We start from the raw sequence: 72,089 nt of genomic DNA on the forward strand, positions 1-72,089 counted from the left end.
ATCTAATAATCTTCCCACCAAAAATACAAATCACATTAAATCCCCCGATATCCACTTAGCCATGATGCGACTAATGCACATGTTTTGTCTATGCAACAAGTCACGATTGTGTGATGAATAAAAAATAAAAATCCACATAAAATATAATAATTAGAGATGTTATTTAAATTAAAAAATCAATCATCGTAGCACTACCCTTAATGTAAAGCTACATTCAACCTTCAAAGATACACTAAGTTCATTAAACCTATGCCATTAATGATATCATTAGTACATGTATATGGTATTGCCATTGGTTATTGGTATGACATGAAATAAGATATTACACTATCACTATCCATACTTGAGCATGTTTTAGAATATCCACGATAAGAAATACCACATTACATTCAAAACATCTATACTTAGTGCACAAGCATTGTCCTCTACATGGTTCCCATAAACTTTCATTTGTATGAAATCTAAACTTTTGTAGGGTTTTGATTAATTAAATAATTGCCTAACTCAAATGTGTATGTGTGTGTGTGTGTTGAAACATTTTTTATTTTTTATTTCTTTATGTCTACTAGATAAGATTTCCAAGGGAGTCACAAGGGCAATGAAATAAGTCAATATTTAAGAGATATCAGATAGCTAATGACACCATATATTGTATCCTTATTCATCCCACTATTTCTTAGCTTAGTTCATCTTCCATATATGGCCTTTGTTTGTTCATAGAGCATTGAAATGGACTCAAGCCTAAGTAATCGATTGAGAAAACTCATGTGTATAGCACAATCTTTGGATTTGTTGCATTTCAATGGATTAAAGAACAAGGAAAGGGAACAATGAACTAATTTTAGGAGTTGATAATGCACAATCTTCTTTGTGTGGATGTTGCTAATATACAAGGTTGCCCACCTAGCCAAGCGTGTGCATGTGTCTACAATAGGGAGAGACAAATAGAGATAGAGGGAAGAGATATTCACCTCGATGTAAGCTTTGTTGTGTATGTCTATGTGAATGTGTATGACATAACAATAAATAGAGTATAGTGTTTCGCAATAAGTATTGTGCACGTAATGATATTTTTAAAGCATGTGTTGCAAATTTGTACCCACACACACACACACATAGAGTTCTGTTTTCATGTAAGGTGGATGTGTGACACATACATTATTATTGTGGACCTTGTGTGTGTGTGTGTGTGTGTGTGTGTGTGTGTGTGTGTGTGTGTGTGTGTGTGTGTGTGTGTGTGTGTGTGTGTGTGCGTGTGCGTGTGCGTGTGCGCGTGCATGTGCACGTGCGCGTGCGCCTGCGGGCGTGCGTGCGTGTACTCGCACGTACACGTGCGTGTGTGCGTGGGTGTGCATGCGTGAGAGAGAGAGAGAGAGAGAGAGAGAGAGAGAGAGAGAGAGAGAGAGAGAGAGAGAGAGAGAGAGAGAGAGAGAGAGAGAGAGAGAGAGAGAGAGAGAGAGAGAGAGAGAGAGAATGCAAGCGAGTGTGTGTTAAATCCTCTTACCATAGCATAACACTTCAATATTCATGTTAATAAAAATCACAAAACAAAAGCATAAAAGCAAGAGAGTATAAGACAAAAGAATGGTTATAAATATCTTCCCACACACTTGGAGGGCTCTCTCAATACAAGTATTTAGGTGATTCTATTAGTTTTGCCAAAAAATAGCCTTGTTAGAAAAGTAGAATAAGATTTTGCAATTTTTGCTTATTTAATTGAGTGAAGGTTTATGAACCTTCTTAAATCAAAGAAATAATTGAGTATAAGGTTGAATGACATAATAATCTAGTGCTAAGGTATCTCATAAATAAAATCAAAGACATTGTAAAAATAAATAAATCCATTCTCATGCCTCCAATAAATACTTTTGATGAAACCAATAAATAATGATAAATATGAGATAATACAAACTTGGTTGAATACGTAGTCTAGCATTGCAAATGTATCCATCACTTGTCTCTACACATCAACAAAGTTTATCAACAAATAAAATCGATGCAAGAATCAATATAAATAAATCATTTTTCACAAGACAAAATGTCTAAATTATTAAATAAATTTTATTACCCAAATAAATAGTCAACGCCTAACCACCCAACTATGAAAAAGAGCACTAATAAGAACTCTTTACATAAGTAAATTCTAATACTTATTCAATGTGTTTGATAGCTCTTCATTGAAAATTTCTCCAATTATTGAAAAAGTTATAATTTTGAGTGGTATGACTTGGCTTACTACATTGATAACAAATAATTGTAGAAGCTTTAGTAGAAGGATTAGGTGATGCTATTAGTATAGACTTTATATCAATAAGTTTGGATAATTTTACATTATCATTATCGTTGCCTTGCAAAGAATTTCCATTCTTTTTCCATGGCCTTTGTTTAGTTTTGCCTCCACGACTAAATCTTGAATTTGCAAAGCAATTGAAAGCATTGGTAGCACTAGAAAATCTTATAGAAAAGTTACCAAAAATTTGTTGAGTGGTTGCAACCTTTGCTCATTTGTATTCTTCCTTTTAGCATTGTGGGCTAAAGAGATAGCCTCATCCAAGGTAGTAGGCTTAAATATATTTCCCTTTGATCAGAGGATGGTATTAAGGCCAAACATAATGTTTTTCGTTGATATGCATCTTTGGGCACTTTTTCCATCGTATGTACTTAATATTGGCAATGGACACTTGGGTGGCCCCACAACTAGCACATGTAGTATTTATTTATCTTATATTAGAATTGGATCAAGTACATTGATATTGGTCCAATCTCCTTTGCTTTCCAATGCCTCTCGCTGTTAAAAATGGCTAGAAAGTCTTCAAACCAAATTGCCCCTTGGTTTGCTTGGGGATTAGCCCTTAATTTGCTCCTTAGAAAATACATTTTGCTGCAAACTTAATCTTGGCTAGCTAGCCTCCTGACATTCTATGAGATCCCCAAATTTCAATTGTGAAATTTCAAGAATTAAACTAGAGTACTCCAGAAATGTTTAGTATACTGAGAAACTATATTTGGCTCTTGCAAGCAAGAATGTCCCATTCTATTGAGCTAGTTGCTTAAATTGTGAAGGTAAAAAGCACTCAAGAATCTTCAATTGGAAAGTGTCCCAAGTAAGAGGCCAATTAGCATGACATTCTACCATAGAGATACTTCATCTACCAAGTGATGTGATGCATATTTGATGTTCTTTTGCTTTGAATAAATTTCATCATGAAAAATATCATTGAATTGACTAATCAAACACGAAACAAGATTACTAGCTTTTGACCATAAAAAATGTGAGCTTACTTAATTTGCCCCATTTCATTGAGCTTAAATGCCAAGGGTAGCAACTATGTGAGGAGCAATTTGATTAGAGTTATCTTCATGAAGTTGTTTGAGTGTTAAGAGTTGCTCTTAATGCCAAATATGCTCTTTGTGCTCTTCCTCTAGTCACATCACTAGAAGATTCAACGTTTGTTCCATGGTATAAGGTGATGGTGGTGAATTGAAGCCTTTGGGTATCATAAAAGATTATGTGGGATCTCCCATATTAACAATTGATTGTGGTGATTGTAGTTTGTATTAAAAGGACCTTGAAAATTTGAAATTTAATTGAGTGGCTATTAGGACTTTTTTGTAGTAAGAAATTTTGGCTTAGAGTTCAATGTGTAATGCCCAAAATTTAATTCAAGTGGTAAAATATAGCTCAATGTTGCTTCTATAGTGCCTACATAGGAACATGTGGTTAAGGGATTTAATAGTTTAGCTTGCAATATATTTTAAAACTATGGCCATTTATAACCATGATAACATTTGTCACCCATGGTAATGATTTGTCCCTCCCCTCCCCCGAGGCCTTTTTTATCTTCTTGTATTAGATGCCACTAATAGCACACAAGTAGTTAATTAGTAATATGCCCAACAACTTACATTAATGTGCTTTTTTGAAGTAAAAAATTATGAAGGTAGGTCTTGTCATTAAAAAAAGGGCATGTTAAGGCTTGAAATTTAAACTTTGGAGCTTTGAATTATCTCCCCTCCCGTGAGATGATGGAAGCTCCAAGTAATTAAGGCTTAAAATTTAAGTGTTGGAGCTTTAAATTATCTCCCCTCTTATGCGATGATGAAAGCTCCAAGCAATTTATGAAAATAGGTTTTTTTTGGGGCCTTGGGAAGGGGGTTCACATAGGGGAAAGAGAATCTCGATCCATGAACCACTATCCAATATTATTATCTAGCAAACAAAAGGATGATCCTTGATATTGGTGATGATGAAGCCTCTCATGCATGTGAGGAAGCTCTAGTTGACAATGAGGAGTGCTTTACCAAGCATACCAAAGCTGTGGTACTAATGTTAAATCCTCTCATCATAGCTTTAGTTTAAAACTAAGAAGAAATTGCCCATGTGCGCCACACCCCCCCCCCAACCCCCCCTCCAAAAGAAAGAAAGAAAGAAAGAAAGAAAGAAAGCATGAAAGTAAGATACTGGATAACACAAGATTGGGAACAATCTCTCTCAACGCATTGGGATGGCTCTCCTCAATGCACATATTTAGTTGGTTCCATTAGTTTTGTCCAAACATTATCCTTTTACAAATATAGAACACACTTTTGCTCATTTTCTTATTTAATTGAGCTAGGGTTTATGAACTTTCTTAAATCAAACAAATAATTGAGTTCCAAGGTTCAATAAAACAATGTTTCGGTACTAAGGTGCTTCATAAATAATAATTGACAATGTTGTAAAAATAAATGAATCCATTAGTGAACCTCTAGTAAATAATCTCAATGGCACCAATAATAAACATGGGATAAATTAAAAAATTGGTTGGATGCTTAGCCCAACACCACAAATCTATCCATTGTGTATCTCAACACACTAAACAAGTATAACAACATATAAAGTTAGTGTGATAATCAAAATAAATCATTTTTTACAAACTAAAATAGTCAAGGGATTCCCCAAGGGAGCTCAACTATGAAAAAAATAGTGCCAACAAGAACCATGCAAGAACTCTTTACACATGTAAATGAATATGTTGGTTGATTTGTATATCATGGAATTGCTCACTAGTGGGAATCACCCACATACATGAGAGTAAGTTTCACACTTGGAAAAGACAAACATCTTCCTCAACTTTTTGCTTGAGGGAGAACCATGTAAGACCATCACTCCCTTGAGAACGTGCCCCAATGCATAGAGGAGAACCATTTAAGGCCATCATCGCTTTAGCTAATGGAGTCTTGGAGAGAGAGAGAGAGAGAGAGAGAGAGAGAGAGAGAGAGAGAGAGAGAGAGAGAGAGAGAGAGAGAGAGAGAGAGAGAGAGAGAGAGAGAGAGAGAGAGAGAGAGAGAGAGAGAGAGAGAGAGATGCTTATTGAGGTCAAGAATGACATATTAGATAAAACATATACAATGAGTAATAGTCACACTAAATATAAAAGCATGTAGTGCTGGGAGTAAAGTGTGATGTGCTATACAATGCAATCTAATACAACATAAAGCATCACACATTATGCATGGCTAAATAGAGGGTGTGTGTGGATGGAATACTAAATGGCTAGTTACGTGTATGTATGCTATCAAAGATACGAATACAACCATGGGGGCTAGGTCTATCTAGCTCCATCTAGTCAAGATCAATAGTATAAAATATCATATAAGCTCCATATAAGCCTAATGAGATGGTACGTGGGAAACATTTGGTTTAGAATGCTTGCGCGTGGTGCGCCTTTCTTGGAAGACATCAGTTTTGGGTATCGACCTTAGCAAATTCCAATCTTCACCGATAATAAAGCATCAATCTCTGTCATTCAAGGATCAAAATTAAGCATTGAACTCTACCATATTGATATGAGATATCATTTTGTACGTGAATTAGTTGAAAGTTCCCATATCAGGAAGAAGTGCTGACCAATGACGGCATCAGCATCCAGGACATTCTTGATGCAATAGCCCATCTACAAGCAAAGCTCTTGCTCTACACATCAGCTGCCAAAAATTCAAAAAATCATGTTAGAATAATAACCAACTGAATAATTGTAGCTAGCCACATAAATCAATTAATTTGGAATTCCATATAATAATTATTTCACGAAGACGTTAATACTCGTGTGGATAAAATGGTACCACCCATGTTCACTCTTGCATTGACGCCCGGAAAGGATAGGCATCCCCATCGACCTTCCACCTAAGACAATTCTTAGGAATTTGCCCCGCATTGACGGAGAACTATTTAAGGCTCTCATCCCGCCAATGTACACACAAAGGAGAACCATTTGAGGCGCTCATTCCTTTGCGTAGGTGCCACCTGGCAACATTGAGTGGCCTTTGCCAAGTCCAGCTACTAGTGAGGGCTATAGATGTAAAATATTTTCAACCTAGTATCTCAAGTAGGCTAAGCAAAGTTACTTTGTTCGTGTCTATTAATATATTTGTTGACTTCTTTTCTAATGTTAAGATAAGAAAATCAAAGGCTATGCTTTCAGTGAAGAGACTAGCATATGATCATGTTATACAATTTGTTGATGAGGGATGGGACACTAGGACAGAAGGGAAAATTATATGTGAGATAGATCAAGACTCTGTAGCTTGTAAATATATTATTGCTACTCAAAATTTCATCCTTAGCTTTTATTATAGTAGATGGCATTATGTTGGCAGTGGTCGCTTTAGACCAAAATCTTGATAATTTTAGCAAATATCCTATAGTGGATCTTGATGTTTGGTACAATGAGGGCATTATTGCAATCCTAAAGGAGGTGTTGCTCGTGTCATTGGTAGTTTGCATAATCTCTCTTCAATCTTTTACCTCTACACCCACGATCAACATGTAGCTCTTATCTCCACTTTCTATAGTGTCATCCCTCTCTGCGTAGGGATCATGCATGTAATCATTGTTGGAAAGAAATCAATAAGTTGTGATTTCATCCCTCCATATGAGACCCTATTGAAGTAATGATGCATGAATCCTCTAAAATTAGGGAATTGGCCTAGTTGTCGACTCATCTAAGGACTCCACAACTAATTGGAGGAGGGCACAAGAGAGTGTAGATATTCTTGATTGGAATGGCACAAGCCATGCATCTCCATATATAATGCTCCTCACTCTCCACATCCTCCTATCATGGTTGACAACTCCTCTTAGCTCTAGGGATATGGGTGGCTCTCCTTTGTCCCTTTTGTAACATCACAAAAACATGAAGCAAGTAAGGTGTAGCCTCACAAGCTCGCATTGCACAATTGCCAGGTTTGATTGTGCCAATATAAGGTTACCAAAACTTTTCATGCTTCTAGACTATAACATATCAAATGACCATATCTTGATAGCTTGCATAAAAGTTATTTGTCTCTTTCAAGTGATTTTTAATTTGTAATCAACAACTACATATGTTCTTCACCACTGCCCTCTCCATTATGATAGAAGAAGGCCACAACTCAAGGGAGAAGAAGGTCGCAAAGTAGGCCAATCACAATGAAGTGAGCCTTGTTGCCATTGGTTTCCAAGTCAGAAAGGTAACATAAGACTACCGAAGAATCGAGCCTTGTTGCCATTGGTTTGCAAGTCAGAAAGGTAACATAAGACTACCGAAGAATCGAGCTTTGATTGGGGGTTGTGCGTGATGCGCTTCTAGGGGCCCAACCATCCTATTAGTGGATCCTCTACCCTATAAAACTCCCACAGGAAACCCCCTTTCTAATATCCAGGCCAAAAAAGGTTTGAAGAAAGTACGACATGGCTGGGATTTTGGTCAGTCGAGCAAAAATGGGCGCGACGCCTCCTCAGCAATACAAACTTTGATCTCCGCAGTACGAACAGAATGGCGAGAAGACTCGTGCAGGGCCTTCTGAGGCACGCGTGCCCCGCCTTCGCCTCAGCCGCCCGCAAATCTCCTGTCGGCCCTGTGGGAAACCTCCTCTTCTCAGGGGTCTGCGAGAGGCCCCCTGTTATTTTCCCCATGCAGCCGTGGATGCTCACCACTGTCCACCATTACAAATGCAAGCGCAAGCGCAAAAACCCTAAGGGTACGTCCACTATCCCACTTACATCGGATTTAAGAGCTTCTGGGTTTCTCAGATTGTTCCTTCGGATGCTAGACAAAAAGCTGAAAATAATTTTTAGGAAGAATATGAATGCAGATTAAAGGCGAGATTTAGGCCGCGAGATTGGTAGACTTTTAATATGGCATCACCGGGTGTTGATTTTGACCAAGATTGTCGATGCTTAGGATTTGGAGCTAGAAGCTCAGCTACCATGGACTAACTTCCTGATGGGTGTGCCTTGGAACCACCGGACTGCAATGGTTTAGAATCACAGCTACTAGATAGGGTGGACTTAGTTTGTAATCCACTTGGGGAGGTGTCAGTTGGACATGGGGTCGGTATGCATGAGCATGTGGTTAGTGTAGATCAGGGGATGTCTGAGTATGGGGCATTGCTGGCTGACAGTCGGGTAGCCAAATACACAGCCATACAGGGGAGTGGGAATCTTGGCATATGAATAGGGGCAACGTTGTGGTGACATAGGGACCATCAGCCTTAGTCATGTGGAACTCTGTTCCGTGGCTTAAGGAACCTGGGAACATGTGTCATAAGCATCACTAGTCCCATTCTTGTTCAACAAACATTGCATAGTGTGATGAAGCTATCTTAGGGTGTATATGGGTGAAATCAATCACTTCTTAATCATATGACTGTTGAGCAATGCCACATTGAAGTAGTTATATGTTTTGGGCTTTGCATCATCTTATGATGCAAAGCTTATCAATCTCTATAGTGATGTGGTGCTCCCAAATATTTTTGGTGTCCTTGTTCCCATTACGAAAAGGAGCATTGTTCCATCTATACCATCGTGTTTGATGTGACCATGCCATCAAGTCTAAACTGAAAGTGATGGGAAAGGACAAAATGTGGATTGGGATCAAAGTACAAACATAGGAAAACTGTGTGTAAACGTGTGTGAAAGGTCAGCCATGCATAAATAACACATCATATGGGCTAGTAGTTTGAAGGCACGGGTGATGATGTGATAGGGTATGCCAATGTGGAATGCTTGATGAGGCAAGGTCTAGTCAGCCAAGTTTAGCTCAACAGCTAGATAGCCCTCTTATATTGTAGAGTTTCAAGACATGGAGTTTTTAGTGTACACGGTCACTTCTTGCTTGTGAGCCCTACACAAAGTTTGTGAGGGATGTTAGGAGCTGTGTTTGGGTCCAGTGATTTTGGTTGCTTGTTGTCATTTTTTCCTTTGCCACTAGTTTTTGGGCCACATCCATTTTTTGGCCTGAGACGCTGATCACCATCCTAGAGGATTTTAGGTTAGTCTTACCCGTTTATAGGCTCATGTGTCAGTTGGCCTATACTTGCATAAGTTAAAGACCTTGTTTGTATCTCACTCCTAGCTCCCTCATTGCAGTTACACCCTGTAGCACATGCTGGGCCTGAGGCTTATATCAGCTTTTTCCATTATCAGGGGCTGAGCCTTGTATTGGCTTCTTCCATTATTTAGATGCATCTCTCTTTTTGTGTTCATTCATTTTTAGCTTGTTCGTGTAATCTTCTTCTATTGCCTATCATTGCCTAGCAATATTTGCAAGCTGGCTGTGTATCTTCATTGCTAGCCTTCTCCCTCTTTTGCTGTGTTTGCATTTTCATTTGCAGTGCTTCACCCTACTCTTCCAGTTCTGTCTCCCTGCTTCTCTATCCTTTTGCCCTGCTGTTCTAGTCATTTTTCACATATCGTCAGAATCGACGTCTTCCCAAACCCTGCATCTTACAATTTTTGACCGTTTGTGACTGCTGGACACCTCTGTTCAAGTTTTCTACTGCTGCTCAAGTGTGTTTTGCTACTTGACTGCTTGGTGGTCATTTCTTGGACGTTGGAAGGTGTTAGAGATTGTCATCCCCTGGACAGGCATTTTTCTCAGTTAGGCTGTGTACATATGCAGTTTTCCAGCCAGGCAGTCATTTGAGAGAGTTTGGCGTGCAGAGCAGGTTTGCCACGTTAGTAGTGCCATGTCAGCAGCAGCCATGCAGGATGCAGTCGGGGACTGCCACGTGGCAGTCCAGTTGGACTGTGCCGTCCAGTTGGCCAGATTTCAGCACAGTTGGCTGCATTTAATGCAGCTGACCTGACAGTTTTTTGCTTTTTCTTTAGGCTATAAATAGCATGCCATCAGCACTCTCTTATTCTTGCAGTTGCAGATTTCAGGGCAGAGATCAGGCAGATTGCAGCAAACTTTGAGGTGTCTAGCAGGGAGACATTGTTGAGGTTGAGATACACAGACATACGGATTGTGCCCATGTATGGCTGCACTTAATGTAGCCGACCTGACAGTTTTTTGCTTTTTCTTCAAGCTCTAAATAGCCTGCCATCAGCACTCTCTTATTCTTGCAGTTGCAGATTTCAGGGCAGAGATCGGGCAGATTGCAGCAAACTTTGAGGTGTCTAGCAGGGAGACATTGTCGAGGTCGAGATACACAGACATACGGATTGTGCTTGTGTACATATCTGCATTCCTTTGTATTCAGCATACTTTATACAGTAGATCTTCATGTTCTTCTGTCTCTTTCTCTCTCTCTCTCTTCTCTCCGTGTTCACCCTACTCAGTCTTGGTCCCACACTTCTGCACCGTTGCACTTTGACATGGTATCAGAGCAATGACGACAGACTGACTAAGTGAAGAACCCATTCGAAGAGGAGATTTCAGTGCGACACAAGGTTGCGTTTCTAGTGTTTGAGGGTGAGTTGTAGGACTGCGCATTGGAACAAGGCTGAAGCGACAGTGGGTGTGCATGAAAGGATCAAAGTTGGTGAAGTTACTGTTGTTCCAAGAGGAGGAAGGTTGAGTTTTTGGCCTTCAAGTGCAGATTTTACCTTTTCATTGCCTCCGGTGGGTGAAGAAGGAGCAGGACAAGCAAACCATAGTCCTAGAAGGTTGCATTTTCACAGTCAAAGGGGGATGTTTTTGTGTTTTATGCAGGCATTGTAGGTGAAGATATCTTCTAAGGCCAAGACAGAGTTTCAGGCAATCATGGACCGGAAGGTGCCTATCCTACCGGCTCTTCCATTAGATTAAAAGCTTGATGGCGAGAACTATTGCATTTGGCGGGTCATGATGCTTGCCATATTGGAGTTGTATGATTTGGTGGAGCTTGTTATGGAGGCTATCCATCACGGCATTGCCCTTCTTGGTGTGAGGAGTCTAGACTCTTTTCCAGTGAGAAGGTGGAGTTGGCAAAGGCTCAGGCACATTGGAATAAACCCAATGCTCGTATTCGCTCGTTTTTATTTCTCTCATGTACTACAACTGTTATCTCTCATATCGAGCATTTGACGGTGGCTTGGGAGATGGTTGGAGTTGGATCAGGTGCATAATCGGATGACCGTCATTAAGCCAGTCTCTTTGGAAGCGTAGATGCGGACCATGAGTGTCAACAAGTCATCATCCATGTGGGAGCATATCAACAAGCTAAGGCAGCTTCAGATATAGGTTCAAAATGTAGGGAAGGTGATCACTTCTGAAGACATGGCGATAATTCTCCTTTCACAGTTACTGCCTTGCTTCAATGGTTTTTATTCCGCCTTGATTGCTTCAGGTTGGTCTCAGACTCTTCGGTGGGAAGAGTTGGTTCCTATGGTCTTGGACCAAGAGGAGCAACTGAAAGGAACCAATGCTTTGAAGTTTGAGGCTTTGGTTGGTCAATCCTCTCAGAAGAAGGGGAAGGACCAAAAGGAGGTCAAATCTAAGAAGGACAAAGACAAGGAGTCTACTTGTCACATTTGTGGCGAAACAGGTCACTAGAAGAAGGATTGCCCCGACAAGAAGAAGAAGTAGAAGTAGAAGGAGAAATCTTCAAAGGATTCTGGAGGGGTGGTTGTCCCCTCATTAGTTGCTTTCCTTCATTTGGAGGTGGTTGAGGATTCGACCCTAACGGCTTGTGATGCTGCGTCGATGACCCTATACACTCGGGAGTGGATGGTTGACAGTGGTGCCTCTTGGCACATGACTCTTTCTTTAACAGGTGTTGCTCATCTGAGGCCTTTCCATAGTCAGATTCTCATTGGTGATAGTGCGTCTATTTCTATTCACGGACGGGGCAACATGCATCTTATTCCAGATGGACGTGGCGGTGCCCATGTATCAGAGGTACTTTATGTGTCGGCTTTGGGGTATTATCTTCTCTCGGTGTACAAGATTTGTGCCCTTGGCCTTTTGGTTGAATTTGATGTGGATTATTTTCGGATTCTTGATCAAGGATCAAGACATGTTTTTTTTTCAGGTTACGAGGAGAATGGAGTCTACAAGTTGTGGTCTTCTTCTACCTTGACTTCTCTTCTTCTTACCTCTCAAACTTAGTTCGAGCTTTGGCATGCTGGGTTTGGTCACCTCAATTCTGATTACCTTCGGAGGGTGTTTAAGGACCAATTTGTTCGAGGTTTGCCGGATATTGTGGTGAGCTAGCAACCTTGTGTATCCTGCATCCGTGGGAAGCAAACTCGTGATGTTATTCCCAGCAAGGCTTCGAGGTAATCTTCAACACCCTTGGAGCTTATTTCTACCGATCTTTTATGGACCGATGAGGGCGGAGCTTGTCATGAGGACGTGAAAATTTGATACTTTGCTTATGTTTAATTGACATTTGATTAAAGGATTAATCAAATGTGCAATTAAAAGATGCACATGTGTTGCACATGTGGGGTGCAAGCTACTTTTTTTTACAGTTGAAGGCCCAAGGACCCTGTGAAAAAGATGGGTGTCAAAGGCAAAAGTTGTAACAAGTTATACTTGTTAGGTTCTTAGGTGAACTATGGTATCAGTTTGCCCCTAGGACCATTAATTGGCCATTAAGTGTCAGTGGTGACACTAGGGACTATGCATTAATTAATGGATTAATACTTGTCCAAGGGTCAATTAATGCATGGGACCACTTTGGGTTGCAAATGGCCTAGCCAATTTTTTGGATGGGCAAGGTCAATTTTCTGGGCATAGATTAAGGGCTGAATTAAATGGTTGGAAATTGCTGAAAATGGATTAAGAAAGCTGCCACTTGGCAAAACTTTCCCATGCAAGTGGGGGAAAGGCTAAATAGGGCTGAAGGGAGAGGAAAATCTCGTTTTTTCATTTTGGACTGTTGGGAAGAGGCGTTGGACTGTTGCTGCCAGCTTTCGGGGCCTTTTTCCAGCCATTGAAGACCATTTTGGTGATGGAGATTGCATATTCTTGACCTTGGGAAGTTGGCACTTTCTCCTGAAGATCACAGTCTCTGATGCTCCTATTGTTGTTGGTGCATCCGTTCGGGGCTGGTACAATAGGGCAGCTGATTTTGATCAGTTCTTCGCGACAAATCTCAGAATTTTCTCTCTCTACAGCATTCTCTCATCTCCTTCAGCTCATGCTCAGCCATTCTTAGCCATTCGGAGGAGATCTCATCCATTTTTGGTGGGCTGATCTGCAATTTTTGCAGTAAACCCTAATTTACAGTAGAAATTAGGGTTTAGCAGCCACCTTGGGATCCGTGCGAGAGATTGAAGGCTCAAGGAACTGAAATCAGCAGCTGATAATTGAAGATTATGAAGGGATTTTAGGAGCCAGCCCATCCCGAATTGATTTGGGGCAGCATTTGGCTAGCCAAGGGTCAAATTGGAGAAGAAGTCCTGGGTGAATCAAGAGGCAAATGACCCAAAAGGCTTGCTGGTCATTTATGACAGCAAGAACAATTGGTTAGCAAGAGGAGATTGAAGAATCTCAAGTTGTACTCATTCCAATTGAATGAAGCTAAAGAAATATCGCAAGGGGCGCCAATTTTGGGGCCAACAGGGAGTCTACTGTCCAAGAATGTTATGGTAAAGTGTGTATTTCATTTTATGTGCATTTATTTATTGCTGTAATTAACTCTTAAATCAGGTTATCACCACCCATTCCAAGAAGGAAGGCTGGTTCAAGAGTCCCTTAGAGGAAGCTTGTATTTCATGCTAATTGTGGATGATTACATTAGGATGACATGGGCCTATTTCTTGAACCTGAAGTCGGAGGCTTTCTCCAACTATAAGGATTGGTTGCTCTTTGAGGAGAATTGATTGGGGCGGAAGTTGAAGACCTTACGATCGGACAAGGATGGAGAATTTGTTTCTAATGAGTTTGCTTGTTTTTGTGCAGATCGTGGTATTCAACAGGAGTTTGCCAATACAAACACCCCTCAGGAGAATGTCATCTTGGAGCAGAAGAATCGTAGTGTGATCGAGATGGCCTGTACCATGATGAAGCATCGTCAGACACCTTAGTGTCTATGGGCTAAGGTTGTGGCTACTGTAGTTCACATCCTTATTCGTTCCCCTACTTCTGTTGTTGTTGATATAACTTCTTATGAGGTGTACTTTGGGTCAAAGCAAGATGTTTCTTATTTTAGGGTCTTTGGGTGTGATGTGTATGTTCACAACCCAAAGACATAGCGTTACAAATTTGAAGTGGCTTCCAAAAGATAGGTGTTTTTGGACTATAGCTCGCAGTCTCAAGGCTACCGATTGTATGATCCTGTTAAACGGGATGTCTACACGAGCCGCGACGTTCGGTTTGTGGAGATTTCAGCCCATGAGGGGGGTGAGGACCACCCTGTTCTTGGAGATCTTGGTGATAGTTGGCCCCAACGATTGTTCCTTTCGAGCCCGTGTCTCTTGAGAACTCTTCTTCGGATGAGGAGCCTAGTTCCCAGCCACCGGATTCACCAATTTCTCCTCCGTTATCAGTGGATCTTCCAAAAACTTCAGTAGATGGAGAGCGTCGAGGCGAGATTTGGCCTCCTTCTCGTTGGGCCCATGACACGCTTCGAGATTTAGGGATCGAGGGGGTGCGTGAGGAGTGACAACTGCAGGATGGATCATAGAGGTTACGGAGGCACCAGGCATATCCTATGGAGCTTGTTTGCTCTAACTATTGTTTAATGTACCGTGTTATGCAGGATAGAGAGTCTACCTCCTTGAAGGAGGTTTTACAGTTCGATCATTGGCAGAAAGCGATTGAAGCTATCATGAAGACATGCATTTTTGAAACCTTACTTAATATGTGGATTAATTTTTAATCACATGGTTAAGTAAATGTTGCATATGTGAGCTTCAATTGGGGTTAGAGTAAATTTACGAGCATTGGACTCAAGGAAATCACGGGATGTCAAAGGCAAAAGTTGCTATAAGTTATGCTGCACAGGTACTTGGTGGTACTTGGTACCAATTGTTGGCCTAGGCCATTCATTTGGCCATAAATGTCAATTGGCGACACTAGAGAAGTGGCATCTAATAGTCAAAGATGGTGTACCGACACTCAGGAATGAAAGTTGCCTAGCCAATTTAATTATTGGCGAATCAAATTATTTTTCAGGGCATCGAAATAATTATTAGATTAATTTTCAGTATTTAAAGATTGAAAATTAATTTTTAATTATGGATAATGCTGGGAAAACCATTTGGGAAGGCTACCACTTGTCAAAAATGCCCATACAAGACTGAAAAACGTCTTTAGAGGTTGAAGAGAGGCATTTTTAGTGCATTCAGTTTGCAAGAGAGAGGGAGGAGAGGCTGCTGGTTTGATTTGCAGCCATTGGAGGACCTTCTAAGGTAGCCAACGGCATAAGAAGACCAATCAACAGCAGGTGACGACATCTACAAGCTGTTGAGACAGGGCAGCAACAATAAATGACTTATTTTCTTTAGTTCTTTGTATCTACAAGCTGTTGAGACAGGGCAACAGCAGTAAATGACTGATTTTCTTTAGTTCTTTGCATCTATAAGCTGTTGAGATAGGGCAGCAGCAGTAAATGACATTTTCTTCAATTCTTCGAGAAGAAAGTCTGAATTTTCTCTCTTATCAGTATTCTCTCTCATCTCCCAGCCATGTCATAGACTTGTCTGAAGATCTCAGCGTTTGGACCCTTCGAGGTTGGGAATAAAGGGCCATTGTGCCTTTTATATCTGCACAGGTGTGAACACATCCTTAGCATATTGTACTTTCATACATATATCTATCTAAAAACCTGAAGTGGTACACTTGTCATTGTATCGAAAAACGTGTTCACTCTTTACTCTGCTCACTCGCACTCTCTCTCTCTCTCTCACTGCGCGTAAGGTCTGTCTGTCTCGATCTCCGTGCCTAACCTTGCCCTACAAATTGGTATCAGAGCTGGCAAGAGGCAGCCGACAGGAGCAACGGGCAGGTTGCAGGCAGGCTCGTGTGTTGTAGGAGTCTGACGAGTAGCAGTTGAGAGGCAGTTGATAGGAGCAATAGGCAGTGACAGTCGACTGCAGCAGGTGACTAGATAGGTCAGTCGCATGACGGTCAGGTGACAGTTGCACGTGAGTGGGCGACTGCACGGCAGTCACAGTGACCAGTGCGAACGGCGAACAGGCGGCGTGACGGTCAGGCGACGCGACTGCAACAGGCGCTGATGAGCGCGACCAGCCGGCGGGTTTCCAGGCTCACGACGACGCCTGGCGGCTCAACGGACCCGTCCCCGTTAGAACTTTTTCAAAAAATTCTTTTTTTTTTGAAAATTGCTTATACACACTGACAGGGTTTCACGTGCGTAAGCACAAGATCTCAGATCTGTGCAAAATCGGCTCAAAAATTTGGGGCTTTTCTCGAATTTGGGGATCTCAACACAGAATTGGACAATCTGACTCAGAAATTGCAAAGTCGGTGCACATTTGCCTGGGAAATTTAGGGCTTTTCACATTTTAGTGAAATTCTTTCAATTTCACTGAAAACTTAATTACAGATTTGAAATCTGTACTTCTACGTGGTCATTTATTGCTGATTGGTACCTATTTGTACCTTGGTCACTTGGGTGACAGTTTGGGCCTGCATTTACTGGTTTTTTGGTCACATTTGGGCGGAAAACCATGGCTGGCAGCAATGACAGCAGTAATTTGATGCATTTAAAGAAGCTTGAAGGCGCACATAATTTTGCAGTGTGGCAAAAACAGTGCTACAATATCCTGTTACAAAAGAAGCAGGCAAAGCCGATTAAAACCAAAGGGGCAAAGCCCGCGGACATGGATTAGGATGATTGGGATGAGTTGAATGAGCTTGCACGCTCAACCATAGAGCTATCGATTTCTGATGCCTTGCTCTCCAACATTGAAGGTTTGGATTCTGCACATGTTATATGGACTAGACTGGAAGAACTGTATGCACAGAAGAGCGCTGCAAGTAAAGTGTATTGGCTGAAAAAGCTTATGGATTTGCGTATGAAAGAAGGTACATCAATGTCTACTCACTTGAGTGAGTTTAACTCCATTTTCAGCCAGGTAGTTGCCTTGAAGTTCATGATTGATGAGGAATTTAAGGCTACTTTTTTGCTTTGCACTCTACCAGAGAGTTGGGATACATTCAGGACTGCTATGAGCAATTCTAATGTGATCCTTTTGTATGCTGATGTAGAGAGTGCTCTACTTATGGAAGAGATGAATCGGCAGAACAATGCATTCAGTAAGTCTTCCAGTGCTTTGCATACTAGGGGCAGATCACAGTAAAAGGGCAAATATGATGGCAAGGGACGCAGTAAATCACGTGGCAAAGATGTTGAATGCCATCATTGTGGCAAGAAGGATCACTTTAAATGTGATTGCTACAAATGGAAGAAAGAGAAAGGAAAAGGCAAGAAGACAGATGATTGCAAGGAAGAGAAGAAGGACAGTCAGCCTAAGAAGAACAGTGTAAAGATTAAAGAGGTGAATGTAGTCACTCATGACAGTGACAGTGGGAGTGATGTACTCTTTGTCTCTTCACATTTTGGTGCACATGCTCTACTTGCAGATACAAATGATGACATGCATACTTGGATTCTTGATTCAGGTGCTTCCTTTCATGTCACCCCTCATCATGAGTGGTTTTCGCCTATACAGGGGGTGGATATGGTGTTGTTCATCTTGGGGACAACTATGCATGTGAGATTGCAAGTATTGATAGTGCGCAGTTACAGTTTCCGCATGGCTCTATCTTTACACTTCAGCATGTACGGCATGTACCTCAGCTCAAGAAAAGCTTGATTAGCACAGGGCAGCTAGATGATGATGGTTTTTATACCACCTTTGGTGATGGAAAATGGAAGATCTGTAAGGGATCTAGGATTATTGCCAGAGGTTGCAAGAGTGATACGTTGTATCCACTTCATGTATCTAGTGTGCGTGACCATGTTGTTGCCGTGACCGAGCAGCCAAGTGTTTCTTTGTGGCATGGCTGGTTGGGACACATGAGTCAAATAAGAATAAAAGTGCTTTCTTGTTTGGGATACTTGCCTTGTCTTCGTTATGCTGATTTTGAGCATTGTGATCATTGCATTTATGGCAAATATGCATAAACGTCTCACAAAAAGTCTCTTTCTTTGAAATCTTCTCCTCTAGAGTTAGTACATTCGGATGTATGTCAAATGCCAGGATTATCTTTATGGGGAAAGAAATATTTTGTTACCTTTGTCGATGATGCTACACGGAAAGTATGGGTTTACCCTATTCGTAGCAAGGATGAAGTGCTTGACAAGTTTACAAAATTCTTGGCATTGGCTGAAAATCAGGCAGATAAGACACTTAAGTATCTTCGCTCTGACAATGGTGGGGAATATGTGTCCAAAGCTTTTCAGGCATTTTGTGACAACAAAGGGATAAAGAGGGAGCTCACTGTCCCTCATAATCCACCCCAAAATGGAGTTGCCGAGCGTATGAATCGGACCATACAGGATAAGGTCCGTACGATGCTGTCTCATGTTGCATTAGCCCATGGTTTTTGGGCAGAGGTTGTTATGACAGCTGTTCACTTGATTAATCGGTCACCAAACAAGTCTTTGTGGGGGGGGGGGAGGGGAAGTTTCCCAAGAAGTGTAGTCGGGCAAGCCACCTTCATATGCTCATTTGAAAGTGTTTGGCTGCGAGGCTTTTATGCACATTCGTAAAGAAAAATGCAGCAAACTTGAGCCAAAGTCCTGTAAATGCATTAATTAATGTGGCTGAGTATGTCATGTTGACGGACCGTGGTGAACCGTCTTGCTTCAAGGAAGCAATGGACAGACAGGACATCAAGAAATGGTATAAAGGCATGCTGTCAGAGATTGAATCTCTTGAAAAAAATGGCACTTGGGACTTGGTGCAGTTGCCTAAAGGGCAGAAAACCCTTCGATGCAAATGGGTTTATAAAATGAAGGTCACTTTTGGTTCCTCACCCAAGTACAAAGTAAGATTGGTTGCAAAGGGGTATAAGCAGAGCATGGAATTGACTTTGATGAGATTTTCTCTCCTGTAGTCAAGATGACTACATTGAGAACCATTTTGGGCTTGGTTGCAGTTGAGGATATGGAGCTCATACAGATGGATGTAAAGACTGTGTTTTTACATGGTGATCTGCATGAAGACATCTATATGCAGCAGCCTGAAGGGTTTGTTGAACAAGGGAAAGAAAAAATGGTATGTAAATTCAAAAGGAGTTTGTATGGGCTGAAACAAGCATCAAGAGAATGGTATTATAAGTTTGATACATTCATGTAGTCCCAAGGCTTTCATAGAAGTCAAGTGGATCACTACTTGTACACGAAGAAGGCAGCAGATGGCAGCCTGATTATCTTGGTTTTGTATGTAGATGACATGCTGATTGTTGGCAGGGATACTCATGCCTTGGATTCACTGAAGGAAAGTCTTCATGGCAGCTTTGACATGAAGGATTTGGGTGATGCAAATCACATTCTTGGCATGCGAATACTCAGAGATAAATCTAAAGGCTTACTCTATCTATCTCAGCAGGAGTATATCTCCAAAGTTTTGCAGTGTTTCAATATGGAGGGGGGGGGAAACAATTGGGGTTCCATTGCCTCCATATGTGAAACTCAGTGCAGAGGACAGCCCTACATTTGATGATGAGAAGGCTGAAATAGCCAAGATACCATATGCTTCAGCTGTTGGCAGTTTGATGTATGCTATGGTTGCTACACGTCCTGACATTGCTTTTGCAGTGGGAGTGGTTAGCAGATATATGGCAATCCCTGACAAAAAGCATTGGGATGCAGTAAAAGGTATTATGAGATACCTCAAAGACACAAAGGAGTTGTGCATTTGCTTTGGAAAGCAGAAGGCATCTGTTGTTGGCTTTACGGATGCAGGCCATGCTGGTCATGTGGACTGCAGGAAGTCCACTTATGGGTATGTGTTTACTTTCACAGGAGGACAGTCTCTTGGATCTCCAGGCTACAAAAGTGTGTTGCATTGTCTACTACATAGGCAGAGTATGTAGTTGCCATTGAGGCATGCAAGGAGGCTTTATGGCTTTCACGTTTGGTGGGAGAGCTTGGCATCATGGAGTTACCTGTTCTCCATTGTGATAGTCAGAGTGCTATTATTCTAGCACGGAATCTTGTCTTTCATGCAAAGACAAAGCACATACAGGTGAAGTACCACTTCATTAGAGATGTACTTGACAGCAAGAGTATTGAGCTTGTCAAAGTGCATACAGATGATAATCCTGCAGACCTTCTGACGAAGGGTCTTCTAGCAGAGCAGTTTGCTCATTGTCGACAGATGATGGTAGTTGGATAGATATATTTATTTTAACTTTGTATATACCTAGACTTAGCTGATTCTTTTCTCCTCTCAAGGCACATTGCCTTTAGGTGGGAGGTTGTTGGGAATAAAGGGCCATTGTGCCTTTTATATATGTACGGGTGTGAACGCACCCTTAGCACATTGTACTTTCATACATATATCTATCTAAAAACCTAAAGTGGTACACTCATCATTGTACCGAAAAACGTGTTCACTCTCTACTCTGCTCACTGGCACTCTCTCTGTCTTTCTCACTGCGCGTAAGGTCTGTGTGCCTCGATCTCGGTGTCTAACCTTGTCCTACAGAAATTGTAGATATCTCTACTGTAAACCCTAATCTGCAGCAGAAATTAGGGTTTAGCATCAACCTCTGGAAGCGTGCCTAAAATTAGAAGCTCCAAGACTTGGATTTTTCAGGGTTGAAGGTGAATTTCAGCTAAATTCAGGTGGAGGACTAGCGAGCCATTGAATTTGGGGCATTTCCATTGTCTATAAAGTGGGTGAAGGCCAATTAAGTGCCCGAATTAAGGGGCAAATCAGATTGAAGACTTGCTGGTCACTTTGGACAGCAAGGGGAGTTTGGATTTGGAAGGGGATCAAGAGAATCCCATTGTAAATCAACTTTTTCTTCAATAAAGTTGAAGAAATACCAAAAGGGGCGCCAATTTTGGGGCCAATCGGGTGTGCATTGTCCAAGATCGATAGGTAAATTTGTATTTTCAGATTTGCATTTATTGTTTGCTGTTGTATTTAAGTTGTAATCAGGGATTTACCACCTTGTTCGAGGAGGAAGGCTGGTTATCGATTCTCCCGATCCCCTTCCCCTTCTCAATCCAAACTCCCCTTGCTGTCCAAAGTGACCAGCAAGTCTTCAATCTGATTTGCCCCTTAATTCGGGCACTTAATTGGCCTTCACCCAGTTCATAGACAATGGAAATGCCCCAAATTCAATGGCTGGCTAGTCCTCCACTTGAATTTAGCTGAAATTCACCTTCAACCCTGAAAAATCCAAGTCTTGGAGCTTCCAATTTTGGGCACGCTTCCCGAGGCTATTGCTAAACTCTAATTTTTGCATGTAGATCAGGGTTTACAGTAGAGAAATCTGCAATTTCTTAGTCTCCAAGGTCCAAATGTTGAGATCTTTAGAGTAAGTCTATGAAATGGTTGGGAGATGAGAGAGATTGCTGAGGAGAGAGAAAATTCAGACTTTCTTCGTGAAGAACTAAAGAAAATCTGTCATTTACTGTTGCTGCCCTGTCTCAACAGCTTGTAGATGCAAAGAACTGAAGAAAACTAGTCATTTATTGCTGTTGCCCTGTCTCAATAGCCTGTAGATGTTGTCACCTGCTGTTGATTGGTCTTCTCATGCCCTTGGCTGCCTTAGGAGGTCCTCCAATGGCTGCAAATCAGACCAGCAGTCTCTTCTTCCTCTCTTTTGCAGGCTGAATGCACTAAAAATGCCTCTCTCCAGCCTCTAAAGACGTTTTTCAGTCTTGTATGGGCATTTTTGACAAGTGGCAACATTTCGAAATGGTTTTTTTAGCATTATCCATAATTAAATATTACTTTTCAGTCTTTAAATACTGAAATTTAATCTAATAATTATTTCGGTGCCCAGAAAGATAATATGATTGGCCAATAATTAAATTAGCTAGGCAACTTTCATTCGCGAGTGTCTCTACATCATCTTTGACCATTGGATCGGCGTTAGGTACCATTAAATCCTACTTCTCTTGTGTCACCAATTGACATTTATGGCCAAATGAATAACCTAGGCCACCAATTGGCACCAGATACCAAATAGGACCTGTGCGGCATAACCTATAGCAACTTTTGCCTTTGACATCTCGTGATTTCATCGGGTCCCGAGCTTGTAAATTTACTCTAACCCCAGTTATAGCTCACATGTGCAACATTTACTTAACCATGTGATTAACAATTAATCCACATGTTAAGTGAGGTTTCAAAAATACATGTCCTCGTGACAGAAGCTGAGTTGAAGGCTATTGAGCGGAATGGCACTTGGTACCTTGTGCCTTGTTCCTCTCATAAAAAGGTGATTGGTGTCAAATGGGTCTTCAATACCAAGTACTATAGTAATGGCTCTTTGGACAAGCACAAGGCTTGCCTTGTTGTTAAAGGTTTTGCTCAGCGCCCAGGTATTGATTTCCATGATACTTTTGCCCCCACTGCTCGTATGGCAACGATCCGTGCTGTTCTTGCCTTGGCTGGTCATAGGAGATGACCCCGGTTTTTAGTTGGATGTGAAGTCGAGCTTGAACGGTGATTTGAAGGAGGAGATCTATGTAGAGGAGCCTCCTGGCTTTGGTTTCTCAGATGGGAAGGTTTATAGGTTGAAGGAGGCCTTGTATGGCTTAAAGCAGGCTCCGTGTGCTTGGAACAAGAAGATTGATTCGTTTCTCCAGGCAAAGTTGGGATATCGGCGCTCTAGGGTCGATCCGCAGCTTTATGTGCACACTTTTGCGGGTGGTCGTATGTTGTTTGTTTTGTATATTGATGACTTGATTGTTACAGGTGACCTTGCCCAGAAGGTCAAAGAGACGAAGGCAGCCTTACGTCAGAAGTTTGAGATGACGAATTTAGGACATCTCCATTTCTTATTGGAGCACGAGATTTATCACACTCAGAGGGGGATTTTCATCTCTTAGCAGAGATATGTTCAGGGGCTCTTGGTGACTTTGGAGATGGAGGATTGTTGGTCCATTTCTACTCCTCTGGATCTGCACTGGAAGGCCACTTCACACTCAGATTCTCCTTCGATGGATGCTACCTGCTATTTCAGCTGATTGGATCATTGATTTGGCTTCTCAACACACGGGTTGATCTATATTTTGTTGAAGGCCTCTTGGCTGGGTTCATGAGTGCACCTCGGTAGGTGCATTAGACAGGCTGTCCAGAGGATACTACAGTTTTTGAGAGGGACCTCCGACTTAGGGTGTCACGAGGACGTGAAAATTTGATGCTTTGCTTATGTTTAATTGACATTTGATTAAAGGATTAATCAAATGTGCAATTAAAAGATGCACATATGTTGCACATGTGAGGTGCAAGCTACTTTCTCACAGTTGAAGACCGAAGGACCCTGTGAAAAAGATGGGTGTCAAAGGCAAAAGTTGTAACAAGTTACACTTGTTAGATTCTAGGTGAATTTTGGTGTCAATTTGCCCCTAAGACCATTAATTGGCCATTAAGTGTCAGTGGTGACACTAGGGACTAGGCATTAATTAATGGATTAATGCTTGTCCAAGGGTCAAATAATGCATGGGACCACTTTGGGTTGCAAATGGCCTAGCCAATTAATTTTTGGATGGGCAAGGTCAATTTTTTGAGCATGGATTAAGGGCTGAATTAATTTTTAGAATTAATTAATTCTGAAAATTAATTAAGTAGCTGGAAATTGCTGAAAATAGATTAAGAAAGCTGCCACTTGGCAAAACTTTCCCATGCAAGTGGGGCAAAGGCTAAATAGGGCTGAAGGGAGAGGGAAATCTCGTTTTTTCATTTTGGAGCTGTTGGACTATTGTTGCCAGCTTTTGGGGCCAATTCTCAGCCATTGGAGACCATTTTGGTGATGGAGATTGCATATTCTTGACCTTGGGAAGCTGACAATTGCTGCTGATGCACTTTCTCTTGAAGATCACAGTCTCTGATGCTCCTATTGTTGTTGGTGCATCCGTTTGGGGCTGGTACAGCAGGGCAGCAGCTGATTTTGATCAGTTCTTTGCGACAAATCTCAAAATTTTCTCTCTCTACAGCATTCTCTCATCTCCTTCAGCATATGCTCAGCCATTCTCAGCAATTCTCAGCCATTTGGAGGAGATCTCAGCCATTTTTGGTGGGCTGATCTGTAATTTCTGCAGTAAACCCTAATTCATAGCAGAAATGAGGGTTTAGCAGGCCAGAGATTGAAGGATCAAGGGACTGAAATCAGCAGCTGGTAATTGAAGATTATCAAGGGATTTCAGGAGCCAGCCCATCCCGAATTGATTTTGGGGCAGCATTTGGCCAGCCAAGGGTCAAATTGGAGAAGAAGTCCTGGGTGAAACAAGGGGCAAATGACCTAAAAGGCTTGCTGGACATTTATGACAGCAAGAGCAATTGGTTAGCAGGAGGAGATTGAAGAATTTCAAAGTTGTACTCCTTCCAATTGAATGAAGCTAAAGAAATACCGCAAGGGGCGCCAATTTTGAGGCCAACAGGGTGTCTACTGTCCAAAAATGTTATGGTAAAGTGTGTATTTCATTTTATGTGCATTTATTTATTGCTGTAATTAACTCTTAAATCAAGTTATCACCACCCATTCCAAGAAGGAAGGCTGGTTCCATAGGGATCTACTATCCAGTAGGTATAGGTGCTTTCATCTTGTCCTTGCAGGTTGGAGTGATTCGGATTGGGTTGGCGATGTGGACGATAGGCAATCTACTACATGTTAATGTGAAATAATTGATTTGTACCTCATATGCAAGTCACATTTGAAGATTTGTTAACTTTTAATCAAATGCTTAGCAAAGCAATAAAATTTCACATTCTTATGATAGACCACCTCCTTGAAATCCTTGCAATTGTCCTCGATTGCATTGTAGTGTGCCAAAGCAAAACATACTGCACTAGAATTTCCCTAAAGGCATCATAGTAAAAACAACATTGGCCACTAGTGTTGAACCATGATAATGCCAAACACTTGCTGAAAATTTCCAGTTAGTATACATAAAATATAAGACTCATAAAGAATCCAATATTGCTGCAAGAAACCCATAGAATGCATTTCCCATTAGCATATCTCAATAGTTTCCACAAAACTAGTTGAATACTACTGAAAACTAATGATTATCCGTTGAAAACCAACATCCGATAATCAATCTTTGATGATCATAGATTGATGACCATACTTTAACGATCATACACTGATGCAAATGTACAGTTTCAAAGCTGTAGTGAAAACCATACCCATATGCATATCAATTGTAGTGACTAGTACATTGAATAGTGACCTCATGGTAGACATACTGTCAAGATAGTACCTTGGATACGTGCTGAATATATTTGAGATCCACTAGATATGAGAGGTGTCCACCACTAGAGGAGTGGAAGTGCTCTCTCTCCCTTGAGCATTAGGCAATGCTTTGGAACCTTGCTCTGTTGAATTTGACTGAGGTCGATCCAAAGTTGGCTCTATTTGATGAGCGCCCCATACTCGGAGATTTGGAAGATAGTTAGGTGCCTGTGATTGTACCTTTGGAGCTTGCACCTCATGGAGATACTTTCTCTTTCTCTTTGGATGATGATACTACTTCTCTGTCGGCTTCCCTGATTGAGCAACTGTTGGTGGATGTTTCAGAAACTTCAGTAGATGGTGCACGCCGCTAAGAGATCCGGCCTTTTCCTCATTGGACAAGAGACACTCTGTGATTCAAGGATTGAGGGAGTCCCTAAGGAGTGGCAACTGCAAGATGGTTCGTAGCGGTCTCGAAGAAACCAGACACATGCTATCGAGCTTGTTTGTACTAACTATTGTTTGATGACCCGTGCCATATAGGATAGGGAGCCCACCTCCGTAAAAGAGTCTTTGTAGTCAAAGCATCGGAAGAAGGCCATGGAGCAGGAGTTGCATGGTATTGAGTGGAATGGCACTTGGGATCTTGTGCCTCAGCTCGTTCATAGTAAGGTGATTGGTGTGAAATGGGTCTTCAAGACCAAATATCATAGTGATGGTACTCTGGATGAGCACAAGGTGCGGCTTGTTGCAAAGGGCTTCGCACAACAACCAAGGGTGGATTCCCATGACACCTTTGCACCTATAGCTTGGATGGCTATCATTAGAGCCATTCTTGCCTTAGCGAATCATAGGAGATGGCTGGTTTATCATCTTGATGTGAAGTCTGCCTTTCTAAATGGTGATTTGAAGGAGGATATCTATGTTGAGTAGCCTCTTGGCTTTTCTTGATTAGATGGTCAAGTGTACAAGTTGAAGGCGGCCCTTTACGGCCTCAAACAGGCTCCATGCTTGGAATGAGAAGATAGGCTCGTTCCTCCAAGGGAAGTTGGGGTTTTGTCATTCCTCTTCCAATCCCCAATTGTATGTCCACACCTCAACTGTTTTTTCTTTATGTGGACGATCTTATTTTGATAGGTAACCATGCCCAGAAGGTCAAGGAGACTAAGATAGTACTAGATGATGTGTTCGAGATGACGGATATGGGCCTTCTTAATTTCTTTTTAGGCCATGAGTTTACTAGATTCCACAAGGGATTTTCATCTCCCAGCAGTGGTATGTGTAGGAGCTTTTGGCTACATTTGAGATGGAGGGATATAAGGCCATTTCTACTCTTGTGGATCTGAATTGGAAGGCTATGGCCCATGCAGATTCTCCGGCGGCGGATGCTATCTGCTATAGGCAATTGATTGGGTCCTTGATTTGGCTTTTAAACGCTTGGGTTGATTTATGCTTTCCTGTGGGCCTGTTGGCCAGGTTCGTGAGTGAACCCAATATGGTACATTGGCAGGTTGCTATTCGGATTTTGCGGTTCTTTGAGGGGGACCCTTGATCTTGGTATTCATTATCCAGCATGTACTTGAGATTCACGGTTGGTTCTTACAGGTTGATGTTGACCATTGGAGGTCAATGACAAGACATTGTTTACTTTGGATGTAGGTGTGCTCTTGTGGAGTAGCAAGTAGCAGCACACTGTTCTCCTTTATTCCACAGAGGTGGAGTATTCAGCGGTATCTTCTACCATATGTGAGACAGTATGGCTTCGGAGGTTACTAGGAGAGCTTGGTTGTCCTCAGACAGGTCCTACGAGACTTCATTGCGACAATGAGAGTTGCATTGCTTTGGCACGGAACCCAATGTTTTTAGGTTAAAGCACATTGAGATTCAATACCATTTCATTCGGGATCAGATCTTGGATGAGGCCAATGACGTGGTTTACTGCAAGACGGAGGATAATCTCCCAGATTTGTTTACGAAAGTGCTTTCTCAGCTTCTTCTTCAACAACACTCCAAATCCTTGAGCCTTATGCTGCTTCTAGGATTTTAGAGAGGGTATTAGAGATTAGTCATCCCCTAGACTAGCATTTCTCAGGTTACCATTGGTGCAGTTAGTTTTCTTGGAGGTACTTTTGAAGGGCATTATTTATTATTCTTGTCAATTTGTGGTTATGTCCAGCAATTGTAGTGTACAGGTAGTTTATTAGGCATGCGATGATGCCACGTGGTAGTTGGAGGACTGATCGCTGATTATTTTATTTGTTTGCGCAGCAGTCGGTAGGTTTTTGATTAGGTTGGTCAGTTTTTGCTGGGCTGCATGCATTATTTTATTGCAATATTTCCTCCTATTTAGGCCCGGTCGGTAGCTTGCCCTCTACTCTTGCTTTTTAGGTGCTGGTGGGAGAGAGAGAGCTCTAGGAGATACGTCTACATTCCCCGCATATTTTCCCTTTTCATTTCAGCATTCATTAACTGCAGATTTCTGCATTCTTTGGTCTCTTCTCTCTCTTCCTTTCTCTCGTGTTCACTTTTCTTTTAGTCTTGTCCATACGCTTCTGCATTCATTGCACTTTGACATGGAGTTCGAGGAGTTGCCACTTAGGGGCTATGGCAGATTATTGTTGGAAACTAAAAATCTTCTAGCCCGAATCGGCATCAAAATTTTTTCATTAGTAGTAGTTTAACATTTTATATTAATGTTAGTATAACATTAAACCTTAGTGTTGTTTTAACATTTAATGTTTATGTTATTGCTACAATTGATTTTAATGTCAACTTTTTAGAATTAAAGTTAATCTTAATTTTATTGTCAATTTTACTCTTTGGGTGTCAAGGAGAGAGAGAGACACCAAAATATGATGATAGGGAGAGAGAAATTGCAAATGATGGGGAGAGATTGCAGATGGGAGAGAGAAAATGTAATTTCTCTTGCTTGTTTGAACTTGCCAAAGCACCAAGAAGTGGACTCGGCGAGAGAAATTGCAAGTGATGAGGGAGGGATGGTGTTGGATAAGCAGGGAGAAAGCCAGAGGAATAGATGCTGAAATGAGAGAAGAAGAGAGGTAGAGCTAGTATGGTGTGTCAAGAAATGACTAAGCAACCAGAGAGACAATAAGGTTTGTAGGGAGAAACACAGTGTGTATGGCAAACATAGAGAGGAGAAAGGAAGAGAAACTTAGATGAATGAATGAAATAATGAAGTGAATTTGAAACAAGGGTACCATAGCACAAAGGACGCCTTGGAGCAGGGAGATTGTCAAAGAAGCCACTGAGTCTGCAAATGCAGGGATGATGAGGTGTCATTTGGAGTAGGGAGATTGCTGAAGAAGCCTTTGAATTTGTAATCAAGGATGAAGACTGATGATGCATGGAGCAAGGAGACGGCCGTTGGAGGATAATGAGTCTTTGAGTCTATGAATGCAAGCTTGAAGATTGACGCTAGTTGCTGGAGAGTGACATTGTAGAAGATGAAAGAGCCAAAAACTGAAAACACAAATGTCAACAATCTCTGAAGATGATGACGCCAGCTAGGAAGTGTGACGTCTGATGAAGGGAGTAGCTAGGATGCAAAATGCAAGATCCGACTAACCTTGGTGATGACGCTTGCTAGTGGATGAAGATGCTTGATGGAGAAAAAAACCAGCCCAGATAGTCAAACGCAAGGTGGAAATGACGCTTGGAGGAGGAAGCTGTCACCAGTTGTAAGAAGCCAACACTAGGGGGAGAAGAGCTGTTGCCTACTATATAGGGATGTCGCTAGCTGAGGATGTGTTGTTGCTAGGATGGAGAAATTGACACCAAATGTAAACTTGATGCAGAGTAGACAGGGTGCATGAAGAAGATGGCGGAAGGAGAGACGAAAGTCTCAAAAGAAGTGAATGTGGTTAAGTGGGATGAAGAATGAATGGGAGGTGCCATATATATATATATGCACAAACAGTCTTGAGTCTTGCCCACAGAAGTCTCTCGTATGGCGCTTCGACTCTCTTGGAAGGCCCTAGAAGATTGGAAACTAAAACCAAAAATGGGAATGAAGAAGAGAAATTATATAGAATGATATGGTTTCTCAATACCCCCTCTCAAGCCCAAAAAGAAGCACAAAAGAGGAGTGAGGTGAAGAGAAGAAGATCCACCGTGTAATCCGAGAATGCCACCTTAAATGAGACGTGTGAAGATAGTTAGGAGACCACATAAGCAATAGAACTTGAAACACAACCTGGGGTGAGAAGCCACTAGCTCCGTTACACCATGCTAGAAGGAATATAAAGGCCTAGTCACAAAGTCGGGGTTGAAAATCCAAGGGCCCCGATCGAAGATAGATCCTTTAGAGATTGGGTAGAAGTAGAGGAAATGAGTGCTCGAAAGAAAGCCACTCCTCAGAAGTAAATGATGGTGGGTGAGGAACTTCGAGAGTAGTAGGGTCCTCTTTGAAATGAGAGGAGTAGGAATCCCCTCTAAAGCTAAAGAAAAAGGAGATGCCCCCTCTGAGGGCAAAGGAAAAAGATCCCCCTTTGTATCCCCCTCTAAGAGAGATAGAGATTCCAACTTATGGATCATGAACTCAGAGGCGTTTGACGACGAAGGAAGTATTGTTGTTTGTGCTGAAGAAGGTATGTGGGGCTTAGAAGGAGCAGAAATTGAAGAGCACCCAGATGTGTCTTCTCGAACCTAAGGAGAAGAGGGTGGGGTAGAGGAAGGCTTATTGTGAGCAAGGGCGGGGAATAGTCATGGGCTTTCAATGGAGTGAGCTATGGAGGAGATGCGGGCCGTGGTAACCACTGAACCCGAAAATGGGTGGGGGAAACCTTTGCGTAGTGGGGTGAGGACTTATCACCTTGAGAGATCTTAAAGTCTCCGTCTGCTCATGAGGACTTAGTGCGCGTCAAATACGACTTATTGCCTTGAGCATAATAAGTTGAGAGCCGATGCAAAACAATCTCAGTGGCCTAGAAAGGAGAGGTAGCACAAGGAGTGCTTGGGGGAAGACACATATATACCGGTGGGGTAGGGAGCAAAGGTCGATGTCGACGATCTATGGGGATGTGGAGTCGGACATCTTGGTTGTGATGGTGGTGACGGGTGGGGCGATTGACCACACATGGATGATGATGGTGTTGAATGGTAGGGGGCCAAATTTTTGCCACGTATGCTGGGGGAAGGGAGGAGTTGATTCCCTTTCTAGAGGGACAACGTGGAGGACAGCGTGTTTTTTTGATCCATGTGGTTAAAATTTCTTTCACTATGAAGAATCACTTCTTTTTTTGAAAGAAAGAAGGCGATTAAAGTTTGTGATCTTTCTTTAAAAAAAAGTCTAGATAATATAACTCCTTTCGTGCTTGACCAAGACCATCCCCTTTCTTATTTCAAATTAAAAAAAGCTTCAGTCTTGCACTAAATATAGAATGTTTCTACTTCTTCTGTTTCTCTCTCGCATTCTTTGAAGTTCCAAATCCACATTTCTCTCAATCTCTCTCGAAACCTTTCCCTTTGCTAATACCATGTCTTCTCATGGTGTATTTATGCTAGCAATAGCAATAGCAGTCTCGTGAATAAAACTATTTTTGGCCTGCATGATCTTTTAAAGGTCACAGGGTGCATAAATAGCCAAGATGTTACCGTTTTATTTGATAATGGTTCTCCTGATAATTTTATTTCTTCTCCTTGATGCAGAGATTGTGATTCCACATGGTACTTGCTAATTGAGTTTATCATCTCCGATATACAAAAGGCCCTATGGTGAATCGTTGGGATCGGATGGTGCTAGACTTGGATCTTTCGATATAAGAGTACCATTAGATCATGGATTTCCGACTTATAAGCCTTGACCATGTCAATGTCATTCTTGGCATGTCATGGTTTTTTGAAAAATATTCCTTCTTTTATGTTGATTATAAAAATCATGTATTTTCTTTTCAGTTTGATGGTCGTTTCCATGTGATCAAGGATTTTTTACCCTCTAGGATTATAGAAAATAATGTACATATGATTTTAACAATGGAGTTTACTCAATGTTTTTTTGATCCAATTGTTAGTATTTATATTTGTTTCGCTGAAAAAGTTCGATTGTTTGATGATCAATATAATTTGAATTCTTTTAATAATAATCTTAATATAAGTTCAAATATAAGTGAGTATTTTGATCCGATATTACATGAATATATTGATGTTTTTTCATTTGAGTTATGTGATGGACTTCTGCCATCTCATGAAACCTTAGACCATTGTATTGAAACTTTGCGAGGTAGCCATCCTATCTCTTGGCAACTTTATAGGTTTAGCCCAAAAGAGGAAGATGAGATAGCTAGGCAACTTTAGGACGACTTGGCTAAGGATTTTACGGGTTATATTGAGCCCAGTAAATCCCCATGGGGCATGTCAATGAGGATTTTACGGTTTCTTCTAGAGTAGCAAGAAGCAGTCCATTGTTGCCCTTTCTTCCAGAGAGGCGGAGTATGGAGCGGCATCTTCTACCACATGTGAGATGGTATCGCTTCGAAGGTTACCATGAGAGCTTGGCTGTCCTCAGATAGGTTCTACAACACTTCATGGTGACAATGAGAGTTGCATTGCTGTGGTACAGAACCCAATGTTTCATGCTAGGTCGAACAACATTGAGATTCAATACCATTTTATTCAGGAGGAGATCTTGGGTGAGACCATTGATGTGGTTTACTGTAAGATGGAGGATAATCTCGCAGATTTGTTTATGAAAGCACTTCATCAGCTTCCTCTTCAATAATAGTCTAGATCCTTGAGCCTTATGCCATTTCTAGGATTTTAGAGGGGGTGTTAGAGATTAGTCATCCCCTAGACTAGCATTTCTTAGGTTACCATTGGTGCAGTCAGTTCTGTCTTAGAGGTACTCTTGAGGGCATTATTCATTATCTTGTAAGTTTGTGGGCATTTCCAGTAGTTGCAGTGTGCGGGCATCTTTTTGGGTATGCGACTATGCCATGTGGCTGGCGGGCTGGTCAACACAGATTATTCTATGCATTTACGACAATGTTGGCTGGTTGCTGATCAGGTCGGCCAGTTTTTTGGCTGACTGCATTATTTTATGGCCTTTTATTTGGGCTATTTATGCCCCACTGGCAGCTTGCCCTACTCACTTGCTTTTCAGGTGCTGTTGGGAGAGATACGGTTGGAGGAGATACATCAACAACCCTTGTATATCTGCCCTCTTTATTTCAGCTTTCATTGATTGCAGATTTCTAGGTTCTTGTGTCTCTTTTCTCTCTCCCTTTCTCTCGTATTCATTGTCTTTTAGTCTTGTCCATATGCTTTCGCATTCATTGCACTTTGATAGAAAGATGGGGTACTTTCAGAACTGCAATTAGTAACTCTACCTATTGGTGGATTGACTAGTGCTAATGTTGAAAGCAACTTGCTTATGAAGAGATGAATAGGAAAAATAATACAAGTTCTAGAAACTCTAGTGCACTTACCGCTAGAGGGAGGTTGAATGAAATTATGCAAGGTGGAAATCTTGTGATAGGGGGAGCTCAAAGGAGCAAGTCTTGCACGAGGAAAGATGTGGAATGCTATGTTTACAATAAAAAAGATCATATCAAGAAGGTCTATTTCAAGTGGAAAAGCAAGGATAAAGGAAGCAAAAGAGAGATGATGATGGCAAGGAGGAGAAGAAATGGAAAGCAAAGATAGAGCGGGTTAATACCATAAGTAGTGATGATGGTGAGATGCTATATATCTCTATACCTAGGAATGTATTCTTGGTTACTATAGATGATAACATGTGTGGAAATTTGGATTCTTGATTCAAGTGTATCATTTCATGTTACTTCCCATAGGGAGTGGTTTGTTGTATATAATGTTGGAAGAAAAAGACGTGTCTGTCTAGGGAATAACTTTTCTTGTGGCATTGTTGGAGTGGGAGTTGTGCACTTATCACTCACTAATGGTTCCTCTTTTGTACTTAAAAATCGTCATTTACCAGACTTAAGAAAAGTTAAGTATTGGATAGCAAGATGATTGTGGTTATCGTGTGATCTTTGGTGATTATATTTGGAAAGATATTCAAAGGGAGGAAAGGTACTTGAGTGTTTGGAGTGTTGATATGTGTGTGTGTGTGTGTGTGTGTGTGTGTGTGTGTGTAGAGGACTATCAATGTTTCATTGCCTTCATATTTGAAACTTAGTCAAGAAGGTAGCCCTAAGTTAGATGAGTAGAAGGCTGAAATAGCCAAGGCATCTTATGTATTGGTTATTGGTAGCTTGATATATGCTATGGTTGTCAAACATTGCTTGTGCAATGGGAGTGGTAAAAATGTTTATGGCAAACCTTGGCATGGGAGGTGAATAGCATCATGAGATACTTGAATGGCACTAGAGCTATGTGCATATGCTTCAGAAGGAAGGATACACATATTCTTGGGTATGTAGATGTTGATTTTGTAGGGAAGGTTTTGGGCACCTTGGCAAGAAACATTGGGAAGTAGTGAAGAGTATCATGAGATAGTTGAATGGCACTAGATGTTGATTTTGTGAGAAATGTGGACTCTAGGAAGTCTATAGTAAGTCTTGTCCTCACATTCACAATAGATGTAGTATCATAGGTCTCTTGTTTGCACCTATGTACGGCCTTATCTACCATTGAGGTTGAATATGCTGTAGTCACTGAGGTATGCAAGGAAGATATGAGATACTTGAATGGCACTAGAGCTATGTGCATATGCTTCAGAAGGAAGGATACACATATTCTTGGGTATGTAGATGTTGATTTTGTAGGGAAGGTTTTGGGCATCTTGGCAAGAAACATTGGGAAGTAGGGAAGAGTATCATGAGATAGTTGAATGGCACTAGATGTTGATTTTGTGAGAAATGTGGACTCTAGGAAGTCTATAGTAAGTCTTGTCCTCACATTCACAATAGATGCAGTATCATAGGTCTCTTGTTTACACCTATGTACGGCCTTATCTACCATTGAGGTTGAATATGCTGTAGTCACTGAGGTATGCAAGGAAGCTATAGGGCTTACTTATCTAGTGGTAGATTTGGATATTGCAATGCCCATTTTGCATTGTTATTGTAACGTGCCCGCCTCTCATATGGCGGGACACGTCTTAGCAGCCCATCGGGAAGAGTGTCTAGAAAGCTTCGCCTGGCACTCGCAAGGAATGTCACAGGGTTTGCGATCTAGGTCTTACCGAGTCTGCCCCGAGCGGAAGTGTCCGGCCATTCCCACTAGGATCGACCTGAAGTCTGGGTTTCTAGCAGTCAGGTTCACCTAACAGCCTTCTAGTGTCGGTCGACAGCCGCTCCACTTTGCGTGGATACAACTGGACCAAAGTAGACTCATACTGCACTTGGTTCAAAGAGAATGGGAAACGAGGGGGATGCATCGCTCGACCTCTCTGCCCGTAGGGCATAGTTTCATTCCGGTTCCCTAAAATGGTATGAATCAAGGTTCTAACCAACATTATCTAAGGTTATCGTCCGACTTTTCCTAATATTTCTCGTTAACATTTCCTTTGAGGAAAGCTCTCGGCTAACCGAGACCACTCTGCTGTAGGATGGACCCGACGGTCACATCCACCACGCTTTCCTCGGGGGTTGTTTTTGTAATCTAATTACCTACCACATTATGTTTGACACATAAAAGCAGCTTCCTTAATTAACTCGTTAATCACAGGTTCCTTTACGTAATTTAGGGCACAGACACTAAGACAAGATAAAACAAGATAAAACACTTTCTTAACTTATCTTCAGATTAATGTTTGTCTCCCGTCCATACAAGAGAATCAAGTGTCCATTTCTGCCTCTGCAGAAATAATCATTCCGTATCCCGGAAATAAAAACCCGAAGGTTTATCCTACCAAGATTTTGCCTTGTAACTAGTATCAAGGCCTCGAGATCCCATCTCGAGTCACGTAGAACTCTTATGTAGGGTCCGGAGGCATTGGGATTTACGGCCAGAGCCCCCCTTGGTACCCAAGCATCCTCCTACGCCAAGTAATTTCCACGGAGAGACCTCTCGCGGCGGGTTCGGTCCACATTCCCGGCGCGGATTCATAACCCCCTTGGTTAGGGTTTGGCGGTTCGCGGGGGGTATCTAGCGCCATTCTTCCTTAATTATCCCTTTAGGACATCATCCACAGCTGAAGCAACCAGCCTAATAACATTTACTAGGGAAAACATCCCTTTTGTTCCCATGGCAATTTATCCTTACAGTTCCCGCCATGAAAATATAACCACTTGGATATTCATCCAAAACCACAGCCAATCCTTAAGTATCCTTTCGGGAACAATCAAGTTGAAATAACCAGCTTAACATCCTTTAACTAGGAAAACATCCTTTCCTAATCTAGCAAGTAACCACTCTGCTTACTAACCTCTTTTCCATCTTAAACAAGGTCAATCCTCATTAGAAACATCAATGGTAAACCATTTCAACAAGTCCCTTAAGCCACCGTTGCATTGGAATTTAGCTTATCCCTACTTAAATCATTTTCAGTCTTGATATACTGCCTCCCTAGGGTTTACTCTCCCCCTTGGGATCTAGGGTTGCTCAAGGAACAACTTTAAGGGTTATCTTCTAGATCTTTTTAATGATCTATGTGATTTCACCTTGACCTTTATTAATCATGGCTACCTATTTAGGGTAGAAGATCAACCCATCTTAAGCCCTTTAATGGCGAATACATGCAATTCTACCTCCATTTAAGAATTCAAGATGCGTGAGAAGAATCTAAATCTTGGTACAACCTGGATATGAGCTATAGTTGCCGGAGGGTTGGTGGTATTCATGTCTTCGCTTGCATTGGATATGTTCCTAGTTCCGTTTGCAACTTCAGCACTTGTGCTCCTTGTAACTCGTCTCTTGGGTGCCATCCTTGTGCGTTCTTGGTCTTGCAACCCTTGAGGTAAATCGACCGCTCTTGCCTTGGCAGAAGGAAGTGGTACTAAGGCCAGTCAATGTGACTTCAAATATGCATAACTCTTCTTCTTCTTTTACTCTCTCCCCATTTTGTTTTCCTTCTATCTCACCCTCTCCATCTCATAGTCTTCTCTCCCTCTCTCTTTCTCTCCCACTCTTGTTCTCCTTCTTCTTCTTCTTCTTCTTCTTCTTCTCTTCTTCTCCTTCTCTCTCTTCCTCTTCTCCTCCTCCTTTCTCCTCTCTCTCCCTCTTCTTCTCCTTCTTTCTCTCCCCCTTCTTCTTCTTCTTCTTCTTCTTCTTCTCCTCTTCTCCTTCTCTTCTTCTCCTTCTCTCTCTCCCTCCTTCCTCTTCTTCTCCTTCCCTCTCTCCCTCTTCTTCTTCTTCTTCTTCTTCTTCTTCTTCTTCTTCTTCTCTCTCTCTCTCTCTCTCTCTCTCTCTCCCCCTCTCTTCTCTCTTCTTCTCCTTCTCCTTCTTCTTCTTCTTCTTCTTCTCCTTCTTCTTCTCTGCCTCTCTCTCTCTCTCTCTCTCTCTCTCTCTCTCTCTCTCTCTCTCTCTCTCTCTCACGGCCAGGGGGGGCGTCTGCTGGAGGTCACCCGGGGGGGGGGGGGGGGTTTGTTTTCGAGCCGAGGGAGGGGACGCGCTGTTGACCAAGACGACAGGGGCCGCTGCTTGCCAACATGGAGGGGGGCGCTGTAATCACGAGGGGGGGGGGGCACTGTGTCCAGACGGAGGGGGGAGGACTTGCTGCCTCAAGACTTCAGGGGGGGAGGCTGTCCAGAATGACGGGGGGGGGGGGGGGAGTGTGCCGCCTTTTAAGGTGGGGGGAGGTGGTAAGGGGGGAAGGAGACGGCGCCACCGGCCATCTGGGGGGGGTTGCATGCCCCCCCCTTCTCTACCTCTTACTCACTCACTCACTCTCTCTCTCTCTCTCTCTCTCTCTCTCTCTCTCTCTCCCCGCCATGCACATGGCAGGGGAAGAGAGAGGGAGAGTAAAAAAAATTTCAAAAAAATTTAAAAATTTTGAAGGTTGGGGGGGGGGGGGTTTCTCATGGGGGGAGGCACGGGGGGGACATTACAGTTATACTCAGAGTGCCATCCAATTTTCATTCCAAGACAAAGCACATTGAAGTGAAGTATCACTTCATCGAGGAGGTGCTCAAGGACAAGTGGATTGAGCTTGTCAAGATTCATATGGATGACAATCTTGTAGATCTTCTCATGAGGAGTTTTCTTTTGAGCGCTTTGCATATTATAGAGTGTTGATGGGTATTGGATAGTATCTTCAATGTTTTATTTTCTTTAAACTTTAAAGGCACATTGGCCTTTAAGTGGGAGGTGTTTGGGATAAAGGCCAATGGCCAAAGCTTGAGAGCAAGCACCCATTCCACTACTATACACTATACAATCATATATAGGTGAAGAATAAGGGTAATTAAGTACCCATAAGAACCTCTTTTGTGTTTCCTCTCTCTCTTTCCCTCTTACACTCTCATAGCTTGGACTACACATCCCACCGTTGCTTCCCTCTCATGTGTTGCCATGTAGATACCCCATATAGTTGTCAAGACCGTTGGATAGAGTCTTGTTGGAGCTTTGAGTAGCTCTTACTTGGACTAGTTACTATGACTAGAGAATCTCATAGAGTTGAATGAGGACCACATTTAGAGCTCTAACCTTCTATCCAAAATCCACTTCCAACAAAAACACCAAGCAGATCGCCTCTCCAAGAAGTGGCTTTCACGGTATCATATCTGATTCTTTCTACTTGCCTTATATATAGAGAAATTAACTTCCACACTCAATCATAGCATTTATTGAGTACCGAGAAGGGGTGTTAGAAATATATATGCTAGTCTATACTGTTGTCTATCTTGACTCTCTAGTGTCTTGTACCATTTTTAGCTTACTTTTATGCACTCTATTTGGCGCACTGCATAGATGATGCTACACTCATTCACACACTCTTGGGTCATGCTTCACTCATGGCTCCAGCTTCTTTTGTGTGTACTCGGCGGTTCATTGCAAGGTAATTGTTGTGTGGTTACATCATTGAGTTGCTTTTGATTTGTCCTCATTGCTCTTGTTTATGCTTTACATTGTCTTGTTATGAAGTTCATGATCTTGTGATATTGTATACACACTCCTTTTTCTCCCAACCTCTCGAGCCTACTGCACTTCCAATAGCATCGAGTATTTCATCAAGCTGGTGCATCAACGCCTCTAGCGTATCCTGGCTCAAGTCAAGTCTTGTCCATGACCTGCAGTGGGACTTCACTCTACTTCAGCTAGAAATATAATGAAGTTCTCCTCTTGTTTCTCTTAGTAATACATTATCATTTTATATTTAACATGCAAGGTCCTTCCAAAGAAATTGAATGGAGTACAGCAGAGGATCTTTGTTTCTGGGAAACGCATCAATCCCACTGATCGTCTAGTTTATGGTTGCCATCTTCAGCTGCTTACCTTACTGCCTCTTATGCTCATGCCTTGGTGAGTTTAATGCTACCACCATCTCCTGCCTTTGTTGCCCTGAAATTTTAATCCTTGTGTTTTTCTAATGACAAGTCCTACATCCTATTGCACATGTGTAACTTGTATAATTTAGCTTGGTACCTGTATAGAATGGGTTCTATTGTGTGCTTGAGCCTTGTTTAGTTTTGATCTATTTACTGTGTTAGGTCCAATCATAACATGTAAATCAAACAAATCATAGGTATGCATTGCTGTATAATATTTGGCTGGATGGAACTTCTTATGCTACATAACATCAAGATCTGTTTAATTTCAGACCCGTATGTATGGATAAAAGTTGGAGATGATGAGCCATGTCCTGTCTCACAACCTAACAAGGGAAGTGTAAAAAACCGGAAGCACAAGAAGCGTATGGAGCAACGGCATGCTTTCCGAGCAGTAAGCATAATCCCTACTAGACTAGAATGGTGCCTTGACACTTAGATTCGTGATGGATGGATTTCTTCATTTTAAAGCAGGGCATGTGTACACGTTTTTCCAATCAAAAAAAGGCAAATTATTGAAGTCAAAAGCATGCAGTTATTACAGATGATGCACACCAATCTGTGCTTGCATTATATGATAACATGGAAAGCTAGAGATTTAAGAGGACATCAATGATTTAATTGGTAACCGTGTAGTCACTGGCATAATCTCAACATTGAAACACACTTTATTTTTTCTAGTTTTGTGTACTTAGGTCAAGAATGAGGGCAAGCTTTTATACAAATGTATTAATGCTTCAGTATCTTGAGTGACAGGCGGAGGTTCGAAAAAGTATCAGGTCTTGTAAAGCAGCAAGAAAAAGGAAATTGGCAGCACGGCACAAACGATGGAAAGAAGCTGGTGAGCGAGCTCGAGCATGGGCGGCGAAAAAAGCAGCTGAAGCTGAGGTTGCTGCTCAGCAAAATGCGTCTTCAATTGTCTGAGCCAAGAGACTGTCCTTATGTTGAGTGCTATTTCTTTTTGTCACTTGAGGCATCCTTTTGAAGATGTTCATATATGGTCTCCCTTTATAATCAATTGTCTAGTTCTTGCTTGTTTCAAGTCTAGTTTTACAAATGGAGGATAACATGAAAATCTGATTTTACTATTCAAGTCTCACTATTGATGAGATTGTGGACTAAGTGGCCGACCAAATGACTATCATGTTCCAGCAGTTTCACGTCATTGATGAGAGTCTGGACTAAGTGGCCTACCAATTTGAAAATTTGAAGTGATGTAAGGAGAGTCTTTGCAGTTCAATTACAAAGCATTTACTTTCTTATCTTATATCACTCTCTGCTGTCTATGATTTTGCATTTAACGAAGGATCAGGCAATGACACTGTAGAGCATGGTCCTGATACTTACCTTTACTAAGGCAACTGGCAAGAACTCCATGCTTTATCTCTGGTAATTCAGAACAGGGGGAGCAATGAAGACGGAAGTCTTACTCTATGAAGGAAGCCACACTAACAAGTGGATAGGTTGCTTTGATTGTTTTCTCAGCTGACCCTATTTGGTCTCTTATCATCTTCGTATGCTTGTCTTTTGCAATAAATTTGGCTCTCAAGGTGAAAGAGAGGAAGGTTAGAGCAAGGGGGAGTTGGAAGGGCAAGGCAGGGTGAGGGGCAGTTGGGAGGGCATGGAAGGACAAGGGGAATGAGGATAGGGTGAGTGTTAAAAAAAAAAAGAAATAGAAAAAGGTTGGGCAAGGGGTAGGGGGGATGGTAGGTGTGGGTGCTTGCGCCAAAACCCGAAAACAAAACAAATAAGTTAATATTTATCTTGTATGGCCCTATGTTAAGTTGGTGGTTGAGAAAAAGCAAATCCAAAGCACATGTTTCCTCACTCCTAGTTAGGATGCTCCTCCCTTCCCATTGGGGGCTTTGTGGGTGAGCTTTGGTGCTGGAGCCAAATGCATCTATGAAGGGTATGAGCCTCTTTATGAGCCTCTCCCTGACCTGCAATGTTGAGTCGTGAAGGAAGGGTTGTGATACCTCCTCCCTCACATGCAACCAAGTCCCTCTTGTGCCTTGGTTGCTTTGTTCACACTGTTTGCCTTTGGAATATATATATTTGGTCCCCAAGGAGGGTCCTCATTTTTTAGCCCTTGCTCACTTGTTGCATTTTGTGCCGTGCTGTGATACACTTCCGTGTGTCGTTGGGATAGTGGAGTGTTGGGGGATACCTCATGAAGTGTGTTTCATGAGGCGGGTCACTCTTGCCCCAAGATAGACCCATGGGTGGTTCATCGCACTTGGTACTAGAGCAAACTTCTTGGTGGGAGCACACTAAGCCCTTGGGAGGGTGTGAGCTTGGTCGAAGGAAAACAACCCTTGTGAGAGTCACCTGCTGCAAAGCTGAAAGACGAGATTGAAGGGATGTATGTCGAAAAAAGGCAACTCCTTGTAGATCACATGTGCATGGAAATGAATGGAAGGGGATATTGGCAAAACAAGGTGGATCTGCTCAAAGTCAATGAAAAGCCCCTTGTTAGGGTGTTGTCAAAAGTGGATTGATGTATCAAATGGGTCCAAAGTGACTTTGTGTGGATAAAGGATAGCTTAAAAGTTGTCAATGCTCAGATTGGAAAATGTAGTGACCAACTTGTTGAAGTAAGCAATTGGGATATCCTGGAACATGAAAGTACCCTCAAGTAAGGGCTTGCTAAGGACTATGGTGTGGAGATTGTGGTTGGTGCCATGTTGGGCCTCGCGACTAAGAAATACTAGCCCCATCCAAGTGATGAAGAGCACGTGACCAGATCGGCCTTGGCTTCCCTTGTGGAGTTGCCAAGGTGTGCCATCCCCTATTGCACTAAGCTGAGTTCGAGCTCTAGTGAGAGCTACTCCAATTACTCTGAAGATGACTTTGCGAAGTCATGTGATGATGATGAAGACGGGTGAAGTGCCCCTACCTTTTCCATTGAGGTTGCAAGGGTCATGGTTATGAAGAGATGGGATGAGACCCCGGCTTCTGGTGAATTGGTTTGCAAGGGGTTGTTGTGTTGGAGCTCTCGTGGAGGTGACCCCCTCTGTGGCATGGAGTCGATTTTGAACTCTTGTGACCATTTCTTTGGTGACATTGTTGGTTTGCCCCAACCTTCAAGTGGAGAGTGGACACGTGGTTATGAGGTCCATGATAAAATAATTTTTTCTCTTGACTCGGAAGGGGAATAAGACTCCTTGAGTTGGGAGGGTAAAGAAATGGCCTACCCCAATGTAGTTACCCGTGAAGACTCTTGGAGAAACAACCATCTTTCATGATGAGGATACTTGTGCAAACTCCTTGTGCGAGGAGTATAAAGAAATGGTCCCTTGCTACGATATGGATAGTTGTCATGAAGACTCCTTGCGTTGGGAGGATAAAGAAACGAGTATGCAAATGAAGGATACCTAGCAAACTCCTCAATGTGGGAGGATAAACAAATGGTCATCTTTCTCGAGATAGGAGCGCACATCGCAGAGATGAAGAATTCCTTGAGCTAGGAGGATAAAGAAACGGCCACTTGCCATGGTGAATTGGATTAGAGTCACCCAAAAGAAGACTCGCAGAGCCACAAGTATAAAGAAACCAACCCCCACCCCCCACACTCCCCCCCAATGCAACTAAAGGTCATCTAGCAATCTTATGTGTCGGGAGATTAGAGGAACGATCAATGTAGAAGAAAGAAAGGAGCCAAAGTTATACAACAAAGCTGAGGCATATGTTGGGGTGCCTCTCTTGTGGATTGATCATGGTGAATAGATCCCAAATGGTTGAGTTATGGGATGAATCCATACCATGAAGGTGAATTTTGAAGAGATTTCTTTTCCTTTAAAGCCCACTTGTGCGTTCAAGCCCATTTTGGTCTTTGATCCAAAAGGGTGTAAACTTCTTGGTGAGATTAAGGTAGTTGGTTGGCTATATGATCAAACCAAGTTGGTTCCAAGGAGGCTTCACCTCTAGGTCACTCACGATGGATTCAACTCGTCATGGAGCAAGCCAAGTTGGAATGAGCTAGGTGTAAAGACTTAGCCTGCGCATGTGCCCCTCAAACAGACAAGACATGCCAAGGTCCCAAACGAGCGTGGGTTGCAACACCTACTCACACCCAACCTCGCGTGCCTTCATGTATCATGCAGTTGTTGAGGGCCAAGTCAAAATACTCACGTCGTAGGTAATGGCATGTGCCATGCAAGCTAGGTGATCTGATGCTATGCATTTGATTGACCTAGACACATCTCGTGCCTTAAAGCTTGATTCAGGCATCAAGGGCCTCAACATACATGTAGGCACATCATGGAATGATTTGCTGAAGGGTTGCCTACTTAACTTGTGCATGATAAAGCTATATCTGGGTTATAGAGGCCCACTAGTTTTGATTGCAAGGGAGATAACCCTTGCTTTGTAGGTGCAGCGATTTGATGCAACTCGTCAAGTTGCCATGCTTTGTTTAGGTGCTCCAACTCTCTAGTCCAAGTAGGAAGACCTTCCTTGATTCTCTTCCAAGCGTGCTTCAAAGCGGTGAAGGATACTTGCCATGAGTGCAATGGACCTAGCATGGTGTGCAAAGAGATGCATCAACATCATGTGCTCCTTGGCATGTTCTTGTCTCAGGTGCTCCCGTGACTGAAAGGTCCAAGTAGAAGAACATGGATGGTGTGAAGTGCTGGGATTGTGCCTTATGCACAAGGAGGCATGCCAACTTCGCAAGACGATGGTATGGCCCCTTTTAGGAGACAACTCGTGGAACCAAAGTGAAGACCCGAGCAACTAAGGTCCAACTTTCTTCAAGGGGAGGTGCTTACTCAAGATGCACCTCTTGGATTGTGAGGCATGTGGCTACCCTCTAGTGGTTAAATGTTGCCTCAAATAGGTGGAGGGATGTGGCCACTCCAGCGAAGTCAAATGCTCTCTCCTACCTTTGACGCAGATTGATAGATTTGGCCAAGTTGGGCCTCCTCTTGCAAGGTGCCACCCTTTGGGCCCTTGCCTTCTAGGCATGGCATGCTCCGTGTTGAGCTTCTTGCCTTAATTCCTAGTCCGTTGGCAGTTTCTGCACACTCATGCTGTTAGGCCATGTGTTGGGGCAAGTGTGCATGACTTGTCTTAACTAGGTTACCCTCCAATTTGTGCTTGTAAATATGATCAGCATGTGGACGAATTGAAGTGCACAATAACGTCAAGTAATTGTAGTCAACTTGTGCTCATGCCGCTCCATAGTTGTAAATTGAGTTAGTGGGTGGTGCGTCATTGTAGTCTTGAAAGACCATGTTCCACACTTGTAATTGAGTCAGTGAGCATGGCACCTAGCGGGCATCCTCGTCGGCTTGATAGCGAGTCGGCAAAGACCCTCGAAGTTTTGTACTTAGGAGTCTAGCGGGTAGATAAATTAAATTTACGATAGGAAAGATCCAATGAGGTACTCACTTGATAGTGAGTCATGTTAAGGTCCCCAAAATTTGGATTCTAACTCATACAACCACTCCTTGGGCCTTGAATTATGGTTTTGGAACTCGACGAGGACATTCTCTCCAAGGGGAGGTGTATATGAGAGATATGAGCCTCTCTATGAGCTTGTCCCTCGCCCATAATGTTGAGTCCTGACGAAAGGGTTGTGATACCTCCTTACTCACCTGCAACCAAGTTCCTCTGGCACCCCAGTTGCTTTGTATGCACTCTTTGCCTTTGGAATACATATATTCGGTCCCCAGGAAGGGCCCTTGTTTCTTAGTCCCTGCTCACTTGTTGTATTCTATGCCATGTGATACGCTTTTGTGTGCCATTGGGACTGTGTTGGGTTATACCTCATGAGGCATGCTCATTGGGGTAGGTCACCCTTGCCCCAAGATGGACCCATGAGTGGTTTGTCACAACACCTATATGAAGGTAGTGCATGCTCAAATGAGGCACTCTACAAGTGGTCTCCACTCTGCATGGTAAACACGTGTGTCATGAGGGGGTAGTTTGGAGGTGTGCCTATGTGTTGCACTTTTCTTATGGATAATATAAGATTCCTTATTAAGACCCTTTATGTCTCTTTTTGCTATGCCTATTTGTACCATTTTCTAGGTTTTCACTTGTATTTTTTGAAGGTTCATGATGCTTGGCATCAGGGCGATTAACATGGAGTTGCCTTGCTTGATAGGGGAGTGAGCTCATGATCATAGAGATATTGATGGAACACGAAGTTGATCCTAATGTGCTAACCAAGTAGTGAAGGAGGTGAAGCTCGATAGGAGAGAGTGGTAGTATAAGCCAAGATGATACGAAGTTGTATCAACCAAGATGACCTGAGCTTTGTTATTGACTTGAAGATTCATACAAGGAGTTGTGGTTCAAGGACATCCATTGAGAAAAGAAGACCCTTATAAGACATGAAGAAGACCCACAAAGGAACCATGTTGCTACAAGAGATGATTTGGCAATAGAGGTAGGCTTGAGACTTAGAGGTGGAGCTATAAGGAGACATCATGCTTGTGGGAGCTTTCTCTCAACCGCCAAGACCCACGGACCGCTTATTGCTTCAAGCGTTCCAAGCCGAGCACTAATGACTACCTCTCACATAGCCGACACACCATCCATATCTACGGGTGTAGTGAGCTTACCTCCATGCCGATCAAGTTATCTCCTCTCCCGCGCACTCCGGTAGCTCCACGATCCAAGTGCAAGCTTCAAGCAAGCTCCATCCTCAAGCTCCACACGCCAAGCTCCATAGCTGTGAGCAAGACAAGAGAAGAGAAGAGAAGAGAAGAAGAGAGGAGAAGATGGAGAGCTTCTCCTCCCCGGTCCCTCGCCCTCACACACTCACTCCCTCACACCTCACACTCCCTCTCTCAAGCATAAGCTCAAGCAACTAAGAATAAGAACAAGAAGAAGAGGAAGAGAGCCACTTTTGGCCATACACAAGAATGAGCTTCTCATTCACTTTTCAACTTTATATACAAAATCCTAAATCCCTTTTAGGCGGTCATCCCCTTGAAAGGGAGTGACGGATCGAAGGTTGGACTCGAGAGCTATGGCGGGAGAGCAAGAGCAAGAAAGGGAGAGACTAGAAATGGGAACTCCAACAGTCACAATATGTGACTGGGCCTTCCTTTATTCAAACTGTCACTAAAAGAATAAAGAATAAAGTGACTGTGACGGGCACCCGCCACCTGCAGTGTGCAGTGGCGGTGACTGTCAGTGTAGTAATACACGGGCGGCTAGGCAGAGGCGCCTTTACTCCCAACAACCTCCCTCTTAAAGGTGAATCTGCCCCAGTGAGGAGTGAAAAGAAAAAGAAAAAAGACAGTACAACATGTACACATGTAAAACAGGATGAGGAAAGACGTCATCTCATCCCACGCCCATCAACCTCCTGAGGAAGGCAAAGCGCTCTGTAGAGAGGCTTTTCGTGAGCAGATCTGCAGGATTCTGGTCAATCGAGATCTTGACAAGATCAACATACTTGTCCTCAACGACCCCACGTATGAAGTGATACCTCACCTCAATGTGTTTCGTCTTCGCATGGAAGACCGGATTCTTGGCTAGCTGAATAGCACTCATAGAATCCGAATGCAGTGTAGGGATAGCATCAATACCAAGGTTAGCAACTAAACGACCCAACCAAATGGCCTCCTTGCAAGTCTCAGTGGCTGCAACATACTCGGCCTCTGTAGTAGAAAGGGCCGTGCATTTTTGCACCCTGGACATCCAAGAAATAGCACCTCCAGCATAGGTGAATACATAGCTGGAAGTGGACTTTCTACTATCTGCATGTCCTGCATAATCAGAGTCAGTGTACCCCACGACTCCTGTATCCTGGCTGCCATAGCATATGCATATATTTGCAGTGCCCTTCAGGTACCTCATGATACCCTTCACGGCATCCCAATGCTTCTTGCCAGGTGTAGCCATATAGCGTGCCACAACACCAACTATAAAGACAATATCTGGACGAGTGGCTATCATGGTATACATAAGACTGCCCACTGCGGATGCATAGGGAATCTTGGCCATCTTGGCCCTCTGCTCATTTGTTTGCGGACAATCAGCGTGTGATACCTTCACATAAGAAGGCAATGGACAGCCAATAGGCTTTACGTCCTGCATGCGGAAGTGCTCAAGGACTTTATGAATGTATTCCCTTTGTGACAAGTAGAGGAGTCCCTGATGCCTGTCGCGTCTAATGCGCATACCAAGTATGTGAGCGGCCTGTCCCAGATCTTTCATCTCAAAGCTCTTCTTGAGCTGAGCCTTAAGAGCATCTAGCTCATTATGAGCTTTCCCTGCTATCAGCATATCATCCACATAGAGTATCAAAATCAATAAAGAACCATCACGGGCTTTCTTCTGTAAAGACACGGATCCATAGCACTCCGGCTGTAGCCCTGTGACTGCATAAAGGCATCAAACTTATGATACCACTCCCTAGGTGCCTGTTTCAAGCCATAAAGACTTTTCTTTAATTTGCACACTAGGTGTTGCCTGTCAGGTTCTGCAAAGCCCTTAGGCTGCTCCATATAAATCTCATCATGCAAATCACATGTAAGAAAGCCGTCTTGACATCCATCCGGTATAAATCCAAGTCAAGCTGAGCAACCAAATCCAAGACTAAGTGCAGGATGGTCATCTTAACCACAGGAGAAAAGACCTCGTCAAAGTCCACACCATGCTCCTAGTTAAAACCCTTTGCTACCAATCTAGCCTTGTATGCCGGCTTGGGATGTCCAGGGGTACTTTTTAGCTTGTACACCCACTTGCATGGCAAAGCCTTCTTGCCCGTAGGCAAGTAAACCAAATCCCAAGTGTCATTCTTATGCAGGGAGTCTATCTCAGAGTGCATAGCCCTCTCCCAGGAGTGACTGTCACCCCTGCGCATAGCCTCATCATAGGTGAAAGGCTCTCCAGCATCTGTAACCAAGACATAATGCATCGAGGGCTGAAATCTATCAGGTGGACGTCTGTCTCTAGTAGACTGTCTCACGGCAAGCTCTGCTGCCTGCCCAGTTGCCTGTCCAATACCATGACCATGAGCATCTGCTGCAGCTGTAGGCTGTCCAACTGGCTGTGCGGGAGCTCTCGGCTCCTCCTAAAATATGACCCTGCGGATCTCAACAACTCTCTCAGGCTGCCTATGCATTTTGTCTTCATGGAAGACTACATCATGACTGCGGATGACTTTCTGCGCCTGCGGATCCCAGAGACGGTAACCCATCTCGCCTGCATCCCCATAATCAAGGAAAATGCATTTGACACTCTTGGGATCCAGCTTACTTCTCTTGTCCCTAGGCACATGGCAAAATGCCTCACATCCAAAGACACGGAGATGTGCATAAGAGGGAGGTTTTCCAGTCCATACCTCCTCTACAACCTGAAAATCCAAACCACTAGAGGGTGATCTGTTTATGACATGCACAGCTGTACTAACTGCCTCAGCCCAGAAGCTCTGTGGTAGGCCTGCATGGCTAAGTATACTGTGTAGACGCTCCTGGATGGTTCTATTCATCCACTTAGCCAAACCATTTTAGGGGGGGAGGGAGGGGTGTAGGGGGCGGTCAACTGACGCTTAATACCCCTCTCATCACATAACTGCTCAAAAGCACGTGAGACATACTCACCCCCATTATCTGTCCTTAGGCATTTTAGCCTATACCCAGACTGGTTCTCAACCAATGCAAGCCATCTCTGAAACACACCGAAGACATCGGATTTCAGCTTAATGGGATAAGCCCAAAATTTCTGCGAAAAATCATCTATGAACGTAACAAAATACTTTGCACCACCCATAGACTGACAAGGCATGGGCCTGTAGACATCCGAATGTACCAATGCCAAGGGCTCACTCATGCGTGGCCTACCAGACTTCTTATGCGTAGATCTAGTCTGCATGCCATAAAGACAATGCTCACATGAATCAAAACATGCATAATCAAGGGGCGGTAAGTACTGCAAACCAGAAAGCATTTTCATTCCCTTCAAAGACATATGGCCCAAACGGGCATGCCAAAGAGATACATGTGGGATAGAACCCACAGACAAAATATGATCAAGGGAAGAAGCTGATACAATCAAGGGGTAGAGACTGCCAGCCTTTGCACCTCTCGCAATCACAAGTCTGCCACGAGTGATCTTCCATGCAGAGTTTCCAAAACATACATGATATCCTGCGTCATCAAGCTGTCCAGCTGACATGAGACTGTGTATCAAAGCAGGTACATGACGTACATCCTGCATAACAAAACTGCTGCCAGAAGGAAACTGCAGCCTAACATCACCAATGCCCACAATATCAAGAGAGCTGTCGTCACCCAAGCGCACAGAACCCGAAATAGTACAGTATGAATGAAACCACTCTCGGCAAGGTGTCACATGAAAGGATGCACCTGAGTCCAAGAGCCAACACTCTGCATACATAGAGTGTATCTCTGTCATCTGTGAAGCACTAGAAGAAGCTGCTAGGATATAATCATCATCATCAACATTCTCAGGCTGCATAACATTGATCTCTTCAATTTTAACACTGGTCTTTGTAGGTACTATGCTGCGATCAAAAGACTTATCCTGCACTTTGTCTTTCCCCTTATCTTTGCGCCTTTCATTTGCGCAATTCATGGCATTGTGGCATAATATGGCCTTTTTTCCCACAATGGTGACTAGTAACATTTACATTCCTGCCACGGGATTTGTTACGCGACTTCGCACGAGACTTGGACCGAGATTTCTGAGAATCTCGTCCACGGACACTACCACTGCCATGCTTTCCATATCCATCATTTCTGTCTCTAACTGTCATAGCATGAGACACACGAGAGGCATCCAAATTCTTACGGTTAACCTCTTCCTGCAGAAGAGCACTCTCAACATCAGATAATTTCAAGGTAGTAGTAGAGGCACATAATGCAGTGCGGAATACATCCCATGACTTATTAAGAGTACCAAGCAAGAAAATAGGAGTGACATCCTCTGCAAAAGTGATGTTCTGCAAAGTCAAGTTCTTGAGTATAGCATGGAACTGGCTCAAGTGAGCAGACATAGTCACATTCTCCTTCATGCGCAGATCCATAAGCTGCTTCAGCCAATACATCTGACTCGTTGGACTTTTCTTGTTATAGAGATTTTTGATCTTTTCCCACAACTGCCATGCACTCTGTTCTTCCTCAAAGACATTATAGTGAACTTGTTCTATGAGAGACAATACAATAGTGGACTTGCATAACTCATCAAGCTCAAGCCATTCCTCATCTGGCATAGTTGCAGGCGGATGCCCGCTTAACCTCAAAGGTTTGATCTGCGATTTCTGCACCAATACCTGTCAAATCTGGCTCTTCCAATAAGAGTAATTCGTACCATCAAGCTTAGCGATGTTGAAAATAGCATGATCAGTGGACGAACTCGCCATAATGCAAGTTGGAAGACTGTAGATAGTTCAAAACTGCTTGCTGTTTATTGCAGAAAATGACCAAAAAATCACCAAAATGGAGGAAAAATGGCGAAGAAAGTGGAACCAAAGCTGCTGCCCACCAAGTACTAGTGAAAGTACATCATTTCAGAGTGTTTCAACATGAAAAATCCATGTCAGTCCATATATATATGCTTGCTATAATAAATTTTAAATTTCAGTAAAAGAGAGCTAACAGTGCCAAAATCGGATCCCAAGGCAATCGGATACTGCCAAGACCAAAGCCGGAATCATGCGGGCATAGCATAAGCATATGACGGTCGATAAGCATGAATCCAACACCCAAGTATGTCATACAAACATTTGCCAATGAGTAGGCACACCCCCGAGGCAACGGGGTAAAGTGTTCTTGCCACTACCAAAACTTGATACAAGTAGGTGTCAGTTCACAAAGATACGGATCCAAAACTGAGACTTAGCTCATAAGCATATAGTGATCCAAGACATATGATGTATCATCCCAAAAGGTAAGAAGTCCAAAAGTCTCAAGTGTCTGTAACTGCTCAATAGCATGTAACGGCTCAATGCATAAAAGTACCACTTGCTCAATGTCTGATAAGCATTCAAGAATGCTCCCACTGGCACAAAAGCCGTATGTACGAGCTCAAGAGCTTAAGCCAAGGCAAGACACAGTGCCAATGACATAAGTCCAAGATAATACATCAATAGTACATCCCGAACATGTAGGCGGTAGAGCATCCGTATGTAGCATCCATAAGCATGTAAGACATCAAGTACATCCCAAGATATAACTCTGGCAAGTCAATAAATAGCTCAAGTAAGCTCCGAGAATCCAACGTCAAGCCAAGACCGAGCTCCAGTAGCAATAGGCTCCAAACAATGTAACTAGCATGTAGTAATGGCATAGGCTAAGCATGTTAAGACCGATCAGACATAAGCAACATACATGCCATAAGTACATCCAAGACGGAGCATCCAAATGCTTTGCAAAGTGAGCTCAAGCTCAACCAACGATCCCGAATCAAAATCAAGCTCTATGTCGAGTCCCAAGTGTCAATACATCACCACATATGCCCAAAACATAGCCCTAAAAGCATAGGCATAAGTATACATGAGTAAAATGACTTCAGCCCAACTGTGTACAGCAGTGATTTACTGCTCAAAACTAAGAATTTTAGCACCAAAATCAATTCCAAATGGTTTCCAAACAATAGGCATACATTCTCCTAACATTCGAGCATCAAACGGGATCAATCGGGCATCAAATGACAATGTCAAACAAGCTGTAGTATCAAATGTCAGTGTAGCACTGTCATAAACTGCTTGTGGATTGTTATGACAGTTCCAAAACAGTGTTAAATCAGTCCAAATGCTATGCCCAACACATCAACCATAAAAAACAAGCATCAAAGCATGTTCATATGCTCGAAATGGAGCCTTTCCAAGTGCCAATGGAGGGGGAGAGTTGCTGTTGTGACTGTCAATGCTGAAGACATATATGGGAGGGCTGCGTGATTCCGCCAATTGCAAATGCCGGTCCTGGGGCTGTAAAAAATGGTGGCCAAGCTTCGGAGGGGTCCGGTTAAAGCCAAGGAAGGCCTCAAACAAGCTCCAATAAGTCTTGTTCAAAGGCAAGTGAGATATGAAGCAAGGGAGCTTCAATGGTGGCTACCCCAATCTTGTTTATAGCCTGTGAGACCTGAGAACTGAAGTAATCCTGAAAAATGATCAAATACCTCTGATGTAATGTCCTAAAGGTGCCCCCAACAATGCCGGGAAGGTGCTCGGGAAGCCGGGGAGTGATGGGAGCTCGAAGGAGTCAGATATGGCTGCCGAGAAGGAGATCCAATGCAAGTAGGGAGTCGATGGGATGCTGAGAATGCCACGAACCAAGCTCAAGAGTTGGAAAGCAAAGCTCTGATACCAGTTGAAAGGGAGCGACAGATTGAAGGTTGGACTCGAGAGCTATGGCGGGAGAGCAAGAGCAAGAAAGGGAGAGACTAGAAATGGGAACTCCAACAGTCACAATGTGTGACTGGGCCTTCCTTTATTCAACTGTCACTAAAAGAATAAAGAATAAAGTGACGGTGACGGGCGCCCTCCACCTGCAGTGTGCAGTGGCGGTGACTGTCAGTGTAGTAATACACGGGCGACTAGGCAGAGGCGCCTTTATCCCCAACACCCCTTATCCTCTTTTTTACATGGCCGACTGTGGTCTAGGCCCTTTTTCCCATTGTTCTTCTATCTTCCTAGGTTTCTTTCCACCGCCCGTCTACATTTACAAATTGCACGGGTGAGAGCCCGGCGCTCCTTAACTTAAATCATGATGCACTTGCGGTTCTTTTACAAAAGTATTGACTTGCGCTTTTCCTTGTGCGCCTTTTTTCTTTATTTAGGACTTTTCTGCGCTTCTTGTGTTTCTAGATTTTTCTTGGCGTGTCTTCGTCTTCCGTTTCACTTTGCCTTGTTCTTTGTCTTTTGCTTTAGCTTTTTCAAATTTTTCACCTTGTTTGTCTGACGGTTAATATTATCCCCCTCCTAGATGAGTGCCAGTTCCATGGCACTCACCATCGTAGGTAGCATGCTTTGGCATACACTGAAGACGTGGGTGGAAGGGATATCTGTGGTTGCCGTGGAGAAGTGTTGGTGGTGGTGTGGAGGAAGGTCGTTGGGGGCACGTTGGTGGCCTAGGTGGCTGGTGGTAGGGTTGTTCAAGTTGGTGGTAGGGCTGTTCTTTGTTGGGGATTGCACTCATAGCCAGCACAAGTGTTGGTTTGTTGGGGATTGCACATGACGATTCTTGGCGGGCTTGCAGGATGATAAAGGATAAAAATTCAGAGTTGAGTGTGGATGAAGAGCGAATGAAACTTTCATTGGAGTCTTCAATACCTGCAATTGAAAATCTGTCATAGGTGGTCTCTCCCTAGGGGTAGTACTAGTTTTCTTTATCGTGCACAAAATGTAGTTCAATTAGTTTGGGAGATAGGTCGAACTCTAAGCAAGCTGGGAGTATTGTCCTGCACTTGAGGACCCAAACTGTGTATATATTTTGGTACAGATATTATGTGAGTGCTCGTGCATACTTAGATATTACGTAGTTAGAAGACTGCGGGCTGATTTCTCGTAACAATGTGTGGATGAAGCAAAGTTGTCCATGTTGAGAAGAAGTACATGTGGAGGTGTATGAGACATCCTTTGCATTGTGACTGCATGACATAGCATGATTGAACACATGGGCACCGCACTTTCGGTAGCTGGGAGCTATTGGACTTGCTTGATGAGGATGGTGTACTTTTCATGGTCATTCGTGCGGTGCTTACCACAATTGATTACAATGGTATTAAGGCAGAGTGCAAGAGGGAAACGTACGAATGGGTTAGGGTGACATGTCTAACTATAGGCGAGACAAGCTCCCTAGATATGTCTTGCCCTTGATGTGCCTTGAACAATTGTGGGTGATGCTAAAGGGCTAGGGGACTAGGGACGGAGCCAGCCGACCAAGGTCACTGGACGTACCTAATTTGAGGACCCCTAGATACTGTGTTGTGATCGTGGGTGTTTCGTATCGTTTAATTCTTTTCTTTTTTTTTTCTTTTTTCCTTTTCCGTTTCTTTTTCTTGTTCTTCTTTCTTTATTTCTTTATTTCTTTAAAAAAAAACTTGCATGAGTACAACCATTGCAATATGTTGAGGCTATCAGCCTTTCAATGGGTTGGAAAATGTCAAGCTTCAAAGGCTCAGGAAATGGATATTACAGTGATGATTGTGCCTTAGTCTCGTTGTTAGAGAAGCAGTTGTTGAGATGGGGAGATACACTTGAGATATTGCAACCCTCTTTGGAACGTGCGATGTTGGTACAATTGAGGTAATAGCTGTCGTGTGTGCCCGGCTGTGACATTAATGTGACATTAAAAGTGATATTTAATGTCACATTAAGGTCATAAGTGTGGAATGTGACATTAAAAGGAATATTTAATGTTACATTAAGGTAAATTTAAGGGAACATGCACGAGAAAGACCGTCCGGGCTCTTGGGCGCCCGAACGGGGTTAAGGGGAGCCTAGAGGTTAAGGGAGTCCAGAAATAGTAGGACTCCAGCAAGTTGACGGCTGGCAAAGAGATAAGCTTGAGGGCCAGCACTTATCTAGGCGTGGCTGGGAGGTGAAGAACACTCGTGCTTCCATCAGTTTTAAGAAATCTGTCTCCGCCATCTAACATTGGTATCAGAGCCTATGTTTCTGATCATTAAGAAATCCGTCAGGTCGTCAGTTTGTAACTCCGTGTGAGCATCAGTCGACGGAAGTCAGAAGTGCCCTGTCCCGTCGCGTGAGAAAGCGTGCCGTCACTTCTGCCCTGTCCCGTCGCGTGCCGTCACTTCTACCCTGTCCCGTTGCGTGAGAATTGACGAGCCGTGAAGAAAACGGAGAAGCGACTCGTCACTTTAGAAATGCAGCGCCACGTCACGTAAGTGACATTTAACATTGGTCTAACGTTACGGGACCCGTGGCAGAAAACGTTACGGGCAGAAACGGGCAGAAAAAATAAAAAAAAACGTAAGGACCAGGGTCGCGAGGAGGTCGTGAAGACCAACCAGACCAAGCGTGGAGCCGTCAGCATTCGCGAAGACTAACCAGATCAAATGTGAAGCTGCTAGCATCCGCGAGAACTAGATCAGAAGGGAGCCGCCAGTATCAGATTGCTGTAGACGGATAGGACTGCGACTGCTGTGAGACAGGCAGAAAATTTCATACACAACTGAAGTTACAGCCTTCATACATAACTGAAGCCACAGCCTGCCATTAAAAATCAGGGAAGTATTTTATCTTGTATGCAAATTTCTTATTTTTGCTTTCCAATTCCAGTGTATTAATGGCAGAAAAAGGGAAAGAAAGGGTAATGGAAAGTTCTAGTTCCGGGGATCAACCTATGGTAGATCCCCATGAACCAGACATACAAGAAGAACAATGGGAAGAATTTTTTGCCACGAGAGAGCAATTTGATGATCTTTCTGCTCGTGTGCAAACTCAAGGGGTTCAAATGGAGTTTTTAACTCAAACACTTACTGAAATAAAATCTCAGCTAACTTTATTGTTGGAAAAAGATAAAAATAAGATAGAAATCTCAGATGTCCCATCTTCATCCAAAGATTTAGATGTGACCATTCGAGATTCTAAAGAACCCCAAACTTATCATAAATTGAGGGATAATCTGGTTTTAAAGGATATGAAACCACCTCAATTTTACGGGGAGGAAAAAGTTAGGAATAAAGATACAATCTTTAATTTCCTCCAAAAATGGGAAGATTTACATAAATTAAAAAATACCCCACCACATCTCCAAGCACTGGAGGCCAGTTTAACTTTGGGGCCCAAAGCATATAAGTGGTGTCGAACTTTAAAGGAGGCGAATAAAATACCTGAAACTTGGGCTCAATTTGAATCCGTCTTTTTAAAAGAATTTCTTCCTGAAAATGAAATGGAAAGAAATTGGGAAGATTGGGATTATGTCAGACAAAAGGGACGACCCCCTACTGACATATCTGGAGGAATATCGTGAGATAATCCTCAAATTGGAAGGAATTGATGAATTCCAAAAAACAAGAGGATTCATTAGGGGACTGGATAAAGCCTGTAAAAAGGAAGTAAAACGGAGTTTACCTAAGACGCTTGAAGTGGCAATTAAATTTGCATTAATTTATGAAGATAGTACGCGTCCAGGTACACTCACCAGTCTCACTGATATGGAGCCCAAGTCTAAGGAATTAGAAACCTCAAAAATTGTGGGCAAATTTAAAAGAAAAATGCCATTTTTCAAGGGTAAAAAACAACCTTTTGAAAAGAAACCATATATGAGGCCAAAGCTAAGTCCTGATGACTTTGATAAGGCCAAAAAACAAAAATTGTGTTTTAATTGCCTATCCCCTAACCATGCTGCTTGGAATTGCCCTCAAAAGAAAAAGGGGGAAGACAAAGAAAAGGTTAAGGGCAAGGGAAAAGAAAAACAAATCCATGTAGTGCAGACCTTAGAATTAAAGGGCCATGAAAAGTATAAATCTTTAGAGGTCTTGCACATGGATGTACAACATAAGTGTTGTATGTCAACTTCTTTGTGGCAGCCTACTTTTGGGCCACATGATTTACTTAGAGTACATGGATTGATAGCTGGAAAACGGGTTAGAGTCATGATTGATGACTCTGCCACACATAATTTTATAAATTATGCACTTGTCAAAAAATTGAAACTTCCCCAACAAAACAGTGAGCATCAATATGTTATGCGTATGATGCAAGGCCAAGAGAATAAAATATGGGATACAATGGTATCCAATTTGGAAATCGAGATTCAAGGATATAAAGATAAGCTTGATTTCCAAATAATGAACATGGAAAGAGCTGATATTGCTCTAGGGAGGGAGTGGCTATGGGGATTGGAACCATCCTTAAAACGTAGCTATCACCATAATACACTGGAATTTGAAAGGGATGGTAAGACTTTTGTTATTCAAGGTGAACATGAAGTATCTGATAATCCTTTGCTGTGTTCTACTGAAGTTCAGAAGCTGATAAAGAAGGAAGTTTGTGAGGTATATATGCTATGGTCTCTTCCGGTACAAAATACTTTTACTTCCTGTAATATAAAGCAACAATTTTCTTATGTTTGCGAATTGAATGTAAATAATGAATTGAACAGTTTATTAGATGATTTTAAAGATGTGTTTCCTTCTGATTTACCAAGTGGCCTTCCACCAGATAGGGGTGAAATAAATCACCCAATTGATATAAATAAGGATACACACCCAATTTCAAAACCACCATATAGGTTAAGTGAAACACAGCATCAAGAAGTTGAGAGACAAATTAAGGATTACCTGGATAAAGGGTTTATTCAACCTAGTAATTCACCTTGGGCTTCACCAATTTTATTGGTAAAGAAAAAAGATAGTTCTATGCGACTTTGTGTTGACTATAGAGCACTTAATAAAATAACGGTGAAGAATAAATTTCCTATGCCCAGAATGGAAGATCTTTTTGATCAATTGCAAGGGGCAAAATTCTTCACAAAGATAGACTTAAGATCAGGTTATCACCAAATAAGAATTAAGGCACAAGATATTTCCAAAACGGCATTTCGTACTAGATACGGGCATTATGATTTTTTGGTGATGCCTTTTGGTCTCACTAATGCACCAGCTACCTTTATGAAGCTGATGAATAGTGTTTTACGGCCCTATCTAGGACATTTTGTAGTAGTCTTTTTGGATGATATCTTGATCTTTAGTAAATCAAGAGAAGAACATTTGGAACACTTATTATTAGTATTCCAACTGTTAAGAACACATTCCCTTTATGCGAAGAAAACTAAATGTGAATTCTTTGCACAGGAGGTCAAATATTTAGGGCACATAATCTCGAAAGAGGGAATCAACATGGATCCAGAAAAAGTAAGGGCAATTATTGAATGGCCACCTCCACGGAACCTGGAAGAGCTGCAGATCTTCCTAGGTTTATCTGGATTTTATCGTAGATTCATTCGAGATTATGCCAAAATAGCTGTTCCAATGACGGACCAACTTAAAGGGAAAGGGAAAAGTTTTAATTGGGGAACAGACCAAAATGAAAGTTTTCAAAAACTTAAGGTAGCTATTGCTACAGCTCCAGTATTATTAATAGTGGATCCCAATAAACCATTTGTGGTTGAAGCTGATGCCAGTGATAAGGCAATAGGCGCGGTCTTATTACAAGAAGGTTGACCAGTTGCTTTTGAAAGCAAGAAATTAGATCGTGCAAAACAGAATTATTCTGTTTATGAGAGGGAGCTGTATGCAATAGTACATGCAATGAAGAAATGGAGGCACTATTTGTATGGTGCCAAGCTTTTGATTTTATTGGATCATGAAAGCATTAAGTGGCTTAATGATCAACCAGATTTACATGGGCGTAAAGCCAGATGGGCCGAACTCCTCCAAGAGTTCGACTATGAAATAAGATATAGAAAAGGAAAGTATAATATAGTAGCTGATGCACTCAGCAGAATGCCCATAATTAATGAATTGAGTTTTACTCAGTTCACTTCCAACTTGCTTGAATCTTTAAAAGGGAAATGTCAGGTTGATCCGGCATATTCCAACATATGGGAAGCAATAAAAAATGGGGATCCAAATGAAAGTGCTTCTACTGAGGAAGGAATATCTGAGGATGTTCAATTAGGAAATGGAGCATCAGGGGTTGCTCAAACTAGATTCAAGTGGAAGAATTTTACCATTGATAATGGTTATTTACCCTACAAGGGTAGGGTATGTGTCCCGAAAGATATAGAAATAAGGCGCCAGATACTCTTTGAGTGTCATGATACCCCTAGTGCGGGACATCTAGGAGTTAATAAGACTTATAGTCTTATTAAAAGGCAGTTCTATTGGCCTGGAATGAATAAGGACGTCCTTGACTATGTGGTCAAATGTAATAAATGCCAGGTTAATAAAGCTGAAAAATTAAAAATGGGAGGACTTCTCCATCCATTAGAAATTCCTTCGGGAAAATGGGAGAGTATCTCCATGGATTTTATTGTTGCTTTACCTAGAACACAGAGGGGGCACGACTCTGTGTGGGTAATTGTGGATAGGTTAACCAAAATGGCTAGGTTTATTCCAACTTCAACTGATGTTAAAACACCAGAATTGGCTAGATTGTTCGTAGAGAACATATACCGATTGTATGGCCTTCCGGCAAATATAATTTCTGATCGGGATAGAAAATTTGATAGCCATTTTTGGCGTGCGGTATTTAGGAAATTGGATACTAAACTTAGCATGAGTACGGCGGATCATCCGCAAACAGATGGGCAAACTGAAAGGGTTAACCAAATTCTTGAAGATATGCTTAGGGCATATGTAAATAAAAGGCAAACTAATTGGGAAGAGTATTTACCGATAGCAGAGTTTGCATATAATAGTGCCAAACACTCTTCCACTGGATATAGTCCATTTATGTTGATGTATGGGTTTCAGCCCAGAGCTCCTTTTGCAGTAGGACTGCATAAGGAAAAGGTTCAGGCAGCTAAAGACTTTTTGGAGGATATGAATAGTATGTTAAAATTTGCTCAAGAAAATATTAAAAAAGCTCAAAATCGAGCTAGAGCATATGCAGATCCTCACTGAAGAGACATCTCTTTTGAAAAAGGAGAATTGGTCTATCTTAAGGTGCCTGAACAAACTAAAACTATGAAAAAGGGACATTGTCCAAAGCTTTCACCAAGGTATTGTGGTCCTTTCATAATACTTAAAAGGGTGGGAGAATTGGCTTACAAGCTCCAACTACCTGCTGGTAGTAAAATACATCCAGTTTTTCATGTGAGCAAATTAAGGAAGAAGCTGGGTGATTTGGATAATCTAATCTTAAATGATGACATTGAGGAGTTATTCTATGACCAATCTAATCCACATGAACCAGAAAAAATATTAAATGTTCGTAATAGACGAACGAGGAATACTATTTATCAAGAATGTTTGGTTAAGTGGAAAGATTGTTCAGAAGAAAGCTCAACATGGGAGCGAGTAAGTATTTTAAAGAAAAGGTTTCCCGATTTACAGTTAGACCTTCCAAGTATCGTTTTCGAGGACGAAACCGATTCTTAAGGGGAAGGAAATGTGACATTAATGTGACATTAAAAGTGATATTTAATGTCACATTAAGGTCATAAGTGTGGAATGTGACATTAAAAGGAATATTTAATGTTACATTAAGGTAAATTTAAGGGAACATGCACGAGAAAGACCGTCCGGGCTCTTGGGCGCCCGAACGGGGTTAAGGGGAGCCTAGAGGTTAAGGGAGTCCAGAAATAGTAGGACTCCAGAAGTTGACGGCTGGCAAAGAGATAAGCTTGAGGGCCAGCACTTATCTAGGCGTGGCTGGGAGGTGAAGAACACTCGTGCTTCCATCAGTTTTAAGAAATCTGTCTCCGCCATCTAACACCGGCGTAGAGTGTAACCCAGAAAGAGGAAGTGGTTAAGATCATGCTTTGGGCCATGCGACGTGGACACTCACAAGGGTAATTTTCGCTTTCGGCAGCGTGTCTTTGTCGTGGCTCTTTGTGAGGTTGGTGGTTTTGTGGTGACTTGGGCATTGAACACATTTGCACGAAGACTTGCGTCGTCCTTGCATCCACTTGTCACTTCATGAGAGTATATGCAAGTCGCATGCATCAAGTACAACGAACAGATGCAATCATGTCAAGATATTACTTTATCGAAATCCTATGATGCTGATTGCGATGCATATTCCGGTGCTTGTTGAAGACGTGGCATATATTAGCAATAGGTAAGGAAAGTGTATACAGGTGGGAAGCCTGTCCCTTTAACCATTTAAAGACAAAAAGTTATGGCAGGATGGCCTTTGTTAAACTGCTTATATATCATAGCGGCTACTCTATTTGCACGAGGCGGGGTGAGTCTGGGTGGTCGGACGACTGAGGCTGTGCTGGTGAGGGGCTCCCTATGAGGCTGGGCAGGGAAGATGTGGACCGGGACCCGGATGGTGTAGTCCTTGGCCACAACTATTTCCAGAATGCTTTTAAACAATGCATCAAATTCCTGCTTGTCTCGAGCTGCCCTCTCTTTCGAGCACCTGGTGCCCAAGCGTCTGGTGGGAGCCTGCACGACTGGTGTTGCCACACCTCGTGTGCTTCCTTGAGTCCTCGTCCTCTTGGCTTAGTGTTGGTAAATAAAGGGCTATTGTGCCTTTTATATGTACACGGGTGTGAACACACCCTTAGCACATAGTACTTTCATACATATATCTATCTAAAATCTAAAGTGGTACACTCGTCATTGTACCTAAAAACGTGTTCACTCTATACTCTGCTCTCTCGCACTCTCCCTGCCTCTCTCATTGCGCGTAATGACTGTCTGCCTCGATCTCCGTGCCTAATCGATTCCTTTAAACTGGTATTAGAGCGTAAGGTGCTGCATACGGTCGTCAGGCGGCAGAGGCAGCTCACGTACAGTAGGTGGGTGTTTGTCTGTCAGCAGACAGGAGAGTGGAAACAATCACTTCAAACTGGCCAGCAGGCAGCATGTCCAGCTAGTGACAGCTGGTCCAGCGTGGACCAGAGGGCAGCAGTGGGCAGCAGCACGTGTGACGGGCAGCAGTCGCAGATGAACGAACTTCGTGTCCAGCGCTACAGCCTGGTGACAACGACCAGACCAGGTCCGACGAAACGGGCGGCAGGCGACAGCTCCCGTGGCATCAGGCGGTGCAACACGACTTGTAGCAGGGCGCGACAGCTTCACGCGATGGGACTACATCGGACGCTGACGAACGCGACCAGCCGGCGGGCGCGACTGTCAGGCGACGCCTGGTGGGTCAACGGACCTGTCGTTATTTTTTTTCTTCAAAAAAAGTCAACTTTTTTTCTCTGAAAATTACTTCACCCACTGACAAGGCTTCGCGCGCGTAAGCACAAGACTTCAGATCTGTGCAAAATTGGCTCAGAAATTTGGGGCTTTTCTCGAATATGGGGATCTCAACACAGAATTGGACAATCTGTCTCAGAAATTGCAAAATTGGTGCACATTTGCCCGGGAATTTTGGGGCTTTTCACATTTTTAGTGAAATTCTTTCAATTTCACTGAAATTAGTGCACGTAGGACTTGGAAAATTTGGGGATTTGTCTAGATTTCATGCGTGCAAGATGCAACAGTAATATTTGTCTCAGAAATTGCAGGAATTTGTGACATTTCGTCCCCGGCATTTGGGGCTTTTCATGTATATGCACAAATTGGGTTGTATTGACCCAATTTCTCGACATTGAGGCACATTGGACCCCGTGCAATTTGGGGCTTTTGCGATTTGGGCAAAATTTGTGCAGCATTTGGTCATTTTATGTACATGCAGGTTGAATTCTGCGCAATTCGGACATCAACACTTGGTAAAATTTGGGGGTTTTGCTGAGATTGCTTCATTTTGGCAAAATTGGACAGTCCTATGCATGATAGAGAAAATGCAGATGTGTGTTTGATGATTTCAAGCACCAAATTTTGGGGCTTTTGACCGTTCGTGTAAAATTTTATGCCCGTGGGTACACGTACAACAGAAATTGCAGCTGAAATTTTGGGATTTCTCATGTAAAGTGATGCACATGCCTTTTGGAACAGCTGTAATCAATTGGATAATGCTGTAGCACTTGGTTTGATGCTTCTGAAAACTTAATTACAGATCTGAAATCTGTACTTTTGCATGGTTATTTATTGCTGATTGGTACTCGTTTGTACCTTGGTCACTTGGGTGACAATTTGGGCCTGCATTTACTGGTTTTTTGGTCACTTTTGGGCTGAAAACCAAGGCTCGCAGCAATGATAGTAGTAATTTGATGCATATCAAGAAGCTTGAAGGCGCACATAATTTTGTAATGTGGCAAAAACAATCCTACAATATCCTGTTACAAAAGAATCAGGCAAAGCCGATCAAAACTAAAGGGACAAAGCCTGTGGACATGGATTAGGACGATTGGGATGAGTTGAATGAGCCTGCACGCTCAACCATAGAGCTATCGATTTCTAATGCATTGCTCTTCAACATTGAAGGTTTGGATTCTGCACATGCTATATGGACTAGACTGGAAGAACTGTATGCACAGAAGAGCGCTGCAAGTAAAGTGTATTGGCTGAAAAAGCTTATGGATTTGCGTATGAAAGAAGGTGCAACAATATCTACTCACTTGAGTGAGTTTAACTCCATTTTCAGCCAGTTGGTTGCCTTGAAGTTCATGATTGATGAAGAATTTAAGGCTACTTTTTTGCTTTGCACTCTACCAGAGAGTTGGGATACATTTAGAACTGCTATGAGTAATTCTAATGTGATCCTTTTGTATGCTGATATAGAGAGTGCTCTACTTATGGAAGAGATGAATCGACAGAACAATGCATCCAGTAAGTCTTCCAGTGCTTTGCATACTAGGGGCAGATCACAGCAAAAGGGCAAATATGATGGCAAGGGACGCAGTAAATCACGTGGCAAAGATGTTGAATGCCATCATTGTGGCAAGAAGGATCACTTTAAATGTGATTGCTACAAATGGAAGAAAGAGAAAGGAAAAGGTAAGAAGACAGATGATTGCAAGGAAGAGAAGAAGGACAGTCAGCCTAAGAAGAACAGTGTAAAGATTGAAGAGGTAAATGTAGTCACTCATGACAGTGACAGTGGGAGTGATGTACTCTTTGTCTCTTCACATTTTGGTGCACATGCTCTACTTGCAGATACAGATGATGACATGCATACTTGGATTCTTGATTCAGGTGCTTCCTTTCATGTCACCCCTCATCGTGAGTGGTTTTTTGCCTATACAGGGGGTCGACATGGTGTTGTCCATCTTGGGGACAACTATGCATGTGAGATTGCAGGTATTGACAGTGCACAGTTACAGTTTCCGCATGGCTCTGTCTTTACACTTCAGCATGTACGGCATGTACCTCAGCTCAAGAAGAGCTTGATTAGCACAGGGCAGCTACATGATGATGGTTTTTATACCACCTTTGGTGATGGAAAATGAAAGATCTGTAAGGGATCTAGGATTATTGCCAGAGGTTGCAAGAGTGATACGTTGTATCCACTTCATGTATCTAGTGTGCGTAACCATGTTGTTGCCGTGACCGAGCAGCCAAGTGTTTCTTTGTGGCATGGCCGGTTGGGACACATGAGTCAAACATGAATGAAAGTGCTTTCTCGTTTGGGTTACTTGCCTTGTCTTCGTTATGCTGATTTTGAGCACTGTGATCATTGTATTTATGGCAAACATGCACAGACTTCTCACAAAAAGTCTCTTTCTTTGAAATCTTCTTCTCTAGAGTTAGTACATTCAGATGTATGTCGAATGCCATGATTATCTTTAGGGGGAAAGAAATATTTTGTCACCTTTGTCGATGATGCTACACGGAAAGTATGGGTTTACCCTATTCATAGCAAGGATGAAGCGCTTGACAAGTTTAAAATTTTTTTGACATTGGCTGAAAATCAGACAAATAAGACACTTAAGTGTCTTCGCTCTGACAATGGTGGGGAATATGTGTCCAAAGCCTTTCAGGCATTTTGTGACAGCAAAGGGATAAAGAGGGAGCTCACTACCCCTCATAATCCACCCCAAAATGGAGTTGTAGAGCGTATGAACCGGACCATACAGGGTAAGGTCCGTACGATGCTGTCTCATGCTGTATTACCCCATGGTTTTTGGGCAGAGGCTGTTATGACAGCCGTTCACTTGATTAATTGGTCACCAAACAGGTCTTTTGGGGGGGGGGGGGGGGGGCGAAGTTTCCCAAGAAGCGTGGTCGGGCAAGCTACCTTCATATGCTCATTTGAAAGTGTTTGGTTGCGAGGCTTTTGTGCACATTCGTAAAGAAAAACGTAGCAAACTTGAGCCAAAGTCCTGTAAATGCATTTTCCTAGGATATGGTGACGAGGGTGAAATGGGGTATAAATTATGGGATCCTGAAAAAAGGAAAATAGTGTGCAGCAATAACGTTATCTTCCGGGAAGATCGCATGCACAAACAACTTGAAAAGATTGAGGAGGTCCATAGGGTTGTATTCCGGGAAGAAATACCTTTTGGACAGCAAAATGTGCCCGCTGTACAGCAGCAAATACCTGCTGTAAATGAACTTGTAAATGCAGGAGATGATGCTGAAAATGATCAGCCAGCTATTACCCATGAAAATGAGCCATTATATGTGCAGGAACAGCCATGACAACAAGCTGTTAATGCTGATTTGCAGGCTGAAATGCCAGGACAGTATGTTGAAAATGGAAATTTGCAGGAACAGCCAGTAAACAATGACCATTCGGTTAGGAGATTGTCTAGGGCTACTAGACAACCTGACAGATTTGTTCCTAGTGCAATTAATGTGGCTGAGTATGTCATGTTGACGGACCGTGGTGAACTGTCTTGCTTCAAGGAAGCAATGGACAAACAAGACATCAAGAAATGGTATAAAGGCATGCTGTCAGAGATTGAATCTCTTGAAAAAAATGGCACTTGGGACTTGGTGCAGTTGCCTAAAGGGCAGAAAACCCTTCGATGCAAATGGGTTTATAAAATGAAGGTCACTTCTGGTTCCTCACCCAAGTACAAAGTAAGATTGGTTGCAAAGGGGGTATAAGCAGGAGCATGGAATTGACTTTGATGAGATTTTCTCTCCTGTAGTCAAGATGACTACATTGAGAACCATTTTGGGCTTGGTTGCAGTTGAGGATATGGAGCTCATACAGATGGATGTAAAGACTGTGTTTTTACATGGTGATCTGCATGAAGACATCTATATGCAGCAACCTGAATGGTTTGTTGAACAAGGGAAAGAAAAAATGGTATGTAAACTCAAAAGGAGTTTGTATGGGCTGAAACAAGCATCAAGAGAATGGTATCATAAGTTTGATACATTCATGCAGTCCCAAGGCTTTCATAGAAGTCAAGTGGATCACTGCTTGTACACCAAGAAGGCAGCAAATGGCAGCCTGATTATCTTGGTTTTGTATGTTGATGACATGTTGATTGCTGGCAGGGATACTCATGCCTTGGATTCATTGAAGCAAAGTCTTCATGGCAGATTTGACATGAAGGATCTGGGTGATGCAAATCACATTCTTGGCATGCGAATACTCAGAGATAGATCTAAAGGTTTACTCTATCTATCTCAGCAGGAGTATATCTCCAAAGTTTTGCAGCGTTTCAATATGGAGGGGAGGAAAACAATTGGGGTTCCATTGCCTCCATATGTGAAACTCAGTGCAGAGGACAGCCCTACATCGGATGGTGAGAAGGCTGAAATGACCAAGTTACCATATGCTTCAGCTGTTGGTAGTTTGATGTATGCTATGGTTGCTAGACGTCCTAACATTGCTTTTGCAGTGGGAGTGGTTAGTAGATAGATATATGGCAACCCCTGGCAAGAAGCATTGGGATGCAGTGAAAGGTATTATGAGATACCTTAAAGGCACAAAGGATTTGTGCATCTGCTTTGGAAAGCAGAAAGCATCTGTTGTTGGCTTTACAGATGTAGACTATTCTTGTCACGTGGACTGCAGGAAGTCCACTTCTGGGTATGTGTCTATTTTCACAGGAGGAGCGGTCTCTTGGATCTCCAAGCTACAAAAGTGTGTTGCATTGTCTACTCTATAGAGGCAGAGTATGTAGCTGCCACTGAGGCATGCAAGGAGGCTTTATGGCTTTCACGTCTGGTGGGAGAGCTTGGCATCATGGAGTTACTTGTTCTCCATTGTGATAGTCAGAGGGCTATCATGCTAGCACGGAATCTTGTCTTTCATACAAAGATAAAGCACATACAGGTGAAGTACCACTACATTAGAGATGTACTTGACAGCAAGAGCATTAAGCTTGTCAAAGTGCATACAGATGATAATCTTGCAGACCTTCTCACGAAGGGTCTTCCAGCAGAGCGGTTTGCTCATTGTCAACAGATGATGGGAGTTGGATAGATATATTTATTTCAGCTTTGTACATACTTACACTTAGCTGATTCTTTTCTTCTCTTTAGGCACATTGCCTTTAGGTGGGAGGTTGTTGGGAATAAAGGGCCATCGTGCCTTTTATATGTACACGGGTGTGAACACACCATTAGCACATTGTACTTTCATACATATATCTATCTAAAACCTAAAGTGGTACACTCGTCATTGTACCTAAAAACGTGTTCACTCTATACTCTGCTATCTCGCACTCTCCCTGTCTCTCAGTGCGTGCAATGACTGTCTGCCTCGATCTACGTGCCTAATTGATTCCTTCACTTGGGGGGTTTTTGGTCTGCGTCCTGGGCGGTGTCGTTTGGGGCGTGTTTTCGACGCGTACCTCTTTAGAGTAGGGACGAAGCGTTCTGGTGGGGGTGCTAGTGCCTTTGTAAACGCCCCGAACAACGTAGTATGCTTAACAATTATGATATTCGCTTGTTTTCGAGACTTAATATAAAAGAGAATGAACACTTAAAGCTGAAAGTGAAAATTACTCACAAAATTACAGCCATGAAAATGTAAAAGTAATGGAGACAAGATTGAGGGTTGAAGATGGGCAACCCCCCCCGAAGGAATGTATTTCTGCTCAACCCAAGTCCCTTAGGGAAGAGCTCAGTTACAATCAACCTGAGAGTGAGAAGAAGTAATTCTCACTCTCACAAGATCATGCAAAGATGTACAAACACACATGCATTATCTATTATGCAATGATAAGAACTGATTTCTTTACAATATGAGAGAAGAAAAAGGGAAATTCAGCCTTTCTCCATCGTTGATCAGCAGTACATGGATAGGGCTTACTTCTTGTAGCTAAAATGGAAGAAAGAGCTCAAGAAGGAGGTGCTGTAATGAATTTACAGGCTTGCTGTCTTGTAAAACAACAGTGATAGAAGAGGGAATATGGAGGAATTTGATAATGGAGAAGTGGGGGATGATGATGGGGATGGATGGGGCCAGTTTCTGGCTATCTGTGGGTTCTTTACACGAGTTTACAGCAAAGAAAAATGATGTTGAATGAAGAAAAACGAGCTCTTATTTATAGGAGAGGGGAGAGCTAGTACAAAAGGGGAAAGTGGAGTAGCACAAGACAAGTGTCCAGCCACATGTCATGAGATGTGACAAGTGGTGGGACACTTGGAAACTTGTGTGACAAGTGTCTTGACACTTGTCTCTTCTCTATGGCCTTCCTTTTTGGGTTGAATACTGTCAAGAATAGAAACAACCAAATTTAGTAAGCACAGTCAGAGTACAAAACTTACTATTTTTAGAATGACATCCCTATTTTTTAGGACTAGCATTTTTAGGCTAATTCGAGGCTCCTAAATTTTAGGGACCTCCTAAAATTTAGGGATCTCCTAAAATTTAGGGACCCCCCAATATGGGTGTCATATGAAAGCTTTTTCCGTGTACATCGCAAAAATGGTATCCGAATCTTCATGTGACTTTCCTATGCAAAGAAATGTGCATTTCAAGCTTTCAGCCCACACATGCACATTATACAAGCATTTCATGATCATGCCATCTTGTTGATTGTAACTGTTTGTTCTGGTGGATCTAGCCCACACTTCAAGGCATCAATCCTTTCTGTGTGCGAGTCTAACCCTGATATGCGTGAGTTCTAGTCATAGGCGCCCAATCGGGTCATATAGGTGGAAGTGTGAACTATCTTTTCTCTAACCCACCGCGTGGGTCCACCATAACCTGTGACTACTCATCAGTGGCCAGCTCCAATGCACTTTTCTTTATATCTAATTAGTGCAAAGGAAATAAATTTAATAAATCATTATATAGACAAATTAATGAAAAAGGATACAAATTCTGTTTCTATAGAGTTGTGACAGCCCTCTGGCTTTTATTCAGCTGTCCTCAGCTGAAAAGCTTCTTGATATTGCTGTAGAATATTTGGGTAATCCTTCATGAATTTTTCATCTACCCACTGTGCATCTGTTGTGGGTAGATTTTTGAATTTTAGCAAGAATTTTCGTATCACAAGGCCACTTCTCGTGGTTCGATCCTTGAGAAACAAAATCTTTTCAGGTTCCAAGAGTTGCTCTGTTTCTTCAACTTCTGGGGGATCTTCAGTAATGGGTTCCTTTGGTTCTGGTCCTATGTAAGGTTTTAGCAAACTTACATGAAAAGCATTGTGTATTTTCCAATGAGTAGGAAGCTCAAGTCGATAAGAAACTTCATTTATTTTCTCAATCACTTTGAAGGGTCCAAAGTATCTACTGGAGAGCTTTGGAAAAGATGAATTTTGACCAGAACCTTGTTTGAGCCTGCTTTTATCAAACTTTAGCAAGACATATTGACCTTTTTCAAAAGCCAAAGGTCTTCTTCGTTTATCTGCTTGCTTCTTTTGTCGCTCTTGGGCAACTTTGATAGTGGCTCAAACTTGATCCATTGCGGTTTTTAAATCTGAAGCAAACTCATCGGCAGCAAAAATCTTATCTTTAGTGCGAATAATTGGAGGAGGAATCACTTTACCCTGTACTATTTCATTTGGAGCTTTCCCTGTGGATGAGTGCACTGTATTGTTGTAAGCAAACTCCAATAATGGAAGATATTTCTCCCATTGTGACTTATGCTCACTAACATAAGCTTTCAACATATCCAAAAGAGTGAGATTCATCACCTCTGTTTGGCCGTCAGTTTGAGGATGAAAAGCTGAGGAGAACTTTAAAGTGGTTCCCAAATTCTCAAATAAAGCACGCCAAAAGTTACTTGTGAATTTGGAGTCTCTATCTGAAATGATCTCAGAAGGCATACCATGTAATCGGAAGATATGTTGAATGAAAAGTCTTGCAGCTTGTGCGGATTTCAATGTTTTATGACATGGAATAAAATGTGATTGTTTGCTGAATCTATCAATTATGACCCAAATCATATCATGACCTTGAGGTGTTCTTGGAATACCTGAGATGAAATCCATTGTGATAGATTCCCATGGATCTTTGGGCACTGGAAGAGGTTGCAACAATCCTGGAATCTTCTGCCTATCATATTTGGATTTTTGGCATACCAGACAAGCCTCGATGAAGTTATGTGTATCTTTTCGTAATGTTGGCCAATAAAAGTAGCGCTCAATTGCACTTAGAGTGGCTGCCCTCCCTCTATGCCCTGCATAAGGGGGTTCATGACTTTCTTTAAGCACCTTTTGTCGAACAGGAAGAGTGACACAAAGGCGATTGTTCATGAGAAGGTAACCATCTTTGATGGAATAATCTGGATGAGAACCTCCTTGCTGTAAATTTGACCAAATTGCTGCAAAATCAGTATCTTCATCATAAGTATTCTTCATCGTTTGAAAATCTTCATGATGAGCCACTGTAATAGTTGCAATGCGAGGCACTCTAGAAAGTTCATCAGCAACTACATTTTGTTTCCCTGGAGTGTACATAATTTGAAAATGAAACATAGACAAGAAATTTTCCCATCTTGCATGTTTCTCCTGCAAATGCTTTTGAGTCTTGAAATACTTCAAGCTTTGATGATCGGTTTTAATAAGGAATTCATTGCCTAAAAGATAATGTTTCCATATCTTTAAAGCATGAACCACTGCTAAGAGCTCCTTTTCATAAATGTCATACCTTTTCTCCACATCATTTAGACGGCGGCTTTCAAAGGCTACGGCATGGCCTTCTTGATTTAGCACTGCACCAATACAATCACCGCAAGCATCTGCTTCCACCACAAATGGTTTTATCAGATCTGGAATGATAAGAACAGGTCCAGAAGTAAGAGCTGTTTTCAGCCTTGTGAAGGCTGCATTCTCTTTTTCCTTCCATTGGAAAGAGATCTTCTTCTTTGTAAGGTCATGAAGTGGAGAAGCCATATGTGCAAAATGCTTGATGAAGCGGCGGTAATAAGAACATAAGCCAAGAAACGATCGCACCTCATGTACATCACGAAGAGGAGGCCATTCTTGGATTATCCTGATCTTTTCAGGATCCATCTGAATCCCTTCAGAAGAGATGACATGCCCAAGGTAATTTATTTTATGCATGAAAAATTCACTCTTTTTACCATTTACCAAGAGTTGATTTTGTTGTAGTAATTGTAGAATAATTTCCAAGTGTTGATGATGCTCCTCTTCATTCTTGCTAAAGACAAGAATATCATCAAAGAAAGTACCGACATATTGTCGATGCTCTCTAAAGATGCGCTCCATCATTCGATTAAAGGTGGCTGGTGCATTGGTTAATCCGAAAGGAACCACCAAGAATTCATAAAGACCGTATGAAGTGTGGAAAGCAGTTTTGTGCACATCTTGTGGTATTACCCTAATTTGATGATAACCACTCTTTAGATCAATGCGGCTGAAAACCTTTGAGCCTCCTAGACGATCCAAAATGTCGTCAATTCTGGGAATAGGAAACCGATTCTTCACAGTGATTTTGTTGAGGGCTCGATAATCAATGCACATCCTGAATGTGCCATCTTTCTTTTGAACAAGAAGAACCGGTGAACAAAATGGTGAGCTACTTGGCCTAATTAGCCCACGGTTGAGTAGGTCTTCGACTTGCTTTCTGATTTCTTCTTGTTGAGGACGACTCACACGGTATAGTGCTATATTAGGAGGAGAACTGCCCGGGATAATATCAATATGATGGTCTTCTGGCCTTTCTGGGGGAAGCTGATAAGGAAGATCTTCCGAAAAACAATCTTTATACTTTTCCAAGAGCTGAAGTTGCTCTTGGTTTTCAGCATTCATATTATCTTTTATATCAGTGACATAAAGCAGACAACATTGAACACAATCCTTAATTGCTCTAGAGACTTGCATATGGCTTACCATAGGTATGGTGTCTCCAGAAACTCCAGCTTGGATCTCGTACTTCTTGCCTTTGTTGGTGAGTTCTACCTTCTTTTTCTGAGAGAAGATGGTTGAATCTACTCTATGATTCCAGGGCATGCCAAGAATCACATCGCAACCATCAAGGTCTCCGATACAGAAGGTATCTTCATCACTGTAGCCTTGAATTTGAAACTTGAGCTTGCCAATGTAGGGTATCACAGTCTTCACTGTGTCACCTTCATCAGCATTTAAAGCTTGGCGAACTTCTGCCGGAGTGTCCATCTCTTCGTTCTTTAATCCAAGCTCTTTAGCTAATTGCAAGGAAATGATATTTTCATTCGCCCCAAGATCTATCAAGAATAGTGCTTGCTTACCTTGCAACTGTCCCCAAGCTTTTAATAATTTGCGTGTCTCTGGAGTGTGAGTTGTGTTTGCAACTACATCACTGATAG

At 42.4% G+C, this 72,089-nt stretch overlaps 1 protein-coding gene across 1 annotated transcript; it reads left to right on the forward strand.

The window, feature by feature from the left end:
* The first annotated feature begins 7,669 nt into the window (after positions 1-7,669).
* On the forward strand, positions 7,670-40,227 carry LOC148038469 (protein translocase subunit). Its single transcript, XM_087672380.1, has 3 exons — positions 7,670-8,001; positions 39,244-39,365; positions 39,728-40,227. Exons 1-3 carry the CDS (start codon positions 7,797-7,799, stop codon positions 39,893-39,895), a joined length of 495 nt encoding a protein of 164 aa, XP_087528506.1. The 5' UTR covers positions 7,670-7,796; the 3' UTR covers positions 39,896-40,227.
* Positions 40,228-72,089: the final 31,862 nt, after the last annotated feature.

This window comes from Lygodium microphyllum, chromosome 3 (assembly GCF_053477565.2).
Source record: "Lygodium microphyllum isolate KBCC chromosome 3, Lygodium_microphyllum_v1.1.10, whole genome shotgun sequence".
Taxonomy (NCBI): domain Eukaryota; kingdom Viridiplantae; phylum Streptophyta; class Polypodiopsida; order Schizaeales; family Lygodiaceae; genus Lygodium; species Lygodium microphyllum.

Coding starts and splice junctions, on each gene's coding strand:
- LOC148038469 (XM_087672380.1), top strand. CDS start 7,797: ATGGCGAGAAGACTCGTGCAGGGCCTTCTGAGGCACGCGTGCCCCGCC. Junction 8,002..39,243: donor CAAGCGCAAAAACCCTAAGG/GTACGTCCACTA, acceptor GTTTAATTTCAG/ACCCGTATGTATGGATAAAA. Junction 39,366..39,727: donor AACGGCATGCTTTCCGAGCA/GTAAGCATAATC, acceptor CTTGAGTGACAG/GCGGAGGTTCGAAAAAGTAT.